This window comes from Oryza brachyantha, chromosome 7 (genome assembly GCF_000231095.2).
Source record: "Oryza brachyantha chromosome 7, ObraRS2, whole genome shotgun sequence".
NCBI classification, from domain to species: Eukaryota; Viridiplantae; Streptophyta; class Magnoliopsida; order Poales; family Poaceae; genus Oryza; species Oryza brachyantha.
The window spans coordinates 5,377,491-5,449,265 of NC_023169.2; the positions used below are offsets into that span (position 1 = coordinate 5,377,491).

General features: G+C 39.6%; 7 protein-coding genes across 15 annotated transcripts; 3 read left to right on the forward strand and 4 right to left on the reverse strand.

Moving 5' to 3' along the window:
- Window positions 1-435: 435 nt before the first annotated feature.
- On the forward strand, window positions 436-1,061 carry LOC121054914 (pentatricopeptide repeat-containing protein At3g56550-like; the record flags this gene model as incomplete). Its single annotated transcript, XM_040525882.1, has 1 exon — window positions 436-1,061. A coding segment is annotated over exon 1 (408 nt), but the record flags the coding sequence as incomplete, so codon positions are not given.
- Window positions 1,062-1,125: 64 nt separating this feature from the next.
- Window positions 1,126-4,385, forward strand: LOC102722034 (pentatricopeptide repeat-containing protein At2g46050, mitochondrial-like). Its single transcript, XM_015839106.2, has 2 exons — window positions 1,126-2,287; window positions 2,380-4,385. Exon 1 carries the CDS (start codon window positions 1,134-1,136, stop codon window positions 2,187-2,189), a length of 1,056 nt encoding a protein of 351 aa, XP_015694592.2. The 5' UTR covers window positions 1,126-1,133; the 3' UTR covers window positions 2,190-2,287; window positions 2,380-4,385.
- Window positions 4,386-8,795: 4,410 nt separating this feature from the next.
- On the reverse strand, window positions 8,796-12,282 carry LOC102722316 (BTB/POZ domain-containing protein At2g13690-like). Its single transcript, XM_006658392.2, has 2 exons — window positions 11,340-12,282; window positions 8,796-9,900 (listed from the first exon to the last, which is right to left on the reverse strand). The coding sequence occupies exons 1-2, from the start codon at window positions 12,132-12,134 to the stop codon at window positions 8,971-8,973; spliced, it is 1,725 nt and encodes a 574-aa protein (XP_006658455.2). The 5' UTR covers window positions 12,135-12,282; the 3' UTR covers window positions 8,796-8,970.
- Window positions 12,283-16,829: 4,547 nt separating this feature from the next.
- Window positions 16,830-22,918, reverse strand: LOC102722597 (pentatricopeptide repeat-containing protein At3g29230-like). Of its 6 annotated transcripts, none has more exons than XM_040526114.1 (3): window positions 20,105-22,918; window positions 19,506-20,005; window positions 16,830-17,459 (listed from the first exon to the last, which is right to left on the reverse strand). In XM_040526114.1, the coding sequence occupies exon 1, from the start codon at window positions 22,916-22,918 to the stop codon at window positions 21,038-21,040; it is 1,881 nt and encodes a 626-aa protein (XP_040382048.1). In that variant the 3' UTR covers window positions 16,830-17,459; window positions 19,506-20,005; window positions 20,105-21,037. The 6 variants fall into 6 exon arrangements, with proteins under 6 accessions (XP_040382048.1, XP_040382046.1, XP_040382049.1 ...); XM_040526112.1 differs by having other exon boundaries at window positions 16,830-17,199; window positions 17,353-17,459; window positions 19,506-22,918; XM_040526115.1 differs by lacking the exon at window positions 19,506-20,005.
- Window positions 22,919-45,831: 22,913 nt separating this feature from the next.
- Window positions 45,832-50,674, forward strand: LOC102722879. Of its 2 annotated transcripts, none has more exons than XR_001550680.2 (10): window positions 45,832-46,116; window positions 46,227-46,292; window positions 47,835-47,915; window positions 48,004-48,057; window positions 48,806-48,874; window positions 48,970-49,032; window positions 49,745-49,827; window positions 49,901-49,966; window positions 50,060-50,146; window positions 50,226-50,674. XR_001550680.2 is itself a non-coding variant. In XM_015839511.2 (10 exons), exons 1-9 carry the CDS (start codon window positions 45,898-45,900, stop codon window positions 50,088-50,090), a joined length of 732 nt encoding a protein of 243 aa, XP_015694997.2. In that variant the 5' UTR covers window positions 45,832-45,897; the 3' UTR covers window positions 50,091-50,095; window positions 50,226-50,674. The 2 variants fall into 2 exon arrangements, 1 of the variants encoding a protein (XP_015694997.2); XM_015839511.2 differs by having other exon boundaries at window positions 50,060-50,095.
- A 2,073-nt stretch (window positions 50,675-52,747) lies between these two features.
- LOC102703136 (phospholipase D delta-like) lies at window positions 52,748-60,214 on the reverse strand. 3 transcript variants are annotated; one of them, XM_015838984.1, is made up of 12 exons: window positions 60,054-60,214; window positions 59,908-59,988; window positions 58,755-59,813; window positions 58,153-58,269; window positions 56,403-56,597; window positions 55,721-55,981; window positions 55,549-55,617; window positions 55,262-55,409; window positions 54,772-54,920; window positions 54,028-54,192; window positions 53,724-53,921; window positions 52,748-53,486 (listed from the first exon to the last, which is right to left on the reverse strand). In XM_015838984.1, exons 3-12 carry the CDS (start codon window positions 59,673-59,675, stop codon window positions 53,193-53,195), a joined length of 2,517 nt encoding a protein of 838 aa, XP_015694470.1. In that variant the 5' UTR covers window positions 59,676-59,813; window positions 59,908-59,988; window positions 60,054-60,214; the 3' UTR covers window positions 52,748-53,192. The 3 variants fall into 3 exon arrangements, with proteins under 3 accessions (XP_015694470.1, XP_015694471.1, XP_006657599.1); XM_015838985.1 differs by lacking the exon at window positions 59,908-59,988; XM_006657536.2 differs by having other exon boundaries at window positions 59,908-60,214.
- Window positions 60,215-68,553: 8,339 nt separating this feature from the next.
- Window positions 68,554-71,161, reverse strand: LOC107304532 (transcription factor GHD7-like). Its single transcript, XM_040526446.1, has 2 exons — window positions 70,682-71,161; window positions 68,554-69,134 (listed from the first exon to the last, which is right to left on the reverse strand). The coding sequence occupies exons 1-2, from the start codon at window positions 71,159-71,161 to the stop codon at window positions 68,808-68,810; spliced, it is 807 nt and encodes a 268-aa protein (XP_040382380.1). The 3' UTR covers window positions 68,554-68,807.
- Window positions 71,162-71,775: the final 614 nt, after the last annotated feature.

The window sequence follows — 71,775 nt, forward strand, 5'->3', positions numbered from 1 at the left end:
GTGTCGTAACTCGAGGCCTTTTCAGTTTTTTTTAAGGGTATAACACGGGACACACACCACGACACACGCACACACACGTCGCGTCCCTACCATATACTTAGGATTTTGGGGTGCGCACGCATGTGAGGGGAAAATCCCTCGGTGAGAAACGCGAGTTGCGATCCCAGTGATCGAACTTGCGCCGACAACTCATGCGCCCGTGCCGCTGACCAACCGAGCACCTCGAGGCCTTTTCAGTTTAATTGAAAGTTTGAGAGACTCTGGTTACCAAAGTATCCATTTATGATACCAAATAGATAGGTGGTCATTGTTTGACATTTCAATGAAAAAAAACGTATTTGTAAAAGTATAATTTATAAATAATATATATATATATATATATATATATTCTTAGCAATCTAAAAATAAGTTTTAAAAAATATAGTATGACAAAGAAAGCCTAAAATTAAAATTAAATTTAATATTAAAGTTTAAATTTTAATTATAACTATGGTATTAAGGCCGATAATAAGCAAACTTGAAAAATAAGAATAGTTAGAAAGTCAAATGATCCACGGTCTCGAGACAATAACTTTGGAAGTAGGAATGTTCACTCCGTCGCGCGTCCGGCTCAGGGTGACGGCGATGCGGCTGCGCCCCACCCGTTCGACGAAATGCCGCGCGCTGCTGCCCTGCTCCGTCTCCTCCGCCTCGGGTTCACCGCCGACGCCCGCGGCCGCCGCGCCTGCGCGGGGATCCACCCGCTCGCCGTCAAGTCCGGGAGCGGCTCCGACGCCCGCGTGGCCACCGCGCTCGCCGACGCCTACGCGAAGTCCGGGAGCGCCTCCTGCGCCCGCCGGGTGTTCGACGAAACGTCGCTCAAGGACCAGGTGCTCTGGAACGTCATCATCTCCTGCTACTCCTCGCACGGCCTTGTGCGCGAGTCGTGGGATCTCTTTGGCTCCATGAGGTGCGCTGGTCTTTGCGGCGACGGCTTTACCTTCAGCGCCTTGGTTAGTGTACGCGCTTCTTCTTCTTCTTCTTCGTGCTATGGTCATGCCAACCTGTTGCTTCTCATGGGAAGATCGGCGCATGGGATTGTGATCAGGTTGGGTCTCCATCTTGACGTGGTGGTCGCTACTGCGCTCCTCGATATGTATGCCAAATCCGGTCAAGTTGCTGAAGCTAGCCGGGTGTTCGATGCCATGGCGCTTAGGAACACCATCTCCTGGAATGCTATCATTGTTTGCTATGGGAAGCATGGTAGAGGCAAGGAAGCCTTCGACCTTTTCGTGTGGATGATGAGAGATGGGTGTTGCCCTGACGAGCTTACGCTTGCCAGTCTGCTTAGTTCCTGTGCCGACATGGCGGCTGCCTATGAGGCCATTCAACTTCATGCTTACACTGTTAAAAGAGGCTTGCAAGACTTTCTACAAGTGGGCAATGCGCTTATCATGGCTTATGGTAAGAACGGTTTCGTTCACGAAGCGAAACGAGCATTTGGGTTGATCCATAACCCGGATCTAGTTACATGGTCCTCGATGGTTTCTTCTTTTGCGTATCTTGGACTTGCCAAGAGTGCAATCCATTTGTTTGACAGAATGGTCCAACAAGGCATACATGCTGATGGCATTGCATTTCTTGGAGCTCTTTCTGCTTGCAGTCATGCTGGGCTCATTGAAGATGGGTTTAAGTACTTTCTTCTAATGGTTAGGGATTACAAAATTGATCCAACTCCGCAGCATCTTGCATGTCTAGTTGATCTCTTAGGAAGAGCTGGTAGGATTAAAGATGCCTATGATTTTTTGGTGAACCTGTCCTGTGAAGCAGATGTTGATGTCATTGGAGCTTTCCTTGGTGCTTGCAGGATGCAAGGCAACATTCAGTCAGCAAAATGGGCTGCCTCTCGACTGTTCAGTCTAAAGCCAAATGATCCAATAAATTACCTGCTTATATCCAATACTTATGCTGCTGTAGGAGCTTGGAGAGACCTTGCAAAGGTAAGAAGTGTAATGAGGAACATGTGTGGCAATAAAGTGCCTGGCTGTAGCTGGATAGAGATAGGTGGAATTGTTCGGACATTTGTATCCAATGATTTGCTGCTCCATCAGTCAAGAGAGATGCAACTAATGATGGAAATTCTTGTTTCATTAGTTGACAAAGATTGCAGTGATGATGACATAGTTTGCAGTTGTCCATCCTCAATTTGAAATTGGCAAGATTTTTCTTGGCATTTGATTAATTCAGCTCTCTGGGTTTTATCTGACACTGGAATACTGCCAGAGCTTCTCACTATGACTATTCTAAGGTGATTCAAAGATGTATTCATTTTAATTTATTTATATACTCATATAGTCATATACTCAAACTTAACATGGTCAATTGAGTTGCCATATACAGGTTACGACAAAGGTCGGATAATTGACATCCAGGAAGTTAGACAGTCTACAGTTTCTTCTAGGCTATGCATGTAAGTATCAGACTATGGTATGTTGGGTGCAGGTACATACTGATTTTTCCATGCAATTTACTGCATACTTTTTTTGGCCTGATGAATAGCAATCTACTTCCTCTGGTCAGTTATTTTGTAGTAGTTGCTTTAGACTAGAAAACGTGTACTAGCAAGAAAAGAGAGGTTATTACCCTTGTGCCTTTATTAGTGTTAATAATTCCTGACCAGAGGGAGTTGGAATTGAGAAATTGCATAACTAGACTCATGATCCTCTCAGAACAAGGGTTTGCAAAACCGTTTCCCAGGCCAAAATCGCCACCCAGCAATATGGCGACAATCGCCAATTATGGCACAAAAATCGCTCAAATTTGAATCCAAAAAGTTCGGATGCAGCTGTAGCGGTCGGGGTGGCACGATCAATATCCATAATCATATTTTTTTAGAACACACTCACAACGCACAGAATGCACGCAAACCCTATCCAATGGGTAGGTCGCCTACCACTAAGCCGTTAGAATCCTGAAATATTCGCTCCAACAAGGGGTCGAACCCAGGACCTCAAGTGCTACTAAGGCCTTTGTAACCACTAAGCTACAGGCCTTTTGAGTGTCAAAATCATGTGATATGTTGTGATTATCATGATATATTAGCTGATAATCTTGGTGGAACGATCAATATCGATAATCACGATATATATGCTAATAATCATGGTGGCATGATCAGTTGATAATCGCAATGATTCCACCTATAATCACATGTTTTTTATGTAATATCTCCCGGCAAATGCAGTTTTTGCGCCTAGTTAAAAAATTGGCTAGGATGAACAGTTGCAACTTCTTGTTTATATTCATTTATTCAAATACAATTCGTTCTCTGGCCATAATTTGATGCGCGTTATTTTTAAAAAAAAAATCACCACAAAGTTCTAAAAACAAGAACTATCACCATGAATTTTTTTTCTGATTCTTTACCGATTTTTTTCAAAATTTTTGAAAATCGCATGAAATTTGACAAACCCTACCACGGTTTAGCAGAGCCACACCCTGGCAGCTCAAACAATTATCATGGTTTTGTATGCCCTGCTCAGAAATAGTGACATTGGTAGTATGGTTTGGTAGGACAGCACGTATAGGTGACTATTGAAAGAGAGGGTATCATAGTGTGGGATCATTAAATGGCCACTTCTCTGAATATTTGTAGGAAGTCTGGGTCTTAATTTTAAGAAATAAGAACATTATCCTCTATATTTCTAGTGACTTATTTGGTTTATGAAATCAGAACTCAATTGGCCATCACAAACCAACTAATAGTTAGTCGTTCATGTTGCAACCTGTCACTGACTATGAAATTGAAAGAGGGGTGTGTGCTAGTAAAACTCTGAGGCAATTTTGGTAGGGTTTTGTGATTCAATGAGCAAAATGTCATGATTTGGCGAGAGATTTTCTTGTCTAGAAAGTTATTTAATCTATCAAACTGACATTTTTTATGCACTATTTTTCTGTTTTTGAGTTTAATGTTAACAGAGCTCCAGATCTGAAACTATAAATAAGTACACTTCAGTTTTATCTGTACAAGGGCATGGCCCTTCCTTCTCCTATTTACCTACATGGCTACATCAGCAATATTTGTTGATCCTAGGAACTCTTTAGGTGCTGCATGCATGGTGCCTAAACAGCATTTTGTTACTTCAAGCAATTACATAAATTGGAGCCTCTCAATACTATTACAATTGAGAAATATTTGCCCTTAGCTAGTTCCTCAATTTGTTTCTAAAGTTTGCTGGATAAGTTGAAAGTTCATTCCAGAAATACAAATATGTTGAGTGTATCATCTAGAAATTGACAATCCTGGCTAGCTATACCTTTTTCTATTGTATATACACAGTATATGCCATTGAATAACTCCCCTCCACTGGGTTGTAATGTTTCTTTCCTGTATATTGTCATCATCAACTTCCAATGCAAATCCTTTATTAATACTGATTGCCCTTGGGTTAGCATCTGCGCTTCTGAAACTGAATTGGACCAATGGATATCGGAGATATCCCCGTTGCATGAACATACTCCCATGTAAACTTTATTATTTCACTTTTGTTATTTATTTTTATCTAGGGTTAATTAGATACATGCCATTATAATTTTGCCGGTTTTCAAATATGCTATTACAATTCGATTAATTATGAATATGCTATTATAATTTTAGAACTATTTCAGATATATTATTTTTGGACCAAATTGTCCTTTACACATGCCAAAGGCACAGTCAACAACAAATGAGCAATATGGTCCAAAAATACACCGAAAGAGTATGGAGTGGCATATTTCTAATAGTTCTGAAATTATAATGATATCCTTACAATTAGTCGAATCGTAATGGTATATTTTAAAACTAGTAAATTTATAATGACATGGATCTAATTAACCCTTTTATCTAACATTGTGATAACGAACAAAAGTGATGCAACATATAGATTCAGTTAGATCAAGATTGACAATACTAGTCAATTTCGAGAGCAACATATGCATGCAACAAAATGCAACCCAGGAATGTGCATTCATGGCAATTTCTTTCCTTTCTGCTTGTGCACTCTGGGTAATGCAAGGAGCTAAAGCAAAGCTTGGAGAAGATGAATGATTGGTATAGGGAGTATATGGACGTAAGGCAGTAACAATATGTAATAGGATCCGGGTGTAAGCTGCCTTGTTTCCTATGCCAAGTTGTAGAAAACATAGTCGGATACTATGATGTACTGGATTAAGGAAGCCAAAGTCATATATGGCTGGCTTGGTATCCTACCTAGCTTGCCCCTTGGTATATAAGGGAGACAAGAAGCCCCTCACGGGCAGATTATTATTGACCGACTAATGCAATTGGAGAAATACACTTTACCAAATATGAGTAAGGTATTACCTCGCATCGAGGATCTAAACATTTATAAATCCTTGTCTTTCACATCCACCAGTCTTTAGTGCCACCCGACCCTCGTTGCTGATACCAAACATTGTTAGTTAGGATGCTAGATAAGGGTTGCGCTGAGACTTCCATTAACAAAATTAATGGATTCAAACTCAAATATCACCTAGACAACTTTCGCCTCGAGTAGCAAATATGTACGAAGGATCCTATGGGATCACTAACATGCTCCAATTACAAGATTTAATGTTGGACTTACCGTAGTCAATGCCACATGCACATCATGTCAGATACACACATGGTGTCTAGCACCTTTTTCCCTTGTCATGCATTGATGATGATGGGACAACTCTTGACACCTCTATGAAAAAAGATACATCTTTGTCTAGTCTCATCAATTCCATAAAAAAACTTTTCTCTCATTAATTAGGCCAGTATAGCCATTCCATCTATAGTACCATGGTATACTTTTGAATATTATAAAAAAATGACTAGCCTACAGGAGGAAGGACTCTCACACATAAAAAAATAGGTAGAGCACCCGGGAGCTCTCAGGTGCTACCCTAAGAAAAAAGGGGAGCTCTAGTTGGACCTCTCTTACATGTATTTCACCAAAAATCATACTTGGTCATTCACACAATGCGCGTTGTTATTAGAGAACTGTGTAATAATACAGTAGATGTGAATTGTAAAAAAAATTCTTACCTACTATATGACTTTTTCATGTATTTATATATTTTTGTGCCTATATCAATTATCCATAAGTTATAAATGATTGGGTTGTATGGTGTGTCTTTTGTGGGAAGAAATATAATTTACACTCTTGATCAATCTTCCAAAAGCAAAAAACAAATGATGTGATGTGAAGAGATGCAATTTATATCTTTGATGTATAATCCTAAAGCTAAAAACAATTGAGATGATGTGGCTTCATTTACACCCTTAATGTAATCCTAAGGCAAAAACAATTGAGATGATATGACTTGATGATGGTATTAACTTTATAGAAAGTAGGGATTAGTTTTTCACAATGATTTCACATTTGTCAGTTTACTTGACTTCTCTTCATTGGATTTTGTCATTTCCATGTATTTATTTATTATTTAGTTGATCGTATGTAATTTAGATTGTGAATGAGACGAGGAGTTAACCAAGGAGCCAAATTCGTAGGAACTTGAGCAAGGTAAGTTACCAGGTCCCCTTTGAATATGTTGGACCTATATTGGGAAAAGATTTGTTTATAAAGAAAATTGCATGCAATGATCAATTCCTACTTCTTATGTCATACCTTGATTATTGGATACCCTATTTTCTTGTAACATTTATGAATGAGTCCCTAATCAATTATGCGGCTGCTTGGAGCTGCTTTATTAGTTTCATATACTCGTACTTTTATCAAACAATTTTCGTTTGGGTGATCAACATGGAAAATATAATCTAAACTTCGGCATGTGGATATATGAGCGCCGTGATGATGTTATTAGACTTGTTATAAAATCAAAACCAACAGTGTTTTGGACCCGGGCGGCAAAACAATAAATGTGCAAAGTTGCCCCAGTTAAAGTACGATTTAATATCCCATTGCATAATATCATAGCTGAAACATAGGAAAAAAATATACAATTAACATCTCACTGCAAATTAAAGGTAGTCTCTTGCCCAAGATCAAGGCATTTCATGCTATGCATGATGCCATGATGGGCTAATGGCATAGTGATACTCTTATTCCATACATGTTGTACAATACATTCTATGCAATGCCTTCCTCTGAACCTCAATATTGACTAATTGTGAGAACCGTAGAAATTGATGTTGAAATTAAAAAAATGCAAGCTAGTTTACGTGGACCATCAAGAGGATGATTTGTGCTCGAGTATTTAAACTCCACCATCTTCACCATTTGGGGCTGTGATTTTGAAGAGAAACACCTATCGAAATCTAAATAACTTATCATCGTTCCTCTATCTTATAGTGATATCTCGGTGAGATGTGATTTGAAAACATGAGAGAGTTGATTGAAAAATTGACAAGTTGAGAGCTAGTGAGCTTCACTCTGTCATTTGAACACTTGAGTTCATAGCAAACAAATATCCGATCGTGTTTGTTACTCTTAGAGATTAAGATCTCCTAGATGGCTAGTTATCTTGCTTCTTTGATTAGGATTCACGCTCTGAGTAATGGAAATTTTGTTGTTATTCAATGGAAGTTCCGATGATATTCTACAGAAGTTTCATCTAACGGAAGTTTCGTTATTAGTTGTTATTTTCACTCTACTTTAAATACTCGGTGATATCCCTTATTATTGCTATTGCTTGTGTAGCTTCCTATGGCCCCAAGTATATAGTTATTGTTTGTGTATACTACTCTGCCCCCCCCCCCCTCCTCCCAAAAAAAAGAGAACTTTTGGGTTTTTATGTTGAGCGTTTGACCATTTGTCTCATTTAAAAAATTTATAAAAAGTTTTAAAAAATTAATCATATATAAAGTATTATTTATGTTTTATCATGGAGTAATAATAATTATATTAATCATAAAAAGTTTTAAATAAGACAAAGAGACAAACATTCTATTTAAAAACTGAAAAAATGACTTGTTTTTCGACGGGGTTATACATCTTACAGTAAATTTATTTTGTTTTAGTTCGGTTGCAAGTACTCTATCTTGGTGCAGATTCCGTTAGTATCAACTAACGAAAATTCCTAGCTCTCAATAGAATTTTCGTGAGGTGTTATTGCTCCCACATTAGCTTTGACAGATTAAATTGTCTATTTATTCCCCTAGACAACGTCTAGATCCCATCCTATCCAGAAGGTAACCATTCAGATAAACCCGTATGACAGACTTTTACTCCCAAAAGGTGGCTCAAACTGTCATTTCACACTCATCATACTCTAAATACCAACGTTAAGTCCGAGGAGCATTCAACGTTAAGACAGTCCCAATGACGCGTTAACATAGTACAAGAAATCACTATAAAAACCATTTTTTCCCAATAGAGATATATTCGAGTAATAATTTTTTTCTCTTTCTCTTTTCTAACTCTATTATTTCACCAATATTGAGCGTGACACGTATCTCGTTCAAAAAAACTAGTTTCTCTTCAATAGTGAATTTATGATTTTTTTGGTACATTGGATAAAAAGAAGACTTGGTTTTTTTATGAGAAAACCATTTTAAAGTTTTTTTCTCTCTTTCTTCATTAATTAAATTGTCATGCCACATTTCTTCATTAATTAAATTGTCATGCCACCATCTTATTTATGTGGCAAGCTAATTAATAAGGATAGAAACTGTCATTAATACCATTAGGATTGCCCTTAGACAATTTCGAGGCGGTATACGCAGTAAAAATAGCATAGTTAACTTGGAACGTCACAGCAATGCAAGTGCAGCAAACAAAACTAATGCACGCTAGCTTGGTTAAGACATTCCATCTGATGCTTAAACTTGCACACACACACACAATAGCCATCCATTCCTCAAATAAATTTAACAAGCTTATGCACATACAATCAAAAGGGTTAAAACTACGGTAGACAACATTGACCTGATCACCTCTACTAGTTATTCCAGCAATTGCAATTTTACGAGTGGTACAGGCAGCACATACTAGCAGAAGTAAAACATCATTGCTGAGCTTCTACCGACGATCTAACAAAAGACCTTCTCCACCATACCTGGAAAGCCCTAGTGAGGTTCGGGCACTCTGATCCACTAGTCGCAAAACACTGAAACCACTCCTCAAACAGACACTGCTGCTGCTTGAGCGGGAGGGTTAGTAGAGCCTGCCCAAGATTTTCCTCCAAAGATCTTACATCCAGACCTTTGGAGCATCGCTGTAACCAGCCAAAGTCAAGCAACATTGCGCTGAACCATCCGTAGAAAAGGAGGCTTCTCAGCTCTCCACGGCACTGCACTTTTCCTTTGCCGAGTGCGATGAATACACCAGCAGATATTCGGCTCAGTTCATATCTCATCATTGGTGATGCCTGCTCATGTATCCTGATGAGCCTGTCTTGATTCGCCCACAACTCCACAAACTCTTCCGCCATGTCATTGCTGACGAGAATGTCGAAGAGCCAGTTGAGGTTCTCTGTCTGCTGAGAAATTTGCTCAATAAATGGTTTACCGCCCCTAATAACTAATGCTTGAGCTGTGTGGTTTGTAGCCTCTGTTGCTTCATCATAAAGGTCCACCAGTGAATTCAAACATGCATAACAGATATTATACAGGCTCTCTTTGTTTAGCCCTGCCAAGTCTTTTTGGTAGACAGAACTTTTGCTTAGAAGACCATTTACCAGAGATTGCATATCTTTTCTTGCACCACTGTTGGTGCTGCTTGTGACTGATTGGATAAGATGCACTGTAAGATCTTCTGGGCTGCTCCAGCTGTGAGGCCGTAATCTAGCTAGTATATCTTGGGATATTGCTTCATCAAAAGTACATCTTGCAAAGAGATTCTTCAGCTTCTCCTCCTCTTTCTCATTCCATGGAACTGCCTCTATGTATGACAAACACAATTTAACTCCTCTCTCAAACATGATTGATGAAGACACCTGCAATTAAAGCATTATTCAACAAATTATGTACGCGATTAATAATTGACATATAATAAGAAACGTAAATGGTTACTTATGTGGTGTAACATATTTTCCCAAAGTAACTGAACAGGTAAAAGTAAAGCAGGAAAAGTTCATTAAGTAAAAAGGGAATTCAGATAGCATGATACAAAAGAATGTAAATTCTTAATTGATTAAAGCATCAAAAACCACATGTTACTCAGGTTAGGAATTCACATTTCAGCACTCAAGCAAGAGGGACATCGTAGACAATTCCTAATTAGTACAAAGTATGTTATTGGACAATTACAACTTATAGCCAAATATATAACAATAGTTGGAAGAGATCTTAACGAACTTAACATATTATGGGCTAAATACAATAACGGAAGTAATATATCAGGGTCAAACGCTGGAATAATTGTTCAATGAATCCTCATGGAAATATGACAACATTATGCAAAAATACATAGTTCTCAAAGCAGGCTACCAAAAATGAGTTTGATGAATAACAGAACTCATTATCGATCTGAGAAAGAGAGACTTGATAACACATTAAATTGTAGAAAACCCACTTGACAAATACTGTCTGCTAGAATTGAACAGATGTTACAATGATATTGGACAGCACTGCTGGCTGCTTTAATTGGATCCCTAGACCTATAGCAGTTATGGACAACAGGAATATTTGCTTTTAATTGTGGGCCTAGATGCATTTAAAGTTTTAAACCACTAAATGCATTTCATAGTTGTCAACTGCGATCTAATAGGCATCAAGTCATGAAATATGTATGGTTAAAAGATTTCGAGGTGATTGCACTCTATAATCCATGATTAACATCTTAACAAACAATACATTGAAGCATCAGATGATATCAAATCACTATTATCCCAAGTCAAAATGCTTCTCACACAATCATATCAAAATAATTTTACGAGTCATGAGCTAGTGCTAACACCTCTAAAAGTAAATCTTAGCTAACTTGCATTAGCACCAAGAATACAGAAAGAAAAAACTTAATTTTTGAGGATCAAAATGTGAAAATTAATGAGCATTGCAGTAACACAACAGTGGACGTCTATCACCAAAAATGGCTTCAGAAGATGAAGCTTAGAAACACACAACATTTATGTGTCATGAATGATTGTTTGGTTCCAATGGCACTAAACATCCATCACCAAAATGTTACTCCACCCGTTTCAGGTTATAAGATGTTTTCGTTTTACGTGGATTCATCTACGAACCAATATATATGTTTTACATAAACATTAGTATATATATGAATATGGGGAAAACCATAACATCTTATAACCTGATTGAAACGGCGATAATATCGATCTTCGGCAACTCACTATCAGCACACGAGGATTATTGCAACAGACACACCTTTCGCAACCACATAACCGAAAAGGAGACGCTGCTTTGTTTCCCTCACCTCGAGCACATCAATGGAGCGCGACACGCCAGCGGCAGCAAGCCAGCGCAGCGGATCAGGCTGGTACATGAGCTCCACCGCGGCTCGGAACGCCTCCACATTGTCGACCCCGTCCACCTCGATCCTCCTGCCGGTGCCCCCTCCATCGGAGGCGGAGGCGGCCGCCTCGCCCCCGCGCGGCGGCGCCATGGCGGCGAAGAAGGCGCTGCTGTCGCAGAGCACCCCCGAGTCGAGCTCCATCACCACGCACCTCCCGTCTCTCCCCCGCAGGAAAAGCCTCAGATCCAGCGCCTCGCCGCCCGCATCCACCTTCGTCGAGGCCACCACCACCGGCGGCGGCGCCGACGCCGCCGCAGCAACCACCACGGACTTCTCCGCCGGAACTACCGCCACATCCTCCTCCGCGGGCTGCACCGGCGGCGGGAGTGGGAGGGGGAGCGGGGCCGAGGACGAGTCGTCGAGGTCGATGGGCGAGACGCGGCCGGGGGAGAGAATGCGGCGGGGATCGATGAGCCCCCCCAGCCCGGCCAGCCTGGACGACGAAGGCGAGCTGTGGAACGACGACACCGAGGGGGACTTGGGAGGCAGCTTCCTTCCCCCCGCTGCCAACGCCGCCGCCGCCGCCGCCGGGACCCCAGACGACGGCGAGGCGGCGGAGGTGGCCGTGAACGGGCGGAGGTCGGGGCTCTGCGGCACGCCGGCGAAGGAGCAGCACCACCCGCGGGGCCGCCGCACGGCGGCCCCACCTCCACCTCGCCGCCGGCCGCGGTGCCGCTGATGCCCGGCTGCCTCCATCACCCCCCCCCCCCACCCCTCCCACCGCTGCCGCGGCGCAGATCGATCTGGAACTGGAAGGTCAAGCGAGAGAGGAGCCCGAGCTAGGGTTCGGAGGAGGAGAGCGGCGATGCGGCGGCGGCTGCGGCCATGAGACGAGGCATCACAAGCTCTGCTCCGCTGCTGCCACTGTGTAGTGTCTAGTAGTAGTAGATGATGTGTTAGGGGTGGTGGAATTGGTCCATGGACCGACTGGCAGGTGGGGCCCACGTGCCAGTGAGAGTGCTCTCCTCGGATACCATCACGAGGGGGCGGGGGGAGCTGGCGCTGCACTGGCAAAAGTGGCGACACGTTTGGGATCGTTTGCGGCCTGGGAGATGGATAGGGGTGGGCACTTTTTTTTTTCCCGAAAACCCACCACCGAACCCAATGAGCCAAATCAAACGATAGAGGCGATTTTTTTTCGGTGTTTCACTAGATGTTCGATTTCTCCTATTTTAGATCAGAAAAACTAGCGTACGGTTTATCCCGTGTGAACGGGACAATTAATGATTTACTCCTCACCACAGCATGCCTCCTCCACGTCACGCTCCTCCATGCTGTCTACCTCGCCGCACACCTCCATGCTGTCTACCTCGTCGCGTGCCTCCATGCCGCGGTTGTCTACCTTGCCACCGAGGTTTGGCCCACGCGCTCGTCGCATGCACACTCATGACCCCGCTGCTAAGTACCCCAGCCTGATTCGGATCGTCTGCCCCTTCTCTTCTATTCCTTCCTCCAGGTGCTTGAACTCATCGGGAACGCGGCGCGTGATAACAAGAAGAACCGGATCATCACCCGGCACGTGCTGCTGGCGATCAGCAATGACGAGGAGCTCGGTATCATGATATGATACATGTTGATACTAAATGGTTTCATGTGATACCACTTATTAACAATGATACTTGTTGATACTATCTAATGATACATGTTGATACCTGTTGATACCTTCTGATACCATATGAGACCACTTAGGACCTAGTAGACTGATACCTGTTGATACCTTCTAGCATCTTTTGATATCATCTGACACATGTTGATACTAATCGGTATCATCCAGGTTTCCGTATAGGAATCAAGCGATACATATCGATACTTATTGATACCTGTTGATACATACTGATATTATATGATACCACTTAAAATCATATGATACTGGTTGGTACCACTTGGTACCATGTGATACATATATCTTTTTGAGCTTCCCTTATCGCCCAACTCTATGATACCAAATGATATCAACTGGTATCGCATCAGTGGTATCATCTGGTATCAGCTATGCACTGGTACATCAGGCGCATCTGAGCGTGAAGGTGGTGGAGGCGTGAGACACGCTACGGCGAGTGCCGGCATGGCACCGCATAGCGCGACGTCGGCGGAGGCGGGCAGACGATGGTGGAGGCGGCGGCACGCGGCAATGGCGGAGGCGGGGCGGACGCGGGGGATGGCGGAGGTGAGTGGACGCGGCGATGGCGGACACAGGCGGGTGGCATGCAAGGACGTGCGGGAGGCTGGGCGGATGCAGAGTAGCAGAGTAAGTGTGGCGCCGTGACACGGAGAAGGCGTGTGTGGCGCATCGACACACGCGACGTGGAGTCGTGGAGGAGGCATGCATGGCATGTCAGCGCGGAGGTGTGCGGCTTATCTGTTTCAACCACAGGTTGTTCACTAGATGCATGTTACATTAATTGTACCCTTCGTACGGTATATCGTACTCTAGTACTTCTCATTTTAGATTGGTGTTCAGCTATCGGTGTGATTTCTCTTCGACGCCCACCGAGGATATCGCAAAATCAACATAAATGTTCCAGTACAAAGGCTCATCTTGACTCCTAGACTTCCACCTTGGGCGCTAACTCCTTACCTCTCCTATCATCCTACACCACCACCCAATTTGCCCATTGTGCAGTGCGCGCTCACACAACGATGGTGTGACGATGATCCCACTACTCGCACACACTAGATCCCTCGCCTCCTTGGTCCTCGTAGGCAACCAATATTCTGAACCAGATGTGGCTAAAAGTTGACAGGCGTCTCTATTTCTGTGGGTGCATTCATGGCAGACAACGCTGCAACAAGCCAACAACGCAAGAGTCATCTTGTACTCTTCTTTAATGGCTTGACGAGTAAAGAACATCCATCAAAAAATGAGGTAAAGATTGTTTCCTCGTGAGTTGGATTTAGCGTAAACATTATTTAGTTTTCTGAACATTGAACTGAACTCTATTATTAGATCAGTGGAGTAGTATTCACTAAACTTGGTGATCTTTTGATTTTGGTAGCGGCAATTTCAGAAACTGTTGTGTCAGACAACTAAGGATCGTGGAATGTATGTCACTAATCACTCTTGTTGTTCTCTTAACTTCTGTTTTCTATTCACCTAGCAGTTCATGAACAACTTAATTAATTTTGCAGATGGTTGTGGAGGAAAACAAAGGTACTAGAGAAGTTCAGGAATATGTCGAGACTATCATCGTATGTTCTAAAGTAGCTGATATAGCCAAGCAGCAGTAGGACAAGGCAGAGGAGGGGGATTAGGAAAAGGACCGAGGGCAGAAGGAGAAGGAAATGGCTCCACTCACCATTTTGTAAACCCTGGCTGCAAGCACAAATATAGCAAGATGCATGACACACTTTTTTTTACCGATAAAATGGACAACTGCCCTAATGCTATCGATACAAGGATTTTTCCTTTTTTTTATTTACAAAATATATTTTCTTTTTATATGTTTACACATGTAATAGTTTTGTTTCTTAAAAAACGTCATTCAAAGAGTATTCTAGAATAGATGACTGTTGGGGGAGCTATATAGGAGACGATATATTTTACAGTTGGTTCAGTTGGTTCATTTGCCATCCTAGTAGATAGCTAGATGACAAGCTGCAAAACCTACATGGCTTAAGTTTTCTACTCAGTGTTTGCAAGGGTTGGCAATATGGCAGGGGCGGGGCCAGGGATGGCAAGGACACTTTCTGCCTTGAAAAATTTCCCTAGCCCCGGATCTGAAGACGAAACCGGAGAAAAATCGTTCTCCACCCTCATCCCTATCTCCGGTAGATCCCTGGCCCGAACGAGCCTCGTTGGCCTAAAAAATGATCCCTAAATTGATTGCTCAACTAACCTGAGGTAGCACACTGGCGGTAGCCGGAGAGGCGGAGGCAGCGCGTGGGCAGCAACACGCAGGCGACAACCAGGGAGGTGAAGGCGAGCGGCGACATCGACCAGGCGAATAGCGGTCAGAGAGAATACGAGGCGGTGGGCGGAGAAGCGACGACAACAACGACACGCGGGCGGCGGCAGCATCTTTGCCTGTTGGACCATGGGTGACCGCTGGCCGTGGCCTATGGTGATGCATGTTTTAGGGTTTAGTTCTTAATGGCCAAAGGCACGTGATATTTCTTTTTGATGTTAATAGGATTTTTCTTCCCGGTCCCCACCCCCAAAAACTTCGAAGCCCCGACTCCGAATCCCTACGGGTGAAAAATTCCCCCTGAACCCGACAGGGATATTGCCAAACCTACTCTTTCAACCTTTAAAGAAGACTGAAGAGGACAGTTTGCAAAATCAATATCATGAATTTTATAAAAATACCTCTTGCCACCTTAACTACCTTAACAGACGTTTGCTAGAGACTAGGGTGTTGTCCATATAGTTCACTTTGTACTATCTATACCCCTCATGAAATTACAATTGAGATCCTCTGCAATACTACACATGCAGTAAGGATCCACACCCTTCAAATTACCCATGGCTATCAGGTGTGTCAAAAAAATCCTCTAGGAGTACCTTATTAAAGAAACTATTAGAGAGCGTCGTTGTTATAGATATGTAAATATATAAAACAAAAATATGTTTTACAAATATTAAAAATAAAATATGTTGATACCAACACATTACAAATTTTGGATCTTAAGCCTGAGAACAGTAAATTTAGACCAATGAACGCATAATTTTGAAGGAAAACTGAGATGCCAATAGCCCAATATCAGAATAAACTGGAAAGTAAATTTTTAGTGCATAATTAGTTTAATAATGTCTCGTACCAACCATTAGTCTTTTGTGAAGTTTGTTGATTAATTATTACCTTAATCTGGACTACAAAATAATTTTTGAGTTCAACTTTACCACATCCATAATTAGGTACATTACGCTAATGAGGGTAAACAATTTAAACAAATGCATAGCATCACAATGTGTTGTCTAATGGGAGAAATGTGCAAACAAACAACACTTTGAAGTGAACATTTTCAAGAACCTTCCTTATTATCAGCAACGAACGGTACCGAGATTGCATACCGAGAAGCGAGATGCAGCAGGCCAACTTCACTGATAATATAAGATTTTATAAATTAAATTTAAAACAAAGTTGCTGTTAGTAATGATCTAATCACTTTCTACATATAATACAAACACTTATATGGAACTCCACAGTTTAGACGGATTACTATTCGGGCAAAATCTTAAAGAGACATTATTTAATCCCAATTAGTATAGCTATAATATAGCTATAGATTATTTAAAACTTTATTTAATATTCAATAATGATCAATACTTTTTTAACTTTTAATGGATATTATCAATTAAAATTGTTAAAATATAATGGTAAAAACAATATTATCAGTTAAAACCTAGAAATTTTTGTCACTTCAATATTTTGGCAACATATGCGTGTTATTGGAACTTATGGTAGAAAACCAAACCTTACCAAACCACTATCTAAAATGCCTTGGTTGGGTAAATTTCGGCTTCAAATAACCTACATCGACATGCAATATCTCACATTAATTTTTTTAATATTGACATTACTAATTCACAACAGTTCAAATTTGATGTAAAATCAAACGTCATATATTTGACTTGAAGTAGTAACCAAGTTTCTGGATTGCATTAGCAATTTGCATGTGTTCCTTTCTCCCAATTCAGAAAAACTCAGAATTAACTTTGGATGATTGAGCTGACACCAGCGAATCCTCGGCCCCTCCAAGCAACAGCCCAACTTCACTCCCCTGCTTCAGCTTTGGGGAGCAAAGGAGACAGGAAAGGACACTGGAATAAGGCACAGAAAATGAAATTGCATTAGTTCTTGCATAGCAGGAGATGGACAAGGAACATGCTCTTGGGGTCCTAGAACCCTGGCAGGGCACATGAATGCATATAAAGGCAAAATTCCTTTGATGTGTTTCTGGTATCCAGTATTACTACTGATCAATGCTTGTGGAGATCTTTGGTTTCTATAAACCCCAGGATGATGCTGGCTCTTGTGAGTTGTGACCACCATTTGGTCCACAGCTTGTGCTTGCTCCCAACTGCACATGAAGATCAGAAGATCACAATTAATTGAGAACCCAGTACCATAGTACTACGAATAATTGAGCTCAGTGCAATACTTCCAAGTTCCAGCATGTGTTTGTACCGCTATTTATGGTTCAAGGGGCATTTTTTTTAATTATTGAAGAACTAGGTCGACAGAAATGGGATTTCAGTTGGAAATATCGAAATCAACTGGAACACTGAGCATTCTCTTTACTAGCAGATAGAGTGTAAGTTGTAGATAGTACAGCAAAGGATCAGTCACGTGATCCATTTCATCAAAATAGGTGTGTCCACTGATACAGCATCGGGTGTTCTCAAAGTAGTAGAAATATGGTATGGGAAGCTTAACAAAGGGCATCAAATTGCACACAGGAGTCAGATAAGTGTGACCCAAATAAGCTTGCTCAAAGGAAAATCAAATGTATGAAAAAAACGGCATATAAAAGTATAAACCCACAAGCAAAGGCGATGTGTTATTCAATATTCTTTTTGACTCTTCTCAGTTATGCTGCAGTATCCAATAGTTTTGTTATGCCAAAACCGATCATATCCTAGCTTTTCATAAAAATACTAGATACTGTGAAATCATCCAACTCGAGAAGCATGAATTTGATGGACTGGTTAACTTTTATCAACATCAGCCTGAAAGCAAATTAAAATAATTTATAATGGGTCATGATTGGATGATAAGGTTAAAAAATAAAAGGCTGGAGAGGTAGAGTGACTTGGTGATCAGAAACATCGATAACCTCCCTGAAAGTTGGAAAAACACCCATCAAAAAACCCATCAAAAAGTCGGGAAAACAGAAAAGCTGCAGTATCAGGCCAATCAGATTTTCTAGTCCCTACATGCTAAAGTACAATATATTGAGATTAGTCTTAAAAAAGAAGTCTCGACATGATGTTTCAAAATTTGTCACACCCTTACAAAAGATCAAAGAATTTGCCTTCCAAAAGCATGTCACTGTCTCACGGAATGTGAATTAAAGTGTCTGGAGAGCCTCATCGGACAAAATGAAGATTCAAAACTAGATCAGTTAGACTTCTTCATAAATTGGTCACTAGTCATCTCTCACCACAAGGTGTTTTTTTGTTAAACAGTCTTGTAACCATAACCACTAGGGTAATAAAACAAGGTCAACATAGGAAAAAATGATGGAAATGAGCATATGAGATTAAATGAATTTTACATGAAATAGTTCAATCTCGCTGAATCAGGGAAATTCCAGAAAAACAGAATTCAGATTGTCCATCAGCTTTCTATGTCATACTAGATCCACCTATTTTGTGATTTTTCGTATCAATACCGTTTCTCTGATAATGCTGCTTAACCTCAGAGATAAATCAACAACAAAGATTCTATCTGCAAAATTGAACAAATCAAAATTTTCAGTAGCCTATATCAAGAAAATCAATTTATCACTCCAATGTTGTCTATGTCTTATATTCTCATGGAAATTATTATAAGATTTTGCATTTAATATTTGTGTTCCTGCTTCTTCTTGATTCTCCACAACAGATATCTCCAAAATGTATTACAGAATAAAATCACTACAGTCAATAGATGTAATTTGTTATCTTGATTTAATTCAGTTGTAGAATAATTGCTCAAGTTAATAATGGGTACTCAACCATAAAACTTGATGAATACTCTATCAAAAACCAAAGAGAAACTTCCGTAGCCAAATGTGAAAGCAGACACCAGACAACACAAAGTACCCTTGTATCATTATGAAAAACATTCCTATTCCTCTAACAATCCTGGAGGCTGTAAGCAGAACACACCACAAACAAGTGTGAAGTTCATCTTGGTATCAGTTGCCACAGTAAAACTACATCATGGCATGATCACATCAGCTTCTCTCTGCAATGAAAATTCTCAGTGGATACTTTTTTTTCTTGAGATTGAGAAAACAATTATTTTCTTTAAATGGATGGTTATTAACTGTTAATTTTCCATTCATGCTTGACTGCTTGTATCAAAACAAGAGTAGTAATACTTCATACCATGTAAACAAGCATGGTGACAAAAAAATTACCATATCATAAATTCATAATAGATGGAAGAGGATTGAAGATACCACTATTGATCTGGGTCACCGACTGGCAGCTACGTGATCAGAATTGTCCAGAACAGCTGCCAGTAGGGTCCATCATTTATTAACCAGTTGTTGCTGTCATGATGGTATGTGGTGTAAAGGCCAATGCAACTTGAAAGAGCCAAACAATAGATGAAACATGATTCAGCAATTTTGAACTGCATGGTACCTACAAGCATAATACTCACTTCCAACAAAATAAATTGAAGTTGCTAATGGATTTGTATCATGTATCAACCCTTCATCCTAGTTTCCTAGCTGCATGTTGCTTCAAACTATGGTTCCTTAAACCAAAGTCAAGATTGCTAGAAGCTAAAATTGAAGTAAGATTGGAAAACTATGTAATTGGCATAAAAACAATTCCGCTTACTAGTGTATTAACGTTGAAAAGTGTTGTTCCTTCAAGTAAGATGTTTGCGACTAATGTACAATACATAAATCTGGCAAAAGAAATGTCTGAAGTTACTATTTGCAACAAATAAGCCATGCTAGTCAAACAAACAGACCAGGTGTGTGCTCCCGATTTGTGATTTCAGTACCTCAAAGACATGACCTCAATATGATTGACCAGCTTAATCAAAATGCAATGAGTTAGGCTGATCATTCGCTAAAAAACACCATATGGAGCATTTCTGCTGCTACATAAACAGCCCAAACAGGTCTTTCCTTGTATATACATTGACAGGGAAGAAGACTCTACTGCCAGAGAATGAGTGACATCTAATTAATATCTGAGATAGTACGTAGCTATTTGCTCCTGGTGACAGAATCGGAGCTTGGTTCATGCCAATTCCAGCCATTAGGAGGTTTATGAAAGAAGCAGTTCAGTTGAAAGTTCTCTGCCTTCTATTTACCAAAAATAATGCTGTCCATTTTCGTTCAAACCAAAGATTGTTAGCAAATTTAATACAATTGCTGTCCAATAGAAAATATCCCCTTCCCCATGTTACTGCAGATTATTCACAACATGTCAACACCAGATGAGCTGAACCGGCTTTTTTTTTTTCAGTTACAGTTGGAAAATGAGAGTAAAGGAGCACTCCAGCAATTAATTTCTCCAACAATCACAGTAAAACAAGTTATCTCAGCAAAGATTAGCTGTACCACTTACACAGTTGTTGGCCAATCAAGCATCGAATAGCTCCAGTACTAGCCAGTAGCCACAGAAAGGCCCTGCTACAAGGATTAAAGGACGTAAGGTCATAGGGCCCTCAACTCTCAACCTTTACACATGAGCTGCACAAGACAAACAAGCTGGCAAGGTCTTCAGAAGTTAAGTGGTCTGCAATAACTAGAGAACAAAGGGTGTGTCCTCTATGATTCGCGCATGTGGCGTCATGGGTCTCTCTCTCTCTCCCCTACAGCTTACAGTCAGTCACCCTACTGCAGAAAAGTCTATCCAGTTCAAATGGTAATCTTGTATTTATTTTGCACAGGTAAGATGAGCAATACTCCACCAAGCACTTCTGGCCCTACAGTGTGCTACAGTGTCTTGGCCAAGGTGCTTCCTCTGTATGTCTCATGAGGGCCATTAAACCATCAACTGTTTCATATATCTCTTTCCTCCTTTCATGCATTGTATCTTTAGCCAAAAACTCATGAACCTCACTGCCTACCTGGATCGAGCTACTTCCAGGTACTTTCTCAATTCCCCAATTACGCATGATTGTACGTGCACCAATCACACCATCCCACCTTCCTTCCAAGGCACTAGAATTAGAAACCAGGACTTGATAACTAGAATTAAATGGTTCCAGTTCAGTTATCTTCTTACTGACATAATCTATAAACTCTGCATTACCATGAGCAACACAAGAACTAAGCAACGTGGCCCATATGACAACACTAGGCTCAAGAGGCATGCTTTCAATAAATAACACCGCCTCCTGTAAGTTACCTGCTCGACCAAGTAGATCCACTACGCACCCATAGTGCTCCATTCTAGGTTGAATGTTATATTGCTCAACCATTTCATTAAATATACTCCAACCTTCTTGCAACAAACCTCCATGTACACAAGCAGCAAGTGCAGCAATGAAAACCATGTCATCCAGTTCAACTCCTTCTCTGCACATATTATTGTAGACCAAAAGGGCTTCTCTACAAAGACCGTTAAAAGCAAAGCCAGAAATCATTGTTGTCCATGTAATGATACATCTTGTTTTCATTTCATAAAATATTGATTGTGCCCTCCCAACATCCCCACACTTTGCAAACATGTCTATGAGAGCATTTCCTAGTGCAATGGTGAGATGGACGTTGCTTTTACGGATGAAAGAACTGATCCAGTTGCAGTATTCAACACTGCCCAATTGAGCACATGCTGAGACAACACTCACTAATGTCGCCTCATCCGGTCTGAATCGTCCCTCAAGCATCATCAGCTGAAATGTGCGCAATGCTTCACCATATCTCGAGTTGTGATTGTATCCAGTTATCATTGCATTCCACGAAACCAAGTTCTTCAGAGGCATATGATCGAACAACTCTTTTGCTGTATCTAGATCCCCAATCTTGGCATAAGCAGAAACCATAGCTGTCCACGAAACTACATCCTTCTTCTGGTCCATCCGATCAAACATCGAACGTGCAGCCTCCACATCACCACTTGATGCATAACCTGAAATCATCAAATTCCAAGAAATGGCATTCCTAGAAGGCATCCTGTCAAACACAGTCTGCGCTGTCACCATGTCACCCACCCTAGCAAACCCCGCAACAAGAGTGTTCCAGGAGACAACATTCCTCTCTGGCATCGCCTCGAACAACTCCATCGCTCCTGTGTAATCTCCACTCGACATGTACACCCCAATAATAGAGTTCCACGAAACAACATCCCTGTCAACCATTTCGTCGAACACCTGCCGAGCAGCCGCAACACGCCCAGGGCCGCCGCACCTGTAGTACACATCCAGGAGCGTGTTCTGCACAAAGACTTCGCTCCCGAATCCCCACCTCACTATCTGTCCGTGGACGCACCGGCACGGCCGCGGGAAACCCAGGAGCGCGCACGCCCGGAGCAAGAAGGTGAAGGTGAACCCGTTCGGCGGGACCCCCGCGGCGAGCATGGCGGTGTAGGCGGCGAGGGCGTCCGCGGGGACGGGGCGGTGGCCGCGCGCCCCGGCGAGGCGCTCGATGAGCGTGTTGTGGGAGACGCTGGAGGCGGCGGGGCCGGCGGCGCGGAGCGCGGCGGAGGCATGGCGCGGCGAGTGGGCGGAGAAGGCCGCGGCGACGAGCGCCGGGAGGAGGCGCGGGCTCGCGGAGAGGCCGGCGGCGACGAGCCGCGCGTGGGCCTGCCTGAGGTGGTGCGGGGAGCCGAGGGTTCGCAGGATGCGGAGCAGCTCTTGCTCCATTGCTGCCCTGCTTACTCTCAGGGGTATTTATTAGATGGGGGGCTAAAAAGACATATTAGATGTTTGGACAATAATTTAAAGTATTAAACATAATCTAATAAAAAAAATTAATTTTATAAATGAGCGTTAATCTACGAGACGAATTTTTTAAACCTAATTAATCCATAATTAGAGCATGTTTACTGTAGCATCACATAGGCTACTCATGGATTAATTAGGCTCAATAGATTCGTCTCGCAAATTAGTCCAAGATTATGGATGGTTTTTATTAATAGTTTACGTTTACTATTTATAATAAGTTTCCAAATATTCGATGGGACAAGGGACTAAAAATAAGTCTCTGGTCCCAAACACTACCTTAGAATCAAATTTCGAATTGATTTTGGAGTTTTTTTCACCGAAGTTTATTTTTTAGTGTGGTTCTTTATAGTTTGGTTTTTTTTCTTCTAAACACCTTAAAGTGACCATGTTCGTTGCATCTCTCCTTCCCAAGGCAGGAGTGGTGTTTGCGCGACATTTTGAAAAATCGACATTTTAAGAAAACTTGTTTCAAGAATAAACTATATAAAAACTAATTGTGAAAATAAATTTTTAGCTCAACATTATCCTCAACATTGTTGAGTTCTATCAAGGTGACAATCGGTTGCTAGATAATCTCTCCAGCCCACCACGTTAGCCCATAAGGCCATAAGCACTTGTGGACATGCACGAAATATTTCGTTGTTTAGGCTTTGACAGCCCTGGTTATAAACAAATACTCATTTTCTGCATGCACAATTTTCAAAGTTATTTTGAAAAGTTTTATATAGAAAGTTGCTTTAAAAATCATATTGATCAATTTTTATTTTTTAAAACAAGACATAATTAACCATGCACAAATGAATCCTTGGGTTTTACATGTGTGAGAGAAGGGTTCCCAACCATCTCTCCCAAACGTAGCCTTAGCACCAAGTGATATAGTGATGACCCTATTACTACTTCATATGCGCTGCTCAGAAACATATTTCTAAAATGACTATTATAAACACTATATAAGTCTAGAGATATGGGATCTATTTATACATAATAGCTATCTACCACCTAATATTGTATCGCTCACAGTTTAACACTTTTTAATATAACCTCTAACCGGCTAAGGGGATCTACAACAGACAATCACGAGCAAACTTGCCAGCGAGCTCTATCATACGTACATCAATCACACGAAGTTGATGACTACTACTTACTCCAGTGACTCAAATCAATAGCCCACTAGAATCCTCTCAATTATACTCTACTCGTAGTCTCGTACCAATGAATGGTTAGCTTGCAAGAACTAGCCACTAATGTTTATCTTAGGAAGTAGTACACAAAACCATAAAGAAAAAAAAAGAGTTAATTTCAGTTTACACCACTATTATTTACCCTAGTTTTATAATGGACTAGGCTCAAACACATGTTTTCACATAAAACCACTTAATATAGCCATTTGTTGTACTTTGGACCGGGTTTTCTGACTTGGGCCGTCACGTTGTTTTGGGCCCTTGCTACGTGAGCAAATCTGGTGGATTCAATCCAAGGAAAAGAGAAGGTAGCAGCCGTGGGGTCCCGGGGAAGAGAAGTCCTAGTGCCAGATTTTCCACCATGAGGAGAGGAGAGGAACGCAGAGCCGTCACACCATAGAGGCAGAGTTCATTAACGACTAGGCATGGGCCAAAAACAAAGTGATGGCCCAAGACAGAAAACCTGGTCCAAAGTGCAACAAATGGCTATATTAAGTGATTTTACGTGAAAACATGTGTTTGGCCTAGTCCATTGTAAAACTAAGGTAAATAATAGTGGTCGAAACTGAAAATTAACTCAAAAAAACTAAATTCTACACATATAGATGCCTAGCTATGTAGTATTAGAAATATCTAGTCTTTCGGAAGCTTGGCTATCCAAGTCCACGAGCGTCCGACAAGGGGTAAGCCCTCAGATTTGACCAATCCTAGAAGTCCTAATCATCCCCAATCAATCATACATCATCTGTAATCACCTACAAGAAGCATATAAAAATAGAAAAGCAAGACTTAACATCTAATGTTTAAGTGGTTCTAAATGAAAGCTAAATATCAAAGAAAGCCTACGGGGGTTTACATTAGTGTAAGACTATCTATTTCACAGGTTTCCATATTTTAAGTAGATAATTTAAAAGTTAACTTAGATGGATAGAAGCATGTAATAGTAACATGACATTATCAATTAACTATGCAAATCCATAATACAACTCAAATATCACATCACCAATTTATTTCCATCTCATTCATCATCAATGCAAATCGTAGTAAATACTTCATTCCTGAGTCCCATTTTCAAATTAGTGCAAGTTAGAAAACTATATTCAATGAACACTACCATGCCGCTCATAACCGTTGACATGATGAATCAACTAGCTCTAACTCTACAAAGTTTTTTACACCTTTACCTACACCGTGTGATAAGAGCCTCCAAAGGTCAAACGCTCGTTGACGTCAAAAATATGATCTGACATGTCACACACAAAGGCCTGGAAGCCATTTCTTAGAGTGCTCTAGTGCAGGACCTAAATCTTAGAATGCACGAGCGTGCCAGTCAGTTTGATCCTGTAACTGACAAGATGAAGAATAAAACAAGCTGATCGGCTATCGAGTCGATAGGTAACAAATATCTAGCCGATTAGATGTTGATGTAGCAGCGTTTAGCCGATAGGCGAGACAATCGTCTGTTGAAATCACGGTTCAGCTAGAAACTTGATAGAAACAGACTTGAATAATTAAAAAACAATGAATGTTTTGCTGCGACCGGCTAAATCCAATTTGCATGTAATCCCTCACAAGAAGATGCAACACAAAAAAAATACCGATATAAGTAAATCAAGCCGATTGATGTAAAAATAATGCAGTAAGGCAATCGGCTACTCTATTGATATAAATATGATGAACATGTAGATCGACAAATATCGTCGGCTATAAATGACTGATAAACAACCAAGATCTATAAAATATCTAGCCCAGATTACTAAGAATAATCATAGAAGATCAGACCCAACCGAGACAGTTCAAGGTTACGCTTAGCAATGTCAGGATAGATACTAAACAGATAGATTGCTATCAAGCCAATGAGCCGATGACTGCTAGCTTATTAGCTAGTACTCCGATAAAAATGAGCAAAATACATTGATCTGATATAAACTATCTGATAAACGCAATCTACTAGATCGGACCGAACCGAGACAATACTAGATTGAATGTGTCAAATAGCAAATATCAAACCAACGTAGATCGCCCAAAGTGGTCGACCAGATCAACTCAAGATACCGAAGTAACTCAAGCTAAAACTGATACGATAATTAGCAATCGCATAACCAGATTAGAAGATCGGACTAAACCAAGATAGTTCTAATCTAGCCGATATGATTACCTTGGCTGGCGGAACGTAAGACTTACCCCTCCGCCGTAGATTGAGACGATGCAACCCCGCGTCAGGTGCCAAGTTCCGCCGGTGTTGAAACTTCGGTGAAGAGGGTGACGATGCGTTGAGAATAATTGATCTATTGATGTGTAGATGATTTACAATGACCCTAGGATACATATTTATACCCTTGGGTGGATGCTAGTCCATGTCGGACATGACTCCTAATAGATAGAAAGAAATAACAAACAAGTCCTATTTTGACTCTAACTCTAATCCCTATTAGATACGACACGGTTTCTAACAGATAAAAGTAAACAAACAAGTCCAGATCGGACTCTAACCCTCTTAGAGATAAAACAAAAATCCTAACTAACTCTAATTAACAGATAAATTTACGTCGCCATGCCTTGGTCTTCACGATTTCCTGTTGAATTCGAACTCTTTCGGATAAATTTTCTATCGGTGATTGCACCTTTCATTATCTGAATCCAATAAGGAATTTACCAAATTTTGGTGTTAACAATGCTCTAGGTTGATCGGTACCACCAGAGGTCACAATATGACCTTTACAACACATACTGCCTAGCCCTGCACCAGCTGATATACATTATGTCAACGTACTGAGGTGCTATGCTACCTCAGCACTGCTAGAATGGTGAGCTAACCACCTTAACACCATGGCAACAACCTCCTTTGGCTCCCAACGAGATGCATACCATTGTGTCGAACACCTTACCCCTATGGCCAATGAATTGCTTTCATAGTTAGTTCCTTAGAACTAACCCAATTCTCACTACTCCCTAACCTCTAGGTGCGGTGCTAGACATATACACAAATTAATCAACCATGATCGTCCTATACCAACAGTGCGGATGTATAGTATAATACGATAAATGACACAGAGTTTGGTCCTTAGTCAACCCAAGCAAACACTCCCCTAGTGGTGCACAACTACCACATATGCACACTATTTGCTTATCCAAGTTTAAAATCAAGTTCACTTCGGTTTTAGTTCGCAAATACCATAATCATCCACTTCTTCTTAGAAGCATTCTAAAATTACCATTTCAAACCATTTATACAAATCATGGTACATATAATTTATTTATAAGCATGTCTAAGCAAGTATACATATATATTTCCCATGTAAAGTACTTAGCAAGTACAATTTCCCATCCTATGGTTACAAGTGTAAGGATATCGACACGTCAAAGGTTGAATATGCAGCAATAGGAATATATCTACAATTTACCCCCAAGTTTTAAATTGTCTAAAATTAAAGTTGAACATGCATCATTTTGAAACAAAGAACCTACAATTCACATGAGCAAAATTGGGATTCAAGTATGGTCAATGGTAGTGAGACTCTTGCCTTAGCCTTGCTTAGGAATACATCAAGCAAATCATTTCATCCTATATCATCGATCTTGTTACCTACACAAGTTTTAATTGTATTTGATATACACATAAAAAATAAGCATACAATCCAAAATGTTCTAACATGTATGGTTTTATCACGGAGTGTTGGTGTATTGTTAAGATGTATTGTAGTGAATCAAATTCTATTTTATCTCTTCTAGTTCAGAAGTTATATATAGATTTTACGAATTCTATATGTGTGTTTCGGCATTAGTTGTACGCTATACTATACATGCGTCTCCAAAGTTATATTTGTGGTGTTTGAACCTACAACATAGAAGTACATAATATCCTAAGGTCTCGCAATTTTCTAAGCTAGAATGAATTTTCTAAAGTTCTATGGCATTTTAAGACCTTTATATAGTTATTATTAGATTAGAGTTATTTTCTACAGAAGTATTTCATTATATTTTATAATCTGGAAATGCATAATTTTGTGAGTTTAACAAATCTAAGTTCACCTGGTTTGAAGCTAAGATTTACTTCCTACAATTTCTACAAACTTGCTAGTCATAAACATTTACTCGCTATGAGATACTAGTAAAATAGTCTACTAATCTATTTGTGCTATAGCAAAGTTCAAGTTTAGCTGGGCCTACTAGAATTTGAGTTACACAGAAGGAAAGTCTAGTATATTTCCTATAGATTTTACCCATTGCATGTATAGTACTACCTCCGTCCCTAAATATTTTCTACTGCTGACTTTTTTTATACACGTTTCACCATTTGTCTTTTTTTTAAAATATGTAAAAGCTATATATGCATAAAAGTATATTTAAAAATAAATAAAATAATATAAAAATAATTAATAATTATGTAATTTTTTTGAATAAGATAAATAGTCAAACATGTATAAAAAAGTCAACGGCATCAAATATTTAGGGACGGAAGGAGTAGTATTTAACTTTAATCTATTTATATTACTAGTCTAGAAAATACATCTTTACCATACAGGTGCCATGGTTTCAATTATATTATTAAAGTACAAGTTCCCCAGTTTACTGAACCTAATTGTTTTAGTTGAAGTTATAATACATTTTCTATAGTCCTCCATCTCTAAGCAAGTTTTATCTACTAGCGAGTTTGTTTATTATACAAGGGTAATATAGTGCTTTTCTAACCTACAAATGCTCAATTCTAAATTCTAATACATAAGGATCAAGTATACATACACTCCCATGGATTCACAGAAGTTTAGACTTATCTAAAATAATCTATAATGTGTTCTTCTATGAACTTTAGAAATCTATATGCAGGAAATCTGGTTTTATCCTATTATACAAATATTAGGTTATACTCTATGTATTATACTACACATTTTATTTTACAGAAAAAAGGGTAAATACTATTTTGAAACTAATAACCTATTTATCTATGTTTGGGCCTAACAGTGTTTTAGGGATTTTATAGACTGATCACAGTATACATATATATTTCACTATACACTAACATGTATATATTTTCAGAAATTAATTCCTAGTTAAAATACCTAGGCAGTTATAGTAGACATGTTTATAACCTCGGCAAAATTGGTTTGACCATTTTTAGAGTTGCAATTTCTATGAATTTTAGAAGTTGGCAAGTATTTTCTCCCTATTATTAAACCAATGTCCTAAGGCCTATTTATTAAATACATTTTCCTATAGAACATGCCCAATTTTAACCTACAATAATATTTTTGCACATCTTTTTGTGAGTCCAATAAAATTTATTTCATAATTTTCGGAGCTATATTTTATCTGTATATCAAGCATTTTCCAAGTGGCAACACTTTTCAGGCTAACAGATAATAGTTTTTAACCTGTCCTTCTTCTTTTACAGGTAGGCCCCGCCCCACCTGGCAGGCAATGGCACAGGACAGGGAAAGGGAAGGGCTAACACCCCAGCGCCGGCAGAAACAGAGGTGCGAATTAAGGCAGTGGGATTGATCTGGATGGGGATGGCAAATCATTCTAGCTTCCTGTCGGTATACGGCGTTGGTCAAAACCGACCGATGCCTGGACCGAATTGAGCGAAACTGATCGAGTATATATTTTTTTTTAAAGTCCCTGTTAGACACTAATTAGAAGTATTAAATATAGACTATTAATAACCCACTTTGTGAGACGAATCTATTGAGCCTAATTAGTCCATGATTAGCGTATGTGACGCTACAGTAAACATTTGCTAATCGTGGCTTAATTAGGCTTAAAAAATTTGTCTAATGAAATAGTCTTTATTTATACAATTAGTTTTGTTATCAGTCTATATTTAATACTCCTAATTAACGTCCAAACATTCGATGTGACAAGGGACTTAAAAAAAGTCCCTAGATCCAAACACCATCTAAGTAGCTCAGTCTTTGGTTATTTCGGTTACATTGTCTAATTAAATGTCCAGAAAGACCCAAACTGCATTGTTCGGTTTGGCCAAATACATACTCAGCAGTACATGTATGATATGGTCTTGTACGTCTGCCCATATCCTATCTGGAAGCCAGGAGAAGAGGCCATAGTACGCTATAGATACACAACCTCAGCTCTCACATGAAGGGATGAGATTGAATCGTAAGACCTATAATCCAGGCCACAAAGAGCTTACACCAAGCTGAAGCCTGCCGCTAGACACACGCTACCCTGCGCACATATTCGGTTGAGATTACTTTGGGTGGCTCGACGATTAGATAGATTTCTCATATTGTACTTGGGGTGATACATGATCCATCAATACATATAAGGGTTACGTCCAATGTCTTAACCCCTCAACTATCACCTAATCTTTTCTAACTAAACAAAAATACCGCCGAGCTGAATACAGGATGGCTTTTCTGCTACATGGCAATGATAAGTTCATGTGGCATTGATGTGCGCAATCTAATCAGTAGTTTGAATAGAAACCATCACCTATTGCACTGATAATGAGTCTAGGCACAAAAAAAAGTATAGTCAACATGTCATAGATTACCTCCTCCACCTCTCCTCTTTCTCTCATGACAGCTCCAAGGTTTCCATATATAGGGCCACGTTCATGCACACCACCGATCCCCACATGTCTCTTCCTTCTCCAGGAGTAGAGATCAGATGCGAGCGAGCATAGGTGGAGACACCAAGGACAGTAGTAGAGTGGGGCAGAGGTCAGGCTTCTCCTGTAAAATCCAACTCTTCCGAGCAACCACCAACAAATCCTCCTCGTCGTGGCATGAAAGGGGAGGCAATGGCAGATGAGTTGGGCATAGGTGGCTTGTCAACCAGACCATCACCCATGAATAGAGGGAGGAACTGCATGAATAGTGAATGCGGCTGAATGTTTCTATTGAGGTGGCGCACACCGTGTGGATGCTAATTCCTTCCACATATCCAAGTGTGTCCTGCTGATCTCTGCATTTGCCACCGTCGCCACGTTGAGCTCAAGCGTTACATCCCAAACTGTGTCGTCTCCTCAATTTCCACTCCTCGATCTCCAAGTGCCACCACTGCCGCACGGTCCTGTGCTAGCTTTTCATGTTCATCCACCCACTAAGGCCATACCCTAAGCTCCCCTCTTACCTTGGTCTCCTCTGTTGCTAACATTTGATTGTCCTATAAGATTGAACTGGAATGTACGTAGAGAAGGGAAGGTACGCGGAGTCGTGGAGATGAGAAATGTAAATGGAGAAAGGGGCAGGTGGAGAAAGATAGAGTAGCAAACGATAAGTGGGCCCTACCAATCTTTTGCCATGTTATCATCCACGTTGGAGTGGCATGTGAGCGAAAAGTCTATTTCGCGCGCGCTCGCGCGGACGCACGGAAACTCCCAAAATCCAGTGCATTGTGCTGCTGCTTGCTCCGTGATGGGCCCAATTCAGGCCCATGAAGTTGGTGGGCCGATGCCCCACCTTGTCATGGGTATACTAGTATATAAACAACTGTTTTTTTTTACTTTATATGTATAAAGTATATTTTTTACTTTATGTGTATAAAGCTTACATGTATAAATTTATATATTAAGTTTATATCTATTATTTTTTGTGTATAAAGTTTGCATGATACAAAATTTATGTGTATAAAGTTTACCTATATAAAGTTTATGTGTGTGTGTCTCTGTGTGTGTCTATATATATATATATATAGTAAGACTAATACGCGCACCCCCTTTAATATAAGCTATTCTACACCCCCATCTCTTCCAAGGCCTTTCAAGGCCCATCCCACCTCCCACCCCCCTTTTCTAGGCCCAAAAATCATCCCCACCACAATTAAAGGTTGGTCAAAGAGTTTCCCACGTGGATCAACCCCTTATGTGCTTCTCCTCTTGTCTATCTAAGCCCACCTCTCGTCTCCCAGGAATTCGGTAGTAATACGAAGGAAAAAATACAGTAACCTGACAACTAATTCGCAGTAACAACGTCGAAACATACCCATAAAGGATCTACCTTTTAAAGCACTTGTTCTAACAATTCGGTAGAAACGTTTTTAAAAAATAATATATGAGGTGAGAGATGAAGTTGTTTAAAGTTTGGAATTTTAAGAAATATCTATAGGATTTGTATTAGTATACACTAATGTTATGACAATAGCTGCAGTAATGCTATACATTCTATGTAGCAATAATGCCATGTTACTATAAAATATAAGTATTGTTACTGCAATTATGCAGTAACATAACGATATAGGTGCAGTAACACGTGCGTTGTTACTGCATAATTACAGTAACATCGTGATATAAGTATAATAACATCATAATCGAAGGGCAGTAACATGAGGTGTGACGGCATACTATTGCTATAATACAATTAATACATGTGGGAGAGCTAAAAGGTTGTATTCCTAATCTTTAGAGAGCAATATCTCATGTGTCTTATATTAATTTTTTAAAACATTTTCACTATTGTGATTAAAAAGATATGATTTGAAAAACTAGATCCGTTATGATGTTGTTACTATATTTTATAAGGCATGTTACTGTATTTTGACCTTCGTGTTACTGTACTTTTCAGACAGACGGGACTGGATAAATATGAGATGTGAAGGAAGGTCAAAGGATATGTTTGACCGACGTGAGAGAGGTTTGACCAGGCTAGAAGAGAGGTTTTGAGCACTTAAAAGGAGGTGGAAGGTGGGTTTGGACCTTGTGAGGGGAGGGAGGCATAGAATAGCTTATTCTATGGGGGGTGCGTATATTAGTTTCGCTATATGCGTATATTAGTTTCGCTATATATATAGCGAAACTAATATACGCACCCCCCATAGAATAAGCTATTCTATGCCTTCCTCCCCTCACAAGACCCAAACCCACCTCCCACTCCTTCCAAGGGCCCAAAACCTCTCAACTAGCCTGGTCAAAGGCCTCATCTGTCGGTCAAACCTGTCCTTTGACCTTTCTCCACACCCACATTTCTCTAGTCCCGTCTATTTAAAAAGTACAGTAACACCAAGACAAAAATACAGTAATATGTCTTACAAAATGCAGTAACAACATCATGACGGATCTAGTTTTTTAAATCATATTTCTTTTACCCACGGTAGTGAAAACAGTTTTAAAAAAATAATATAGGACACATGAGATATGACTCTTTAAAGATTGAGAATACAACATTTTAGCTATCCCACGTGTATTAGTTGTATTGTAGAAATAGTATGCAGTCACATCTCGTGTTACTGCACTTTGATCATGATGTTACTATACTTATATCATAATGCTATTGCAATTGTACAGTAACAATGCACATGTTACTGCAATTATATCACTATGTAAATGTGGGGTAACAATATACATATTTTATAATAACATGACGTTATTGCTATATAAAATGTATATTGTTATATTGCCATAGCATTACTGTATACTTTTTTAAACCATATAGATATTTTTAAGATTTCAAACTTTAAACAACTTTATCTCTCACCTCATATATTATTTTCTAAAAAATATTTGTACCACATTGTTAGAAAAAAATGCTTTTAAAAAATAGATCCCTGATGAATATGTTTCGACGTTGTTACTGCAAATTAGTTGTCGTGTTACTATATTTTTGCCTTTGTGTTACTACAGAATTCCTGTGAGACGAGAGGTGGACTTGGATAAACATAAGGGGAAGCCCATAAGGGTTTGACCCACGTGGTAAACTATTTGACTAATATTTAATTGAGGTGGAGGTGATTTTTAGGCCTAGAAAAGAGATGGGGGATGTAAGATGGGCTTTGGGAGGTCTTGAAAGTGAGGGAGGTGTAGAATAGTTTAAACTAAAAGGATGCACATATTAGTCTGGCTATAAATATATATATATAGGAAGCCTCTGTCCTACTACCAGGTGTAATTACTCTCTTCACGTCTAAGTTACAGAAACACCTTCATACATATTTTTGATGATGGCCTCTGACAAGATCCGTTGTTATATTATTTAGGCAGTTAAGATGATACTAAAAATTAAGTAAGATTAATGTATTCTGGCCCCAGTGACCCCGATGAATTAATTTTCTAGCTCCACCCTAGATGCAGTAATTAGCATAATACGACGGAAACTTATTCTTGTCATGCATGGCTAATGATTCGAAAATCTATTGCCACGATTTTGACACTCTTCCCAAGATTTTTGTCATGGCGATAGATACTTTTCTAGTAGTGCTATATATAGATTGCATACTTCTCGATCCAAACATCTAGAAAAATCTGTCTCTCTAGTTGCATCGTATCTCTATGTAGATGTTTGTATCAGCCGGCCGTTTTGATGGACCTTTGGCTGAAGTGGGAAGTGGGCTTTGCATGGGTCGTCTTAGAAATTGGAGGACGTGGAATGGGGGGAGACGAGGTGTAGAATACACATGCATTTGCTCTTTGTATATACTCCGTATTGGATTTGATTCTCTCGTGTGAATTAAGAAAAAAAACATGCCATTTAAACATCAAAACTCGATCGATCTTCACAATACAATACGGCCACTGTTTTTCTATTGCAATATATACTTGTAATACACATATCACTTTTCTACGTTACATATAGCTCGATCGTCACTGCGAACAAGACAAGAACAAGTGAAATAGTAACTCTTACAAGCCGCAAATTAAGCAAACCATGTACATACAAACTCGTACAATATTAATGCATGTAGTAAAAGCTAACTAATTAGCGACCGATCGATGTTTATTTTATGCATAGGAAATTAAGGCAGGCGCGTACGTTGCGGTGTACGTTGGTTGAACTAATTAACGACGGCGGGAGGCTTGGTGGCATGGCCGGTGCCCGGGCTGTGGCCTGGATTGGTGGGCAACGAGTCTCCCCCAGCTTCCTGCACCACACGGCGGCGTTGATCACGCTCCTCCGCCGCCGCCGCCGTCACAGACGACAGAGCCACCGCCGTCGGCGGCGGCGGCCCATGCATGGCTGCAACAAGAGCCACAGCCGGCGGCGGTCGAGCGGCATGGCAGCGAGCTGAGAGCTGAGCCATCGCCACCACAAGTACTGCAGCGACTGCCAGCAACGCCGCCGCTCTGCCGCCCATGATACTGAAGCAACCTACAGGCTACAGCAATATATATATATATATCTTTAGCTACTACTAGTATATATATATGTAGAAATTAATTAATATATATGGATATATATCTATACGCAGCTAGCTGCTAATTAATGGTGACCTAATTAAGGTGGACAGTGAACTAGCTGGTTACTGATATGTACGTAATTAATCAGCTGGATTAATTAGGTATGTATTGTAAGCTGGCTATAGCTAGCTAGTTACAGCTAGGAGCATATGTGAGATGTGTGTGTGTTGACTGAACCCTGCAGCTCTGTATGCCAGGCTAGCTGCCCTGCTTCTTCTTATATACGGCGAGATTGATCACTGTTTTCTGTTTAAGTAATTGATCAAGTTGTACGAGTAAGCTACATTAGTTAACCTAAGCTTCGATTCCATTTCTTTCCAGGGAAATCATGTGCAGAATTTAGTAGTAGTGTTTCTTTATAGGACGCACTCCACGTCGTCCACGAACTAAAGCAATGTAGTATTAAACGTCAAATCGAACTACATAGCTATATAGGCTAATTGGTCGCTATGATCTGTATGATCTGAGTGTGTTTTAATTTAATTTCTTCCTGTGTGTACGTATATATCAATGGTACTGAGAATGCCTTTAGTGGAGGTAAGTTAACTTACTAATAAATTAGTAGATGATTAATTAATTATTAATAATTAAAATATAAAATAGATTAATATGATTTTTTAAAATAACTTTTCTATGAAAATTTTTTGCAAAAAATACACCGTTTAGCAGTTCGGGAAGCGTGCGTACGGAAAACGAGGGTGATAAATTAACTTAGTCCGGGTGAAGATCGAATGTGGCCTTAGTCTAATTAAAGTGTAGACCATCTTTCATAAGTATTAAGTTACCTGAAGATACATAAATTAGTGTTTTAATAATATTTAGAAAAGTATCGGGAGGTAACATATAAATTTGCATTAGCTAGAAAATGTGTGGTATACCTCGTAGAACATTTCTAGTATGAAGGTATTGAAAGACACCTTACATTAACGTTTGAACCACTAACAACAGTCCTAATGATGCATTAATGATGGTTTCTATCCTCATTAAATAACTTGTCATATAAGCAAAAGGATGACATGACAACATAATTAATAAAGAAAGAGGGGAAAAAGCTTAGAAATGATTTTCTCATGAAGAAACCAAGTCTTCTCTGTACCCAATGCATCAAAAACAACACATTCATCATTGGAGAGAAACCACTAGTTTCACTAGTTTCTAGGGGGCATGTGTTATGCTCAACATTGATAAAATATATAGAGTTAGGAGAAAGAAAGAGAAAACCATACATTATTACTTAAAGACATCAAAATAGTATCTATGGATGATTTCTTATACAATGGTAACCGTGTTAGTTTTTTCCATTGAGACTGCCATGATATGTTGGAGCATCTTCTCAATTACAGTAAAGATTCACAAATTGATAAAAAAAAAACTGTGAGGTGCCTCATATCGCATACAAAAGTTACAACCCACCCTTACCAAACACAAGGGGTATAACCTTTTCCTTTTCGTTATTAGAGATCTGATGATAACTTCGTGCTGTAAAAGTATGCTTCGCCACATTAATCAATTCATTTTAGGGTATATATTCTTTGAGTTCAAATTCATTCGAATGAGTGACGACATGCCACTCGGTCGGCCCACTCAGAACTAAACTTGTGAAAACATGCATTAAATCACGATGCTTATACAAACAGAAATTTAAAACTTGAGAACTTAATAGGTGAACATATGGGAAACGTGTGTGCAAAAGCTGAGGAAAAAAAATCTAAGAATAATATGGAGAAAAAGAACATGGTGATTGTTTTTACATTTAACCTAATATGACCGGTAGATGCGGCTTTGTTGAAAAATGATCAGCCCCACCTTTTTGCATTTGCTTATGCTTATAAGCCAAAATTTAAATTTTTAAACCTAAATTTAGAATTTTTTTATTATAGTTTATTTTTAAGACTTGACTTTTGGATGGGCAGGAGCACGCATATAAAACTATTATTTATAATTTTTTTTATTTACAAATATACCGTTTGATTTTTTTTTTCTAAATAAACCAAATAATCACCCCTAGTCTTTGTCCAGTACTAAACATGGATGGATGTGCATGGTAAATCGTAACAATATGGTTTATGGTAATCAATATTCAACTTCTTATATATGTTTGTGGGTTTAAAATAATTTTACAATAATATGATGCCGAATGCACATAAACTAACCCTGTTATTTTGAGATTATGCATTGGATTCACAAAACTTTCTTCTATTGTATTGCTTAGACCACTTGTTTTTAGTTTTTTATGAAAATATTTAATTTACCCTATAATAAAGTAGATAATTCATAACAATAATCCCCTCAATAATCTAAATCAGTTAGAGCCGGTCTAAGCCTCAATGGGCCACTCGGTATACTTGAGCATTGTTTACCTATAGTAGTATGTAAACATATCAAATATTTATGGCCGGAGGGAGTGCTATATCCCATTACGCTACGTGTAATTACGATGAAAATGTTCATAACAACATTCATATTCATCAAACAATTAATTTAGTCTGATCTTGCATAAACACACGCAGATACTCCATACCATATGATCATATTTACATATATCTCTGGTCTACTCATCGACCATATATATATATATATATAGCAATCTCTCTTCTCCATATGTGTTAAACAAAATTATGACACAGCTTACCCGTAGCACAGGAGCCACTGCCTGGCGAGGCTGCGACGAATGGACACTAGATTTTGTGTGTTATTATCGATTAAACAAACACTCGATCGATCTATTTAGACTTGTCGTCTGGACTCTGAAAATTTCATGGCTTTACCACTCTGTACAGGAAACTGATAATCTGTCAGATTTTGAAACCGGTTGAGCCTTAATTTCGCGCATACATGATGAAAATCAAGAAGAATTAATTTTCATAGATTAAACATGCTAGTGACGTTCCCCAGAAACATCACCTGAAATCTGTCGACATCGATCACCAGATTAATTAGATGTAATGAGTTGTACATCTTAAGCTACTTATAGGCGGTTTGTGCAGAGATAGCGGTATCGTCATAGACTGTTACTCTCTCCGTTTCACAATATATGACTTTTTAGCATTGTCTATATTTATATGTATGATAATTAATAAATCTAGATATATAAATAAATTATATACATTCATCAATGGATAAAGATAGGAAAGATTAGAAAGTTTTACAATATAAAAGAGGTAGTACTTAAAACCATATGTAGTACAAACAATTTTCATGAGGAACGTACGCATATCTAGAGTTTGTACTACAAGCAACTTCAGAAGACATGTTCCAAATTAGTTAAGGTGCACCAATAGGGTGGCATATGCTTTGTAGCATGTTACATAGCATGCATAAGGTTTTCCCAAATGTAATATATATAATGTGTAGTCATCGAATCAAAAGAACAAAGGACAAGCTTATAATAATGATAAATTGATAAATATTCAGAAAGTTTTAGATAAGCATCAATGGTAGCCTCCTTGGAGGAGTACATGCATGCACTCCATTAATTTGCTCAAAGTACCAAGGGAGTACATGCATGCACTTCCAGATTTAACTCACCAACTCCATGTAGAAAAAGGGCTCTAGTACTTGCTCATTATTGCATCACTGAAAGTGGCACCTGAGGCACTAGCTACATATATATATATATAGTTTGCACTGTCCTATATGCATATATGGATCGATATGTTTGGTGCATCCTAAGATTTTCAGTTGCAGCTTGTTATTCCCTCTGTCCCAAAATATTTGACGCTGTTGACTTTTTTATATACGTTTGACTATTCGCCTTATTAAAAAAATTTGCAAAATATGTAAAGCTATATATATATGCATAAAAGTATACTTAAAAATAAATGAAATGATATAAAAATAATTAATAATTATATAATTTTTTTGAATAAGATAAATAGTCAAACGTGTATAAAAAAGTATTATATAAGACTACCTAGCCACACATATATAAATATTTGCTTTTCAAGATGATTAATCTCCATCATTCTTGCAGAGACATATTTGGCAACATGGTGGAGCAGGGCTCGGACAGTTTTTAGGTTCCACTATAGGGCGGCATTCGACTCCCTTTGTTTGCTCGTCACCTGGTTAATTTGGAAGGAGCGGAACGCATGAACGTTCAATCAAGCTGCATCAACCGAGGATAAGCTCTTCAGTGACATCAGAACGGAGGTAATGATATGAAGAGAGGCCGGGATCTTCAGAGAGGGAGAGGGCTAGTTTTTTCTTATCTTACTCATTTGAGTCGTTTTTGCGGTGTTGCCCGTGGGGTGTGCTTTCTCCGCCTCTGTTCACTCAGAGCGAATGTAACGACAGCTTCCATTCGTGTCGAGCGCCAATGTAACTATTTCTACATTCTTTCTCTAAATCTTAATACATCTTGGCCGACTTGTTGGTCGGCCCAACCAAAAAAAAATCGTACAGAGACATGATCTAATGTAGGGCAAGTTGATGGATCCACTTGGAACAAGCTTTGTGACTAGCATTAGTGGTAGCCTCCTTGGAGGAGTACATGCATGCACCTCATTAATTTGCTCAAAGTACGTACCAAGCATGGTGGTCAAGTTGGGGCTTCCAGATTTAGCTCACCAACGCTGCATGTAGAAAAAGGGCTCTAGTAATTGCTCATTATCGCATCACTGAAAGTGGCACCTGAGACACTAGCTGCATAGATATAGTTTGCACTGTCCTATATGCATGCATACAAGCCATCCATTTGTGGATTCCATATCAGTTGTTTTGGTGCATGATCCACGTTTGGAATTTAAGTTGGCATTGGTTGGGTAGAAATTAACCAGCCGAATATAATTTTAGTACACCACTTTTGACAATAGACCTATGTATGATAGTACATTAAAAAAACACCGGGACATCCATACCGGATTCATAATATATGGATAGGCACTAAATCCCGCCAAGACCTGTCCAGCATGAATATATGGCCAACATATTTGTGCCGGGTCTCGACAATCACTGACAAAAAAACACACCATGTTTTGTGCCGGACATTTAGAATATCTCAAAGTAATGGGTGGGAATTATTATTTGCGTCGGTTTCTGTCCATAACCGGCACAAATAAGGTCATCATTTGTGCCAGGTAGAATTTTTCACCTTAGGCCCTGTTTAGTTTTCAAAAACTTTTACCAAAAACATCACATCAAATCTTTGGACACTTAAATAAGGTATTAAATATACATGAACATAAAACTAATTATACAGTTATGAAGGAAATCGTGAGACGAATCTTTTGAGTCTAATTAGTACATGATAGCCATAAGTGCTACAGTAACCAACATGTGCTAATGACGGATTAATAAGACTAAAAATATTTGTCTCGCGGTTTCGAGGCGAAATCTGAAATTTGTTTTGCAATTAGACTAGGTTTAGAACTTTAAATGTGTAACCGTACATGTCGATGTGATCTCTTATCTAAATTTTTTTGCGAACTGAACGCAGCCCTATTTGTGTCGGTTCGTAGATATACCCGGCACAAATGTCAGAGTCTATAGATGCAAAATTTCCTTCCACGCTGGAGCTCTAGCAGACAGGGCATCCGGCGCCCTGGTCAATGTTCCTGGGAGGGCAGGGTAAAATTTTCAATTTTTTCAATCATTTTAAGATTTACTCATTGTTTTGACTTCTCCTATCTTTGATGAGGTTTTTATTAAAGTACATCAACTCTCTTGTTTAGTAATTTCAAGTTTGCTAGCTAGTTATATTTAATAATCCTTTCTTTAACTTACATTTGTATGTTTTCATTTTGAAAATATTTATTTTGTGTTCATGAATGAAGTAAATAATTTCATAGTTAGTAGTTATAGAAATTTCGTTGAGATAATTAGTTTGTCACGTGAATAATTACAATATATTACCAATATCTAGCTAGATTAAATTATTTCTCAATTTATATTATATGTTTTCATTCCGAAATATTTATCTCGGTGTGCGTACAAGAAGTACGCCAACTCACATTTAGTAGTTTTGGAAATTTTTTGAGATAATTAGTTTGTCGTATGAATAATTACAATAGATTACCAACACCTATCTAGATTAAATCATTTCTTTAATTTATATTGATATGTTTTCATTTTGAAATATTTATCTCAGTGTCCATACATGAAGTAGGTCAACTCCTATTTAGTAGTTTTTGAAATTTTGTTGAGATAAATAGTTTTTCATGTGAATAATTACAATATATTACCAACACCTAGATAGAATAAATCATTTCTTTAATTTATATTTATAAGTTCTCATTCCAAAATATTTATCTCGGTGTGCATACATGAGGTAGGTCAACTCTTATTTAGTAGTTTTTTAAAATTTTGTTGAGATAATTAGTTTGTCACATGAATAATTACAGTATATTACCAACACCTAGCTAGATTAAATCATTTATTTAATTTATATTTATATGTTGTCATTTTGAGATAGTCAGTGAACATACAATTTGCAGTATTGTTTATGTCTACATTTTTTAAGAGTAAAGTATATGGCCGGTCCTTAAACTTGTGGTGCGGTACCAATTAGGTCCATAAACTTAGAAAATATACGTTTAGATTCATAAACTCGTTTTAACGTCTAAAATCATGAACCTACATTAAAACGAGTTCATGTGCCTAAATGGTATATTAAAACAAGTTCATGAACCTGGATGGTACATTAAAACAAGTTCATGGATCTAAACATGTATTTTCTAAGTTTATGACCTAAGTGATATCGTGCCACAAGTTTAAGGACCGGCCATGTACTTTACTTATTTTTTTTAATAGATAATGGACTATATATAAAAGAATATACTATGTGTAAAAGGCTCAAAGTACCAAGCATGGTGTTCAAAGTACCAAGCATGATGGTCAAGTATGGGCTTCCAGATTTATCTCAGCAACGCTGCATGTAGAAAAAGGCTCTAGTACGTGCATTATAAAGTTTTTACTGTCCTATATGCATACACATATAAAGTTTGTACTGTCTGGAGCATCCTAGGAGTTTCAGCTGCATGCAGCTGCTTGTTACATGGTTTTGTTGTTTCTGGAAAAGAGGGCTCAAGTTTTGTTGTTTCTGGAAAAGAGGGCTCAAGGCATCCATTTGTGGAATTCCATTTCAGCTGTGTTGGTGCATGATCCACGTTTGGAATTTAACTTGGCATTGGTTGAGTAGAAATTAAGCACCCGAATATAATTTTAGTACACCACTTTTGACAATGGACCTATGCACCACCATTCAACCCTCATCTTTTTGCTTCGGCTAGCTTATGCTTATAAGCCAAAATTTGAATTTTTAACTTTAAATTTAAAATTAATGAGGTTTTTTATTGAAGTTTGTTTTTTTAGTCTTGGGTTATAGATCGCTAAAAATACATATATAAAAGTTTTATTAATAAATTTTTTTTCGTTTATTTGATACAGGCCTATAAAGGATTAATTATATGGAGCGATCCCACACTGATAGTCAATATTAATCCAATATAGACATAGTTTCACTTTATGTATACGCTCTAACTTTGGTGTTGATTGACCTAATTTTGTTTAAAGTAGATTGTGCAGCAGAGACAGATAAGTTCTGAAAGAATTGCAGAGTTATGACACAGTCACACAGAGATACAAAGTGTTGGAAATATTAGCAATTTTCCATAAGATTTAATCCAGAAATAAACAGCGTAAATCAAGACAATGATATAGACCATAGAAAACAAATTAATTTTAGCAAAAGAGATAAACCAAATAGACATGCACTATAAAGAACCAGCATGCCTATCTCATTTAAGAAGCAAAGTAATCAAAACTTTAATTGCGAGCATGTATATCTCATTTGTGTATAGAACCAATGTAATCAAAACTTTAATTTGTGTATAGAACCAAGTAGCAACTAAAGTTGAGGAGTGTGTTTTTCATCTTCTCTCTACCGCATGGGGGATCAAATCCATTCTCCTTTACAGGAGAAATGGAAGATTGAGAGGAATTAAGAGACTCATCAAACAGGAATGGAAAGAGGAAAACGAAGAGGAAGATAATAGAGTAATTCATCATTAACCGACCATCAACCATAGTCCACTTCACCATAAACGTACCATCAACTAGATGTAATTAATATTGGTTATTATTCCACAATCAATCACTAGATTAATTCTCAAGACTCTTTACATTCTCCTTATTACCCATGAGGTATCGAACACATGACTCTTAGTGCAACGAGATATGGAATTTGTTTATGTTAAACGATTCAAATGGATTCGGTTACGCAATTAAATCTAACACGAAGGCCGCGTTCTTAGATTCCCATAAGTTAACTTATCTTTCTCGTTTTCTACGCGCACGCTTCTCGAACGGCTAAACGATGTATTTTTTGCAAAAAAATTCTATAGGAAAGTTGTTTTAAAAAATCATATTAATCTATTTTATATTTTTTAATAATTAATAATTAATTAATCATGTACTAATCCATTACTACGTTTTGCGTGCCAGGCATAAGTTAACTTATGCCCACTTGGCCGAACGCGGTCGAAGTAAGTTTGGTTGATATAAAAGAGAGAAGTACATAATAGAGACCGAGTTGTAAAGTGAAAGTATGTTTTTCTAATGAAACGACAAATCTAATTTACCCCGTCAAATCTTGTCTTTGTTTAAAACATACACTCAAACTATAAAACCAAAACCAGGATCTCCGGCTCATCAAGCTCCTCCATCATTGCTGACATGAGAAGTGGAACTTGATCTTATGATCTTTAGCACCAATTTGGAGGGAACATTCATCGAGGGGATTATTAGAAAGAAAGAGTATGAGAGATGAGAGGTAGGGAGATGGGCTGGCACCTGATATGTGGACTAACTATTTTTTTAATTGTTTTGGCTAAGTGGACCACCACATCAGCACCACTTAAGCAAAAACACCTTGGTTCTGACCTAGGGTGTGTTTTGAATGATATTGAATGTTATAGAGCCTTAATTGAAAATAAGCCATTGGAAAACAATCACCCTCTATATTTATCTTGTAAGGAGTATATTCGTAAAATAATGATTATCCTATATATCACCTCGTATTCTAATCTTTGTTTATATTCCTCCTTTCAATCTTTTGTTTGGTATAGTAACTAGATGGATACCACGCCCGTTGCTATGGGAGAACTGTGTTATAATATAGTAGATATAAATTATAAAAAAATTATCTTACCTACTATACGATTTTTTTCATGTGTTTATATATTTTTGTGCTTTTATCAATTATCCATAGGTATACATGTTGGGTTGTATGATGTGTCTTATGGGGAAGAGATGTAATATACACTCTTGATAAATCATCTAAAGGCAAAAAACAACTGAGGTGACGTGAAAAGATGCAATTTACACCATTGATGTATTATCCTAAGGCTAAAAATAATTGAGATGATGTGGCTTAATTTACATCCTTGATGTATCACTTAAGGCTAAAACAATTGAGACTGTGTGTCTTAATTTATACCCTTGAGATATCATCCTAAGGCTAAAATCAATTGAGATGATGTGACTTAATATATCATCCTAAGACTAAAAATAATTGAGGTGATGTGAAGAGATGCAATTTACACCCTTAATGTATTATCCTAAGGCTAAAAATAAGTGAGATGATATGGTTTAATTTACACCCTTAATGTATTATCTTGAGGCTAGAAACAATTGAGATTGTGTGTCTTAATTTATATCATTGATGTGTCATCACAAGGCTAAAAACAATTGAGATGCTGTGGCTTAATTTATACCCTTGATATATCATCCTAAGACTAAAAATAATTGAGATGATGTGGGTTCGTGAGACAAGAGAGAATGACATGAACTTTATACAAAGTAGGGATGAGAGATATGGAGGCTAAATTTTTCATGCAACTATTTTGTGTGACTATTAAAATTAAACTTACATTAGGACACCGTGAGTATTATGTTACCGTATTATAAGGCCAGTCTTAGTGAGAGTTTTATGGGCAATAAATAGGGTGCCACGTAGACATTTTTAATGATGTAGCAACATATTAATCAAGAGAGATGAAATGAGTTTTATGGAGACAAAACTATGTATGCACAGCTACCTAGACAATTTGTGTCTTGGATGTAACCTAGGAAACAACAATAGACGAAATTATGGATCGAGAGATGTGTGTTTTATTCTAGTTTCAAACATGTTTAGAGCAGGTACAATAGTCATCTATAAGCATATTTTAAAGAGATAAGAGAGAAGAGAGAAGAGAAGTGAGCTACTAATTTGTAGTCAGCTGCACACGGGCTCTAAGACAAAATATGCGTATGACATGTGAGATCATGTAATGATGTTTTATAGGTAATTATTGTATGAATTGGAGCTAGAAGTTGACTATACTATTAAACTTGATGTTAGATGACATGTAACTCTAGATAATCGTGTCCATCAACTTACATCAAGAATGACCCGAATGATGTAACGTTGCCGACATTTATAGTTTAAGTTAAATCCACGATTTACGTTGGAAAAAAATCAACCCTTAATAAAAATAGAAAAGAAAAGGAAAAAAAAAAAGGGAGAAAAGACACGATCATTGCCCATTGGCCACGTTCAGCATTGCTCTTGCTCACCGAGTGTCAGCCACACAGCCGCGCGCGCCATGTCGCTCGCCACCGCCGGAGCGCGCGCGTCCCTCCGCTCCTCATCGCGGCCCTTGCTCGCCCTCGCCCTCGACCGCCACCGCCGCCCCTACAGGTCCTCGCCCGCCGCCACTTCCGCTGCGGCACGGGGGCGAAGGCGGGCCGTCCTTCTCCAGGTGCGCGCGGCCAGGACGGAGTCCGCCGGCGTCTCCGTCGGGTTCCGCGCTCCGGAGTTCGAGGTGCTTGTCTCAGCTCGAGCCCCCCCGCCTCTTTGCCTTGCTCCTAGTTCCTCTCGCGCTTGATTGATTGATTGATTGCGAGGTTTCATGGTTGGTGTGTGGGCGTGCAGCTCCCGGAGCCGCTGACGGGGAAGCTCTGGACATTGGATGACTTCCAAGGCAATCCGGCGTTGCTGGTCAGTGATGCTAGGTTGCTTCCGGCTCGATTGAATTGTTCACTTAGATTGACCCCCAAACTGAATGAACATCCTTGATAGTGTTAGGAAAATAGACACCCAGCGGAGACACTGAATTTTACGTGCAAACCATTGCTGAAAAAACCACGGTTTTCAACCCGCAATAGCCACTACGAGGATGATTACAACGCAGAGGAAAACAGCCCATCGCGTCTTTCCTGTACAACTTATATGAGATATATAAAGGAAAAATCCAAGAGTACGAATAGGAAATATTAAGTCTTATTAGGAAACTCTGAAAGTCCTTAAGGAAAAAGACTAGAAGTCATATTAGAAAACTAATATCATAATCCAAATACATTTCATATTGTAATTCAGCTCGATATCTCATATGCAATTTGGATCATATCTCTAATAGATAGCAAACTTATAGATATTAGTCTCTTGAATTCATACACTTACTGCATTTCTTCCATTTTGCTCCTCCCTGGTTTTGTATCTTTTTGTTGCAACTGGTTTCAGTTCATTCCCATTTTCCCATGATAATTGAATGTGGTGTATTTTGTATGTTTTTAGTACTTTTAAATCAATACATCTAATTTTGAGCACATTCAAGTTAACTTTCCACCAAGGAAAGACCCAAATCACCTGATGAACTTAGGAACTACGCTAAAAATCATAGAGTATCAGCAATTGTTCGAAAAAGAATAATGGACTAATCCCCTTATAATTTTTGAAAACAGTATGAAACCTGAGTTCCATTCGGGTAAGAGAATTGTACATCCAAACAAACATATGGGCTAGACTGGACATGGACTAGTTGGCCCATATCTTTCTAATGGTATAGCAAGTATATCTATTATCTTAACATAATTTAGTACACTCTCGATTTAATAGACTGGCCTACTTCAGTAAAGTGTGTATACAACAAATATCATCATTTCCTTGGTGACAACAATGTAATAGTATAATTATAAACTGCTAAAACGATTACACCATAATTTTTTTTTACTTTTTTTAATAAAAAACTTGACAGTAGCCTTATGCAAGGAGAAACCAATTAACTATTTTGTCAAATAGATTGATTTTTGAAGAGTCTGAATGATCTGTCACTAATACTAGTTCACATCATGATAGTCAATCTAGTCAGTTAACTTTGTTGTCCCATATATTATGAATTTGGTATCGAATCTGCCTTCCCAGAACATTTTCAAATGCTCCTTGCACATACGTAAACTGTTTGGAGTGTCCTTTCTTGAGGAGATTTTATTGCAGGCTACAACAGTGTCTGTGTTGTGCCTGGATTAGTTATGGGTCATCCAAACCACTCAGCTTAACCCGTTCTGTATGCTATTGATGTATGCATGTATTTTCAGCTCTTCAAAGTTCAAGCAATAACTATCATCTCTTGACATATGCATAGTAGTCCTACTTTTCTCTGGAAATTCTTCCAATTGTTAAGAAGAGAGAGGGGCCATAAACGGTTGACCAGCCACTGCATAGATCAGGACTAATATCAGATGGATTTTGTCCTCCTTTCAGGTTATGTTTGTATGTAATCATTGCCCGTTTGTAAAGCACCTCAAAAAAGATATTGCGAAACTCTCCTCATTCTACATGGAGGTATGGACTTTTGGATGAATAGAGCATTTCTCTTTAACTTGTGTGTTTGTATTCATGTTTAATGTATTTACATCTTGATACAATGCAGAAAGGACTTGCTGCTGTTGCCATATCCTCAAACTCCATTGTGACACACCCACAGGTTGAGTTACAACCAAAATGAACTGAAGTACAACCTTTTATTTTCGATATTCTGCATGATTATAAATCTTAAGTAACCAGGAAGCTCTGTTGTGTGAGTGATTAGTGGATTTTGTTATGAAGTATTTTATTTGATGTAGTAGGGGAAACAATGTCATTGGTAAAAAACCTACTGAAATAATATTAATTAAATAAAATACCAAAAATAATCTACAAAGGTACGGAGGATCGTGTAAGCCAACCCACAGACTCTACAGTAATCTAAAAGTTACCCAAAAAATTGTAAATAACAGATTCAGTACAAGTGCTATCCAATCCAGGAAATGAACCATCTTCTGAGAAACTAATTCATTTAGCAACACTTAAGGCTGCAATAGGAGAAAAAAAACATCAGCCATCTGTTGCTATGTAGGATTTGTCCAGCAGGGTATAAAAGGCATGCGTGGCTATAGATAATTAGATAGCCATTCAGCTGTTGCTTATATGTAAGCTGACTGGCTGATATATTATCCAGTAAGATGCTGTGAGCTTCTCATGGTTTACGAGAAATGCTTCTGGAGCAGTGTAGTATTGTATTAGGCATTAATGAGCTCCTTGCTATCCGTGATCCATGGATATAGGAACCAGTTGTTTTACATTCTGCTATTTTATCTTGTCTGTGCGATGCTTGTGCCATTCTTTGTCATTGTGATTGATGTAACTTGTCAGATTTTTCCATTTGAACACAAGTTCACCTTCTGATTTTGTAGGATGGTCCTGAATACATGGCTGAGGAGGCGAAGTTATATAAGTACCCTTTCCCTTATCTATATGATGAGGTCTGACCACATTATGCCCTTCAATTGCATGGCTATTTGACCAGATACAGTTATGTTTTCTGCATTTACCTTGTTTATTCTACTGCAACTTGCAGTCTCAAGAAGTTGCTAAAGCTTTTCAAGCGGTCTGCACTCCAGAGTTTTACTTGTTCAAAAAGGTAACACCATCCATTCTGATGCCTAAAATCATGAATTAATGATGCTATTATGCCCAATATCTAGGATGCTAACACATTGTTCCTGAATGAAATTTAATGCTACAATATGCAAAATGCTTGAACCTCGGTGCAGAAACTTATGATGTGCACGGACCCAAGGCCAAACAATGCACTTTAGCAAATTAGAGGATTTTACCACTGGATGGGTTGCTAACCAGGCAAGGGTATAATGTGGAATCATTTTATTGCTGTTCTGTTTTCATGATAGAGATGTTTATTACATTTGTGCCTCTTGACCGTGAGGAATTCACCATTGAAATACATCAAGGAGCAACTCAGGGACCTCTGTGAAAACAAAATCAGAAAGGCTTTTTCTGAAAAAAAGAAATCTAGCACCCTACCCTATCCCTGATACCTGCCAGGGTGGCTCATGTCATGGCACTCTCAACCAGCGGCCTAGTCAATACCGAAACACTGATTAGCCAAAGTGATGGATATGGACCTAACCTTGTCTATTTAATGTCTCATTTAACAGCACTGAAACACCAGAATTAGCTCACATGAAATGCCTTTGCTCTGGTCTGTGTGCAACTTGTTGTACTGGTTCAAGCGTTTGCATATTGTAATAGATTAACATCATTCTTACAAATTCGTGCAACATGAGCATACTATACTACTCTTCTATCTAACCATTTCTGTTTTTCGGTGCCAGGATGGACGAAGACCATTTGAACTTTTTTACCATGGCCAGTTTGATGATTCAAGACCAAGTAACAATGTGCCAGTCACTGGAAGGTAAGTTCTGTTAAATCGTGCAAGGATTTTCAGTTCACCCTAACCCATGCTTATTTGGTATCCAAACTTGTAGGGATTTAAGTCGTGCAATTGACTGTGCACTTAGTGGGCAAGAGTTACCTTTTGTGCCAAAACCCAGGTTCCTTCAGCTACTACATAATCTTAGTTGCTCTCATAGCTTGTATGACACTTCGCTTTATTATTTACTGGCATTTCATTTTTGTTACTTTAGTGTCGGCTGCAGCATCAAATGGCATCCATGAAGATGGTATTGCATCGTCACTTGCTGGAAAAGATTATTCTTTCCCTTAAATTGAAGGTGGAACATGGGATTGAGGTGAGTCATGCTCTACTACTATAAATATATCTTCTTACCCAATTTATGATGTATTTTTCAGGGCAATGGATGCTGTTGAGGCGTCCTGGAGCTGGTTTATATGTTCATGGTGGTTGTTTGACATCAGAAATGCAAAATTACACATGAATGGTACCGACAGTGTTTTGGGATTGAGATTCTCTGACTGTATTTTCTTCCTGATATAGAGGCTGACATGTGGGTCCCACAGTCATTGGGCCCACATATGAACCACCAAGTCGGAAGAAAAGTTATGTCAGAGGAGCTTCGTCCGTGTTCTGTGGTGTGGTGTTCTGTGGTGTGGCGATGTCTTCTCTTGCCCGAAATTAACTTGATGTGTTGATATAATACAGTGGGATGATAATGTATAGAAATACATTTAACCCATTATATAACTAACACTCATGTGCTACCAGTACTCTTAGCAACATCAAACCATTATGCATGTGCTTCTTGCAGAGAAAATAAGCAACGATTTGCAGGGAGATTGCTTGCGTGCAATTGAAAATTTGAGTCTTTTTCAATGATTGGTTCACTGGCTAATGGAAAAATATGCAGTGATCTTTCATCTTTCAATGAGGTGGCTAATAGAAAATAAAATGGCTGATAGAAAAATAATACACAACTGGCTTGGTGTTGCACCAGATCTGTTGATTTGATGCCTGACAACACGTGAAGGACTGAGAGTTTTGCTTTGATTAGTGTAGGTCCTAAATCTTATAATCAACTAAAGATAGTCATGTCAGTCAGTTTATCTCTATAATTGATAAGATATAATAGGAAACAATGTTAAACCAAAAGTAGTTGATTGTCCTTTTAACCGATGTGTGCTTTAGGACCCAGTCGATCGTAGGAATCAGATACATAGGAATTTATGTATAAGGATATGATGTAAATCAACTATCATCGGCTAGAATAAAATATAACTGTTTGCAAATCATGCTTTTATTGAAAAAATCTTAAGAAATCAGATCTAACCGAGACAGTTTAAGATTAAAGCCAATAAGAGCAGATTTAATAAATTGTTGTATGACCTAAGCATAAGTCCATTCGGTTGTTTGGGACAATTGGAACAGTAAAAATCTATTCCATCATTTAGAAGTTAAAGTGTACATAATATCCAATAATCACTAACCACTATATTAGAATATCGAACTGAATCAATGCAGTACAAGATTGAGATTAAATGAAAATAAACTTAGACCGGGATTATGCACTTTTAAACGACAATTGATGGAATATGGTGACCTATCGACCTAATTGCTAAACTAGATATAATTCCCAATAAACATTAGCATGGTTGAGAACAATCGGATCAAACCGAGACAGCGTAGAATTGAGATCAACAAAGCATAGTTAAAACAAGTAATTGTATAAGTTTAGACAACAACTGATAAACCACTTAGATTATTGGCCAAAACTCCAATAACACAACATATGCATGCACATACGTTGGTCTAATCTAGCAATTAACAATAAACATAATTGATCAAACCAAACCAAGATAGAATTAAGCTTGAAGTAACTACAGATTAAAACCTTGCTGATAGTATATATCATCTGTGGTTTGTAAACTGCAATAATTTAAATATGCGTAGCAATCTAGATAATAATAGAATACCGGATAAAACCATCAAGTAAACCAACTAGAACATCAAACTTAACTGAAAAAGTCCTGACCAATCTAGTTGATAGGCTGACGAAGCTAACTTACATCTAAGAGGTCAAACTTAATCAATGTAGCCTTACTTTGATAGATTGCTCCATCGAAAACGTTATGTAGCGATACACCAAAGTTGTATTCATTCAAATCTGCTTTTACATGGACTAATGGTGTACATATTTATACCTTTGATCTTGGGACTATCCTTACTATGTCTCTCCGTTCCATTTCGGATATTATGAATTTAACTTTCAGGAAAAACTCGTAATAGCACCTATTTCATAATTACAAACATAGATACAAAATCATTATACCTTATTAGTTAATATCTATCTATACCACATGACTCATGCATCCGATCCCATTGCGGACTCTATCGTTAGTATAATTTCCATCTTTCAACCCTTGTCCGATTCGGATGATTCTAGCAGCTATCAATCTTTTCCGCTGTTTGATTGCCTTTTCTCGCCAATTGGCTTTGACCAAGTCCACTTCTAGTCCGATCAAATAACGTCCATCTTTAACGGCTATTAATACCAATTTTCATCGTTCATATATAATTGTTTAGCAGAGAACGGGTCATTGTTTTACCTTTTTAGCAAAAAAAAACAATATATTTACAAACAAAAATTAATTTGTGAATAAAACTTTTATAAATGTATTCTGGGTGATCTAAAAGTAAAGTCTAGAAAATAAACACGATGAAAATAACCTTCAAAATCAACTATAAATATAAATTTAAGGTAAAAAATTTAAATTTTAGATTATAAGTATAAGCAAAAGTGAAAAAATGAGGCCCCATGTCTTTTGGATGTCCATTTACGTAAATTGCTCCAAAACAAACAGCCATCAAATGACATTTTGTGGCACGTTTTGAGGAAAAAAAACAAATGTAATGCTTCTGAATCATTTGAATAATAAATTCTCGAATCATGCCACCACCATGAATTTTGGTTTGAGGTCAAACAATTGTCTGAACGAAGAAAAGTCTCCTTTTACAACAAACTAAATACAAGAGCAAATGTATCCAGCCAGAAATGCCGACAACTAAAATCCTTCTATACATATTGCATATGCAACAGTCAAAGCCACAATGCTCTATGACAACAACATGTGGAACTAATAATGACACAAATAGAATCCTCTGCAGTACTGCTTACTGACAGGACGGATGAGCCGCAAAGCCTGTAGGACCCACCTATCAGTGAGCAGTCTGCAAAGGATCCACTCCCATAATCACGCAGGCTAGACATCTCTTTCATGCACAAACAAGACTCATTTTCTAGCCAGAATGGGCCACATCTATAGCTTCTTCATGCTCCAGTCCAGCCACACCAGAACGCAAGCTCAGGTTGTCAAAGCATTTGGGAGAGAGGAGTGCGTGCCGAGCACCTTGCCACCGACGTCCGGGAAGCACTCTTGCCCGCGCACCGGGCCCACCCTGCCATCGCTGTCCACGCTGATGGGGTACCTCATGAGGTGGCCCCTCATGTTCGCCATCTCCGGCGACACATAGCAAGCCCAGTTCTCTTCCGCCATCTGGTTCACCTGCCGGACGCACTCCATGGAGTGAGGCCAACGGAAGCACTCCTCCAGTGTGCCCAGGTGCTCTGCCCACAGCGACATCCTGTACCCGTACACCTGAAAATGAAACTTCTTTAAGTTCAATCTTACAAGCTGGAGCAATGGGTAATTACTACCGCCGTCTGTCTCAGAACGTAAGACTTTTTAGCATTGTCTAAATTCATATATATATTAATAAATCTAAACATATATAGAAATAATATACATTGATCAATAGATGCATCTAGACATAACCAAAACGTTTCGAACAGAGAGAGGGAGTAGGTAGTACTATGTGAAGGTTTGGTAGGTAACCTGTCCGTTTGGAGCTTTCTTGCCTCCTGCCCAGCTGTAGTGAGGCTGGTAAGCGCCCATGGCGATCTCAGTGTCCCTTGAGCCATCCATGGACCTCTGATTTATGTTGGCTGATCCTATTAGCACATACTCATCATCGACGATCATCCCCTTGGAGTGCACGTAGATCATGAATCGCCTGAACTTCTGGGCCAGGCGCTGGAGAGTAAAACAAAAGGATTGAATGCTTTTTTTTTTTTCAGAAAAGCAGATCGAATGTGTGTAGCTTGATACACTTGTCAAAGAAAGAGGCAAATGTTTCTACCAGTGAGGAATTTTCATTGGAGTGGCTTGTCGTAGAAATGTCACTTAAGGCTTCACGTTTACCAAGACAGTAGAAGTTAAGATAATCCTGTGGATGGGTGTCATGTAACCCCTCCTTCCGTAGAGCATCTGCAACAATCTTGTACATCATGGACATTGTTTGTCCCTAGACAAGGTCAAACAGAAGAAATAAAACATCAGATAGAATCAGGGTTTACTATTTTGGTTTACATAAATCTATCGGGGGCACCAAAATTTTGGGAAATTTCAGAATATTTAGGAAAACATTATTTAAAATTTAGGGGAAGAACATGTGATGTAGTGGTAGAGTCATAGATGCATGACTCCACTCACCAGGGTTCAAATCCTGGTGCTCACGAATATTATGCACATGTAAGTGGGTTTTCAATAGAAATTTAATGAGATCAGGGACGTGCCGTTGGTTTATGTCTCTTTGGACGTGTGTTAGGGAGGCACATTCGCAGGTGTGTGAATGTGCTGTTGCATGTGTAGTCGTGTATGTGCGTGTGCATCTTCCATGTAATAAAAAATGAACAAAAAATTTACAAATTTTGAAAAAGAATTTAAACTTTTGAGTGAAATAGTTTCACGACAGGGGTCTGAAATTTTAAATCCTAGGTAGAAAGCTTAATCAATCATGATACATTCAATATCTTAAAATTAATATATATGATGCATTTCCAAAATATCTCAACATTAAACCATGATATGATAAGGAACAAACCTGCCAAAAGAGGATCTCCTGCATAGCAGCAGTTGTTGGATTACCTTCAGGCCACATTGGTATAACAATGTATGCTGCAAATCTTTCCCTAGCTTTAATCTTTCTTGCAATCTTTATGGCCAATTCAATCGGTATCAAATTCTCTGCACCTGTTAATACAAGATTATTCAAAGGCTGGATTCATGGTTGTATCCATGACTATAGCGATATTTGTCATGAGGTAGGTTTCTTTAATGTTTATCACCTGTTTCCAGCTATAGTGATATTTGTTTTTTCTTGTTCTAAATCTCACCATGTAATTCATGAAGTACATATGAAAATAAGCCAACTGTCCAGGATGGAAATTAAGAGCATGTTTCATTACAATATCCAAATGTATGTTCTAGTGTGGTATGGTGAATTGTGATGCAAATATATAGTTTGTGTTTTATGGGGGTTGGCTTACATAGCCATAAGAAAACAACACCATAGCTGATAGTCAACTTGTTACCTGCACTTCTATTTGAAGACCAGTAGTATGAAGATCCAATAAAATACTGATTTTCAATGTAGATATATTGTTGTGCAGATCTGATGGCCTTTACATATGCATTGTGTATGCTCTTGTCTATCTGCAGATTTTTGGCGCAAACAAGATTCTGCACAAATACAGGCATCTCAATGCTAGGCCACACCTTTTGATAGAACTTACATTTTTAATGTTGCAAAAAAAAAACAGCTAGTTTTCAGGTGAAATAGTAATGCATTTCTATTTTTAACATGTTAAACATGCAGTACCTGTGACTCAGCCTCTTGAACAAGTTTAGGAAATCCCTTTACTGATCCTGAATCAATGGACCGGAAAATCTGGCCACAAGTAAAGAAAGTAAATAACAATTTATTAGATTAAACTTCAGGTTGTAATTGCAAAGAGATTGTAGATCTTTTGTGATTGGATGAATTTTAGTACCTGTACATGCCAGTTCTCTGGATCATTTTGATCACAAACATGTGCATTTAACTCATCTGCTGAAGGAGAGACAATCCATGACATCCGGTTTATTTTTACCAAGGTATCATGGTGCCAACTTACAGCTCTTCTAACACTGACTTTCCATTTTGCAGATTTTCTCCATCTCTGTTCAAAGTTTGTAAGTATATCGTAGGCAGCTGGACCCTCAATCTTGCAATGTAAATCATGCCATGGCTGTCTTGGTCCAGATTTGTTGACCTGCGAAAGAAAAGAAGGATGTTCTAAATTTTAGCAGGCTCAGGTCTCACTTATAGTTTTAAAAAGGGAAAAGAATCCAATTTCAACCCCTGAACTCAAAAATAGTCCACAAGGAGGAAGCATGGTAGTGCAGGACTGCAGATAGTATGATTGTATTAGCATGATATGTTTTCGGGTACTCAGAGAATGTGTTGGTTTTCATGGAAAAGACTGAGTTGAAGGGAACAATGAGATTAGCTCTGACCAGGGTGATAGCTGGGCCAATTTTAGAAGTTTGGGGTGAAACAATTCTTGAGTTCAAGGTTTAAATGGACTTTGGCCACAGTTGAAGGGCCAAAGGTGGGCATTTTCTGCTTAAAAATAACAAGAAGAATCTCTAAGTTAAGGAAGGAAAACTAGAGTTAGATGTTAGGGAATTTACTTGGAATGTGGGATTATGGAAATCATCCTTGAAGACAGTGTCAAGATCCTTGAAGAGCCTGTGTTCAGGTGTATCATATCTGCCATCACATAAGTCTAGACCACCAATAAAAGCAGTTATTTTTCTATTGTTCCCTGAGGCTTGGGTGTCAACAATGACACATTTCTGATGGTGTGTAAATAAAGTTCCTACAACCTGGAAAAGGAAGTTTGATAAGAAAGCATTGTCAGACAGTTAGTTGCATCCATGAAAACTTTACCAATATCTTCATTGTAAATGTTCACTACGTTGAATTAAACTTTACCATCAGCGTGCTCTTATATAGTAAGTACATAGGCCACCTGGACATCTCCAGAATTCAGAAATAGGAGACTACCTAATGTATTCGACATAAGGGGTAGGCATAGGTCTTAATGTTTAGAGCACATTAAAATTAATTTTTCTCCTAGACATTTCTGAAATATAAATAGTAATGTAGCAATTTTTTCAAGTAATTGCAACTGTAAAATTATTAATTTATCTCCTTTGAATATCAACAAGAAACAAGAACATCACTATACATGAAAGGAATATTTACATCATTTTCAGTCAAAAAAATATCATCATGTGCGTGAACTAAATTCATTAGAATTATGACAACTAGACATCAACCCGCGCAACCGCACGGCCTTCAGTTTTATATTTTTATGTTGATTCTGTGTGTAAGTTTTATTTAATCAATCATTCAGGTCTAACAACTACTTTAAGTTTTTTTTTAATGTTTTTCTTGGATTCGACATTACTTTATGAAATTTCTCACACAATTATATATATTTTATATATATAAATCTTCTGCATATGTGTTTCGAATTGTTTTGTTGTTTATTAAGTATACGTACATCTTATTACAGATATATAGGTTGAAGATGTGATGTACTACGTGTCTGTTTGATACATCTCTAATTTTAGTTTCTTGTGACAATAGAGTTATAATTACTCCTACTATCTAATATAATCTAGTATGTTCTGCAAAAAAAAAAAGATGTTTCTTCAAATATCCAACATATGAATGCATGCTTGTTTTGTGGTTTTTATCCTCTAATAACTAAACATCGGAGTTAGGTTATGAAGGAAAATGTAGTTCCATAAATATTGCCCTTTTATCGATTCATATGTTTATTTTGAGTCAAACTATAATGATATTTATTCATTCCTTAAATAATAATGCATTTTGGGTTGTTGCTGTAATTGTATTTCTTTAGGAAAAGTTCGTGCAGCCATGTAGAGTCTTGATTGGTTTAATTTGCTTTTTTACTATTTAGGACTGGACATCAACCAGTAAGTATTTCTTGACATACGGTCTGTATAAACTGTTGGACTCTAATTCTTTATACAAATACATGGATGCATACGATTAGATGTAAGACATTTAATTTATTGTATTATGAAGTTTGGATAGTCAAAATTTTCTCTTTTTTTAACTAACATGGGAATTTCTAGAGTTTTCTATTTACATGGGAATTGTACCTTTTTTACCTCCTAGGATTAACATGGTGGCTTTTACGAGAGCGTCCAATTAGTATATATAAAGACAGGCATGGTCTATGTATGGGTATAACATTATTTAAAGTTTTCAAAGGACAATACTTAAAAAGCTGGAAACTCATATAGATGATGAGCGAAAATGCAAGACAATATGGAGATTATTCAATATTTATAAATAACTGTAACAATTCTGTCACTAGATGGAAGGAAGCAAACAACATCCCACCTGCTGCTTAAAAATGCTAAGTTTGTTGCTAGCGTACCGAGGAGCCAATACACAGTGGACACCAGAATGCCTGAAAAACTTCCGAGCTTCCTCGTCATGTGTATGCATAAGTCCATCCTGCATTCAGCCTACACCATTTCCATCAGACTACTCTTTCCTAAAGAAAACATGTTTAGAAGAACAATAGCAACTGAAACATGCATGCTTTAGTTCATTAGGTTCGTCATGTTAAAAAGTTCATATAAGATGAGCTACAACAACAGCCAAAACTTACAGTAGTACTTTGGGTATTTAGCTTGACAGCAGTCATACCAAAACTCCCATTTACACAGAACCAAAAGGTAAGATATTTTTACCTATCACTTATTTTTCTCATCCTTCTCGGTTTATATTTTCCAGCATTCACCACCTTTTTTATTATTAATGCAGTAGCATGTAGAGATATTAGACAAACATTTTTTAGTTCTTTATAATCAACGTCCCTTAGCCAAAAGCACACACACAATAGCTAGCATAACAACCAAGAATGTTATTAGCCATAATATCACTTCAAAACGAAGATGTTAAATGGGTAAAAGTACACAATTCAGAATGCAGCCTACCGTTTTCAAGAGAAATTTGTCGTGTGATGTTTTGTCGTCCCAAAGCAATACAATAACACGGACCCCCTCCTGAACCTTGCTTTTCAAAAGCTCCCCAATGGTTGGCGGGCTCCCATTGGGCACAGGTTTCGTTGATTCCCTAACAAGCTTGACAGGGTGATACAAGGACCAGCCAATTATATAAATAAGGTGATGAGCCTCAACAATTGCATGGCAAATGTCTTCCCAGCATTTGTTTTGTTCATATAACCTTCCACCATCGATTTCAATTTTAGGACAAAAATCATCTGGAACATGGGCATCTTGATATAGAGTGACCCTACCACCCTTTCGAAGAGGAAAATAAGCATTTGGCACACCAGTACTTTGAGACCCTTCAGAACCAACTCCATCTTTGTACAATGGGTTCTGGTCAATTGGCTTGTACTGGATTGACAAATGTAGTTCAGGAGATGCCTTCATAGGATTACTATACTGACCAGATATTGGAAACCAGCCACTGACCATATCACCTGGTGTGATGTCTTCAACTGGTACCGAAGCCACACCTATAAGTTCTGCCCCAAAAACATCATTGTCTTTTACATGAAACTCAATTCTGCTAACTGAATGGGCAACCTGAACATTAAAATGTTCATCCCATTTAGGATTCTCTGAGTTTGCAATGACTCGAGTTTGTGCCACTGTTGCTCCTGAGAGACAAACCGAAACATATGGATCACTAGTAATGATCTTCCTCATGTCTGGATGTGGATCAGATTTACCACATTCAGTACTGCAAGCGCCATAACCAGTGAAGCATCTCCGCATCCTCTCAGTCATGAGATCCATATTGGGAAGACATTTTGCTTCCACTATCTGTATATCCAAATCTCCATGCAAGAGCAAACTAGTACCTGATTCAACTGAGTGTTTCCCCATTGTACCGATTTATGATAAAATCCACCAGATACTAAGGTAAACGAGAAGCTAAACCGCCATTATCCTGGAGAACACATCCTTTGCCGAACAAATCACAATGTAGGGAGCTGGGACCTTTATATCTTATCAGAATGGTACCTGGATAATATAACAACAGTTCTAAATTATGACTTCATAAATAGCATGAGAAATGATCGTATATGCAAGATCTATATATTTTGTTCACAAAGACCTTGAATTCCATAATAGGTACATTGTACCTAATTCCAAATGCAGCTTTTTGACCTTTGGGGGTCAGAACAGGTCTTACTCGCTGGATCAAGAACAAGTGCATTAGCTAGTAGATGAAGAAATGTAGAGGATTTTTCTAGCCTTCACCTGACAGCAGAGCTCTATCCTTCCTCCACTTTATTCTGCATGTCTAAGCTTCTCAACTTCACATTGGCTTCCAAATTCCCATTTGCAGGTGGAAACCTTTAAACTGTATTCAACTTATACTAGTCCAGAATCTAGTTATAAAATCACAAGAAGCAAAGACACACAAACAATATATTTAGCCTCCTCCGGTGAGGATCATAGGCAGGGGAGATGGCTGGCTGCCACCAGCTCTGCAGACCAGAAAAATAGACAGAGATGGAGAGAGCAGAGGTGATGGGTGGTGATAGAGAGACAGAGAGAGGGGGCAGGCAAGGGCATTTTGTTTATTCGCCATTTTACTCAACCTTTTTTATCTTTACTATTAATAATCAACTGAGTGGTGGTTATGGTTCATTTCACCTCTCCGCCACTAATAACCATAGCAATCTAACTTCCTGGTTTTCTTGGTTGTCCGTTGACGTTGAGCAAAAATAGCTGACTTGAGACAATTGATTAACTCTAGTCACCCATTATATTTGAATCAGATCAATATCCCCTTTCTTTTTTAATAACCCCACAATAATGCTGCTGCTCTACACGACATCAAACTCCAATATATGTGAGTAGTACTACTACTTAATTTGCAGCAAAATAAGACAGCACCTCAGTAAATCCAAGAAAGGCAGAAATAAAATGGTCCAAAAAGGAACTCATCTGATCTAAGAAAAATCAAAACATCCCAGTAGGTCTATGACAACAAAACCCTCACAACCACTATTCAGCACCTGTGTGGCCTATCCACTCCCTGCCCCCTTCGTGTGAGGAAATAAACGATGCCTCCTGCATGTCAGCAACAAGAAACGGGGAAATTGATGGAGGAAACATGAATGTTGAATATTCAATTAAAGAACATGGAAGGTGGATGAGATGTGCCAAAACAGGATGGTATAAAAGCAACTGGTATTCCTGGAGATGGAAAACAAGCAGCATACAACATCGGTGGCTAACCTGGATCCTTGACTTTTTTTGTACTATGGGAGGCCAGCAGGCTACTGGCTAATGAAGCAGGTCTGTTCCTATATGTAAATTTTTCTCCAATAAACATATCAATTTTCCATCAAATAGTTTATATGCTCGGTTCGATGCTCCATCTTTCTATGTGCAAAACTACAACATACATGAAGGTCTGCAACATTTGACAGCAATCGGCACCATTTGGGACATGGCAAAATAGAGTTGATAAATCTGTAATATCTAGCAGACCAGCACTAGCAGAAAAATAATTAATTAATGTGTTGTAAGATTACGACTGTTTAACACTTTCTAGAGTAATTAAAGTTGCTACACAACATTCCATAATCAAGTTCTCAAAAGCTCAGAAAAGACGCATCAATTTCATAAAACAAAATGTCCTTTGTCCTAAGTTATATTAGAAACACACACAACATATATATGCAAGGATCATGACAAGAAGTAGCAGACCTTTTAAGAGCCAATTCTAGAAAATAGACAATGAATAGAGGACCCAAATCATCTTAAAATTAAGATTTAAAATTTAAAATTTGGTTGTGGCTTATAGGTTTGTTATTGCTCTTGTCATTACAAAATGACATTGCAACATTTATCTTTTCTCTCCAGCTTATTAAAGCCTATTTGCATGGAAGTAATTGTTCAGGTAGCAACATAACAAATGGAAAAATCAACAAAGAAGAATGTAGGATGCCAGTTAAGCATAGATTAGGATAGTGGATAGAGGATAAAGGCAAATTTTTGTACGCAACACTCAAAGATTGTGTAATTAAATTTACTAGTAGACATCACAAAATGTGTCTAGGCTTAAGGACACTTCCAAAAACTGCTAATTTGTTGGAAGTTACTTCATGCATTATTTTATTATTTCTGTTTCAGTTGGAGAAAGAAATTATTCAAAAAGATGAGAATGCCCTCTGGTCACATGGTTTCTACCCTAGTGCCAAGTAAAGATGGAATACGATGTGTGGTAGCAATGTACTAGAGGTTGTGACAAAAATGAGAGTGACATAATGTATAGCTTGAAAATATTGAAATTTGGGAAATTTGAAAATGTTACAAAATGTACCAAGGCCACCACTTCAGCATTTTGGAGAGGATCGGGGATGAGATGGTCTGCAATATGTATCATGCTGTTATGAGGGACAAATTTGTCATTTCAATACAATTTTTCTCTCTATTTGGGCTACAAATTAATAAAATAATGGTTATGAGATCATTTGGTGACTTACTATCTTTTGGAGGTGTATTCCATTCGTGGCATGTTTTTATAATGTCCATCGGCGAATTACCCAAACTTTGGGTGTTCTACAGCAAAAATTATCGAGAATAAAACACTGGATCTTATGGTGGTTTGCGTACATGATGGGGGCAGAAGAGAACATGTGAACTATTCCGTTTCACCATACTAATATATGGGTCATATTATTTTTGATATTGAAACCTTGTGATGTGCTCAATAAAATTTTACTTTCTCTCATTGAAATTTATATGGAGTATTTTATTCAGGCTCATGCAGTCAACTTATTGAACGTATGTGTCGGTTGGGTGCTGCTTAATTTGCTTAATTTGGACACATATTCTGTTCACTAACAAAACTCGAGAAAGCTATTTAAAGTTTTAATTATTTCACAACTCTCACATGCACCACGCAGGCACGCACGCGTATCTTTATTGGCCACTTTTTAACTCTCAAGGGATTGATTAAGGCTTTCGATGTACTGGTAGGGAGGCTTGGCAAAAATAAAAAAATGGGAAATACTATAGAATAAAGATCATCTATGACAACCCATGGTGATAGAACTCATGCGTAGAGGTTATTCAATTTATATGGAGAGACCAGAGTATCTTCCACAAAGTCGCTAGTACGATTGACTAAGATGTTCTCCTCTTCCAATTCGCTAGAGGACACACATATTTATTGTCACGCCCAGAAATTTACACCAAATTTCTGAACAATAGCATGTATTAAATCTCGGTCCAGGCATCAGCCCGAGTACACACTATGACAAATTAATACACAGTTTCACGTCTTAAAAACAATTAAAAACAATTATCTATCGAAATGCAGCAGAAAAGGAAAACAAGACTAGACCATCTAATCTTCAGCTTCAGCTGGCGAAGACGGCTCCACACCACAGGCACTCTCGACGGCGGACTGAACCTTACTTCAACCTTCGGAACAACCTTCGGACTCAGGCTCTGGCACTTGCTCTGGTGGGGGAAAAAGTAAGCAAGGCTGAGTACAAACCACCGTACTCAACAAGTAACACCCAAGAGGGGGAGAATAATGAATGCAATAGGGTATCAAAGATAGGCTAAGGTTAACTTGCACAAAAGCTGCAGTAATTTAGCAAAACAGTAAATAAAATAGACTGAAATAAAAGTAAAGTAACATTTAAAATAATCCTCCACTGTCCAACGTTACACCATGTTGCAACAGGCCCAGACCGCTGTCGAACGTTACACCACGTAGCGACAGGGTCAACCCTCTATCCAACGTTAAACCACGTTGCGACAGACCCAAACCACTGCCAACGTTACACCACATTGCGCAGGGTCAAACCAGTTCCAAGATTAATAAAATTATTAAAGAGGTTCAGCTAATCCCAGTGAATCTGTCAGTTCACCCAATAACCGCGGGCACGGCTATTCGAATAGTTTTACTCTGCAGAGGTGTACAACTTTACCCACAAGACATGGCTCCCAAGCATGTTACCATGCCCCAACGTATCACCACGATACCTCAGTACGGAAACCATGATAAGACCTTTCACCCAGCCCTCCCTAGACAATCGCACCACACTTCAGGTTTCACCCCCTCCTTTACACCAAGTCGGGCAGTCCCCTCTTGTGCCTTGGTAGATCCGGAAGCAGGAGAAGCTTTCGTTACACCACGATTGCCCGTCCATACTCCATCACGCCTACCCTTGCCTGGGTACGTCGAATAGGGACAAGCTAGATTACGGGTCTCACCGTTGCCCATTTTGGCTTGTGGTTAGTACGTGTAAGACCTTCAGGGTTTCCTGAGAACCGGTCCTTAATTGCCATGGGTGCGACTCTCAAAACCATGCACCCACAGCCCACCATAAGCAATACTTTAGTTGTATTAATCCACATCGGGAAATGAATAATGATAACAACCATTGAAGGTGTACCAAAGTGCAACAATAATTAAATAATAATTAGTGAGCTAGTTGAACTAAGCATGGCTAAGCATTGACTAACCCTAATTCTAGTCAAATTAACCCTGGGATGACAATAATAATGAATGAGAATCAACGGATGTAAGGGTAAATGCCCAATAAAGTAAATAAAGTAAATACATTTGAATACAATGCATGTTTGAATGTAAAAGCGGGGGATTTTATAAACATAGGTTCAATATGATCAAAGAAGGGTGCCACTTGCCTTGCTTAGACCCACGAGGAACTTCGGCGACGACTTCGAGAACGAACGGCGCTGCGACGGGAGGAAAACCTACGACAAACAAGGCAAAACAAACAAAACAGGCTAAAAAACTACTGAAACAGAGAAAGAAACTATTTTTAATGGATTCTTGGTAATTTTATGAATTTAATGAAACTTGAATGGACCTAAACGGAGACTAGATGAATTACTTATGAATTTTAGAAGTTTTCTGGGTTTTTAGCTAAACAGAAAAGTCCTAAATCAATTATTGCGCAATTAATGGGGCTGCTGACGTCAGTGAGGAGAGAGGAGGCTGACGGCTGACAGGTGGGGACCACCTGTCAGTGGGAGAGAGGGGAAGTGGGCGGCTGACACGCGGGCCCGGGGAGGAGAGAGAGGAAGGGAGGGAGAGAGGGCAGGGTGTCCGGCTGACATGTGGGCCCCACTAGCCGGCCACACAGAACAGAGAGGAGAGGAAGGACAGCTTCGGCCGGGCGGAGGAGGGCAGCGGCAGTGCGGCGCAGAGGGCGGCGGAGGACGGCGGAGACGGCGAGGGCCGAGGAGAAAGGGGAGGTGGCGGTGGCGATGACCGGCGGCGCGAGGGCGTCGACGTCGGCGACATCGACCGGCGACCGAAGGGCGACGACGGCGTCGGCGAGTACTGGCGCGACACGACGGGCGGCGGCGCACGGCGAGGCAGGGGTCACGGCGAGCGGAGCGGTGGCGGCGACTGAGGAGGTGGCGATGGCGAAGGTGGTGACGAGAACGGCGACGACGAGTCGGCGCGGAGGAGGCGGAGATAGCGACGGGGTGCCGCGGCTCGGAGCGGCGACGAGCGGCGGGAGGGAAAGACGGTGACAGACGCCGGCAGCGGGGCTTGGCGACCGTGCGACTATAGTGACGAAGGGCGGAGGTGCGATGACGAGCGCCGGCAGCGCACGACACCCAGTGACGGCGCGAGGGATCGGGTGGCGGCGGAGCAGAGCGGAGGAGGGAGCTCAGCGACGGCGTCGCGAGGGAGAGGGGGATGAGATGCGGCGTTCAGCCGGGGAGGCGGCGTCGGCGCAGCAACGACGGCGTCGGCGACGACGTCGGGCGGCGACCAGCGGGCGGCGACGACGACGACCGGCGTCCGACGACAGCACGTGGCGCGCGACCGAGCGCGGCGCACGGCGACCAGCGGCACGGCGACGGCGGGCGGACGCCGGAAGCGGCCATGCGGGAAGGCGCGGGTGGCGCGAGGACAGCGTGACGACGGCGGAGCTGGGCGACGGTCTGGCAGGGGCTGCCGGCGACTGGCGGAGTCCGACGACGACGGCGCGGGGAGAGCTCAGCGGCGATGGAGGGAACGGGAGAGGGAGAGGGGAAACGCTCACCGGCGGCGACAGAGAAGGCGGCGTGTCGGCCAGGGCGGGGCGGAGGTGATGACGCAGACGCGCGGCGGCTGGCGACGCGCGGTGACGAGATCGGCCGACGGCGTCGAGACGACGGGCACAGCGGCGGGAGGGATGAAGGGGCGGCGACGACGCTCGGCGACCACCGGTGGCGACGAGGGCCGGCGGAAGGTCGGTGAAGCCGAGGCGGAGGTGGTGACGCGGGTGGGCGGCGACGTCCCAACGGCCGACGGGGAAATCGGCGGCTGACGGCGACGGAGGGGAGCTTCGGGCGGAGAGGGGAAAGTGGCGGCGGGGCGGCGGCGCGAGGATTTTATAGGTGGTGGCGCCGGCTAGGGCGGAGCGGCCGGTGGAGACCGAGTCGACGACGCGGCGAACTCGGGGACGGCGGTTGCGGCGGCGGAGCGAGCGGAGGACTCGGGGCGGCGGCGGACTCGGCCGGCACGGCGCGGAGGTGGGGCGCTGGCGAAACCTGGTCGCTGACAGGTGGGCCCCACCTGTCAGTGGCGCGAGGGGAGGAGGGAGGCGAGACGGACTTCGCCGCGAGCGCGGGCGAGCGAGCGGGCGAGCTGGCGAGCGGGCGAGCTGGGCCGGGCGGCGGCCCAGGCGGAGGCGCGCGCGGGCGGAGGAGGCCGGAGCGGGAGGCCGGCTCGGCTGGGCCGGCCGGGCGGGGAAAGGTGGGCCGGCTCGGCTGGGCCGGCCCGGGAAGGAGGAGAGGAAAAAGAAAAAAAGGAAAAAGAAAAGGAAGGGAGGAAAATTGGACTTTGGCTCAATTTGAGAAGGAAGGGAAAAAGAAAGGAAAAAGGAGGGAAAAAGGAAAACCCCACTTTTGCCGAGTTTTAAATTAATTTGTTTGGCCAAATTTTATACTTCTGCAATTTAAATTTAAATCCAGTTAGTCGATTTGCGAGCCTCGATTTAATTGATTTAATTCCTTTTAGAGGGATTTTTCCTGAGTTAATTAAGCCAATTGTTGCTTACGAATTTCTTTTACGATTTTAGGCTTGGGATAAAACTCCGGGCGTGACATTTATACACACACTATGAACCCGGTATATATAAAGGGCATACTTTTGAAACTTTAATTATGAGTCGAAGAAAAAAACATAAGGATGATTATTAGGATAAAAAGAACACACAATGCTAAGGCCGTGGATCATAGTATAATGGCGAGTTTCAACTTTAAAAGTCTAAACTTTTTATAAGAATATAGGTGGAAAAAATATATATCAAAGCTATAATAACTCTTGATGCACGAGATATAGAACATACTTTCTAGTTGAATCTTTTTTCATTTCAAATTATTTAGATATATATACCTAAATATTGATCAAAAGTATCCGAAAAGAACGGTCATAATAATTATTTATTTTATTATTTGGATTCTGGTGTCTTTGAGATTTTGTTGGAAGAATTGAGAACCAGGGTTACATGAAAATCCCTCAATTCAAAGTTCCACAGATCCTATTAATACATGTTAAAGATGGGTAGCCATGCGTGTTGTCGCACCAAAATATAAAAAAAGGCTAAAGACATAGGCTCCTTAATTAATTAGTTCATGTATGCGTACCCATCACACACAATATCATAATGATGAAGCACATAATAATCTGATGTATATAGAGAGAAAATAAACAGTGATCTGGGTTTCCTTTTAATTTCGCACAACTAATAAAAATTGGGATATAAATTTAAGTCCAACTTCGATGCAGTTCAACTATTTCTTATATATGTATGGATCACGTGAGATAACCCGGAAACTACTATATGATACAAAGAAATTGCATGTTAATAAGTAAAAATAATTTGTCTATATTCAGTTAATTATCCGGTGGAATTTCCAATGAGAATCTAGTTCTATTATAACTGATAAGAGACTATCCAACCAGAGGTACGGATGGAGTTAATTAGTTGTCGAAGTTTAACAACTAATAATTAAGGCCACTTATCAGTGGTAAAGAGCATTGGCTGCTTAATTAGTTGATCCAGCAGTAGTTCTCACTTCTCAATTGGACTTTCTACAATGAATTATAGTGAAATATCAAAACTACACAGAAAACATGCAACTTCTTGGGTTCTTAGGTATATGTTCTTAGGTTCGAATTTTGAGACCCTGAAATATTCAAACCGGGCAGTATCACATGAGTTTCCGAAAAAATGTACACGCATAAGGTTAATGGGATTCAAACACGTGATCTCTTGCTCGATGCAAATTAACCTCTTCACCAATATATTATATGCTAGTAATAATGCTGGTAGCATAGAGATGCTTATCCTACGTATCCAAGTACTCACTGTGCTCGTCGATCAGAGCTACCACTACTGCATGCTGGATTTAATTTTAGCAAAAGAAATATACTTGCTTGTTTAAGGAATTTATTTGAGCTACAAACATCCAATTTAGGAGGGAGATTTTAGGGTCCTTCAGAAAAAGTACATGGAGATGGAGGTAACAATTTTTTTAGTATAAAATATTGGTACTTCCATATAACTAATAGCTTGAGATAACGGAAATTTATATGAACATATGGTAGCTCCTAGTACCTTCAAGGATCAAGGATACTAAAATTGTTCAATAGAATCTCTTAATTATTGAACAAATATATATATTTTTGAATCACATACATTTCCTGATCATTGGTTTTAAGTATATAATCATCAAATGCTAATAAATGTGAGTACGTCTTCATTCTTATCTTCGTGCAGATCGACCATCTCATTCAGATTGGCAGGCATCTGAGATGTATATGCATGCAATCAAGTTTTCTTGAGCTGGCCATCGATCACTAAATTCCTGTATCACTGGTAAAGATGCAGCAGTGCACCATACCCAATTCCGTGCCTAAATATATGGTTTATGCACGCACCTATATATATGGATGGTCTATTTATGCATATATGTTGAGAAGTCATAGTCAGTGGTATACGCACTGTTATATATCTATCCGAGCCATCTCACAAGCTCAAGCCTACTAGGGTCATATGTAGATGGCAGTGGCAATGGCGACGTGGTAGCTTCAGGTATTTTGGCGAAGCGACCCCTCACTCGAGGCCTCATCTGGGCATAGGCTTTTCTAGACGCGTACCGAATTTGTTTTTCATAGCACCGCTTCTTCCTCTTCTCCTTGTACCTCATCAACTTTGCCTCTCTCTCCACCGTTGCGCCTACCACCATATTTGGGTTCAAGCTCTCTCCACCATTAGCGATGGCCACCTCTTTGGGCGTTGAGCTTGCGGCATCAGTGAATGTGCTCCCGCAGTATGACATCTGTAAATTAGTGAATTAATGTATGAGACCCTAGAACACGAATCATCATTTGTATATAGCACATGAGGTACTGCTCTATCATGTAAAAAAAATAAAGAGGTAATACTCTATCATGTAAACAAAATAAAGAAGTGCCACCGTAGGGAAGGCTACTCTCTCTTTCCACAAAGACTTTCTAGACTTGTCTAGATATATATGGATGCTAATAAATATAAATACTTTATGTGTGCATATTTCATTTTGAAGAAGTCTATGAGGTTTAACTTTTGTAGATTATTCTTATCCAATATATACCCAGAACAGTTATAAAACCAAAATATTATGAAAACACTCTGAAATAAAGAACTTGTTCACATAATTTTGTGGCGCCATATATTTCCAAAAAATAACCATTGCCCCCTCCCCCTGCAAAAAAAATTGTGGCAAAATTTGATTTTGGAAAGTCAAATTTGTAGATTTTGAGCAATAATTAGTTAATTTAAAACGATTATCAGTAGTGCACATATTTCAACTTAATACGTATTTACTCATTTTATACATACGCATATATATAGCTCGTAAGCTAGAGGCCACATCGTTGTGTCAGATTATTAAAGCACATAAAATGAGGACTGACGATGCATTTACCTGGATGGATACACATATGTAAGAAAGAGCATATACATACAAAAAAACCCATAATCAAGTGATTTTTATAGTTTTGAATGAATCCGTTCATGTTTATACCAGTATATGCATCTCGACGAAGTTCTGAATATTTGCTTGCTTAATTACTTTCAACCAGCTAAAGTAAACGAACTGAAGCAATATTAGCTAGTTATTATTGACTGTTTTTATTTGGTTATTATTAATATCTGCATATGCATAAATGATGGTGCGCTGAAAAATAAAACTACAGCACCAAAGTCTAGTTAATTTTCCACTTTCCTCTCCTGATATCTACAAGAAGAGCGGCCGCAACCAATGATGTTTCTTGACCTAGATCCTTGTATATGAAGATTATACCATCAAATTAGCATATGCAAACATGGGGAAATCAGTATTCGTAGATTATATATAAATTTAGCCCGACTTGTTTTACAATCTACTCAACCTAACAGTGAACTCTCTAAAACCACCCTAGATGTTTGTAATTAACTATAACCTGTCTGCACACAACCTTCTAAAAGCGCCCATATAGTCATATACACTGGTATAAACATGCGTATATATGCATATGCAATGAAATAAACACGTATATATCATCCAAGTCACCATCGAAAGATGCAATCATATCCCAAATCGGCCCCCACATCTACAAATTAACTGGATGTAAGCCCAGTAATTAATCAATTAATTAAGCTCCAAGCTTGCACCTCTTTTGATCGATCTGACACTTGACTGCTCGAGTAGTTGTTGTTTTCGGTAAAGAAGAGCAGCGGAAAGAAAGAGTGTAGCCAGGAAATGAAAACGAGGAGGATCAAGGAATTATTAAGGATGATGATCGATGGTGCAAATGATCATCGACACAGCTCGATCGAGATTTCGATCGGGTGATAGATACTCACGATGGTGGCGCTCGCCGCTGCCTCCGCACGCCGGCCGCCGCCGCTGCCGAGGCCGAGCCCGGCGTCCACGGCGGGTTGCCCGAGAGAGACGTCGAAGGTGAGCCCGCCGCCCCCGCCGCCGACGTTCCTCCCGAACAGCGACGGCGGCACGGCGTCGTACTCGAACGGCTGCTGCTGACGATGATGATGCCCGGCCGGCGCCGAGTGGTGCTCCTGCGGCGGCGGCGGGTAGTCGTCGAACAGCCAGGCCACGCTCTCGCTGTCGTCGACGTCCACGCCGCCGTCGTCGTCGTCGTTGCCAAAGAACTGGAACTCCTGCACCAGCGGCGCCGGGGCGTGGGCCGCGTGGCCGTAGTGGTCGACGGCCCGGCCCCGGCGTGCAAAGAACGAGAAGCCGTCATCGTGGTGGCCGCAGCAGCCGCCGCCGCCGCCGTCCACACCACACAGGCCGCATCCCTCTCCGGCTGGCCCCATCGACATGGACGAATCGTTCGTTGGATCGATCGAGCTCCACACTCAAGCGCACACAAACAAACAGGAAAGCTAGCTTATGAATCGATGAAGAGCGAGCAGCTATGGCTGAGCTCGATATATCGATCAATCGGCTAGCTCGCTAGCTAGGGTTGTGAAGAGCTTGTGACGATCACAGCTATGGCTGGCATGTGCCGCGGAGCAAGCTAATATAGGTAGGTAGGTCGATGAGAAAAGGCAAAGGCGAATTGCAAAGAATGGCAGGGCGGGCGAGGGGGAGGAGGAGGGGAGAGGAAGAGATCATATTACGAGCAGATCGATCGACGAAGCGGCGATCGATCCGTGGTTGGATTTGGTTCTTACGTGGAGGAATCCGGGCCACCTTTTTCACCTGTCCGGACCGAGATAATTTGGCGCCTCTCCATTGGCCGATGCACTCCAGCCAGATCTCCAAAGGATCCCCTCCCTCTCTGCGCAGGGCTGCACTCATGCTGAGCTGATGGCCGGACAGCACATTATTGGAAAAAAAAAAAAAACCCCTTTTGTACCTTGGTTTTTGCACGCCGGAGTACCATTTTATTTTTTACATAAATAAATTGCATAAGATAGATCAAATATCACAG

Bases quoted from the DNA above. Each gene is read 5' to 3' on its own strand.
- LOC102722034 (XM_015839106.2), top strand. From the start codon at position 1,134: ATGTATGCCAAATCCGGTCAAGTTGCTGAAGCTAGCCGGGTGTTCGAT.
- LOC102722316 (XM_006658392.2), bottom strand. From the start codon at position 12,134: ATGGAGGCAGCCGGGCATCAGCGGCACCGCGGCCGGCGGCGAGGTGGA. The intron at 9,901-11,339 runs GTGAGGGAAACA...CTTTAATTGCAG, and splicing joins GCTCCATTGATGTGCTCGAG to GTGTCTTCATCAATCATGTT.
- LOC102722597 (XM_040526115.1), bottom strand. From the start codon at position 22,918: ATGGAGCAAGAGCTGCTCCGCATCCTGCGAACCCTCGGCTCCCCGCAC.
- LOC102722879 (XM_015839511.2), top strand. From the start codon at position 45,898: ATGTCGCTCGCCACCGCCGGAGCGCGCGCGTCCCTCCGCTCCTCATCG. The intron at 46,117-46,226 runs GTGCTTGTCTCA...GTGGGCGTGCAG, and splicing joins TCCGCGCTCCGGAGTTCGAG to CTCCCGGAGCCGCTGACGGG. The intron at 49,033-49,744 runs GTAACACCATCC...TTTCGGTGCCAG, and splicing joins AGTTTTACTTGTTCAAAAAG to GATGGACGAAGACCATTTGA.
- LOC102703136 (XM_015838985.1), bottom strand. From the start codon at position 59,675: ATGGGGAAACACTCAGTTGAATCAGGTACTAGTTTGCTCTTGCATGGA. The intron at 54,921-55,261 runs GTAACAAGTTGA...TTGTATTAACAG, and splicing joins GTCTTCAAATAGAAGTGCAG to GTGCAGAGAATTTGATACCG. The intron at 54,193-54,771 runs GTTTGTTCCTTA...GACCTTGTCTAG, and splicing joins AGGAGATCCTCTTTTGGCAG to GGACAAACAATGTCCATGAT.
- LOC107304532 (XM_040526446.1), bottom strand. From the start codon at position 71,161: ATGTCGATGGGGCCAGCCGGAGAGGGATGCGGCCTGTGTGGTGTGGAC. The intron at 69,135-70,681 runs GTGAGTATCTAT...ACTAATTTACAG, and splicing joins CAGCGGCGAGCGCCACCATC to ATGTCATACTGCGGGAGCAC.